Source organism: Salarias fasciatus, chromosome 13 (assembly GCF_902148845.1).
Source record: "Salarias fasciatus chromosome 13, fSalaFa1.1, whole genome shotgun sequence".
NCBI lineage: Eukaryota > Metazoa > Chordata > Actinopteri > Blenniiformes > Blenniidae > Salarias > Salarias fasciatus.
In genome coordinates, this window is record NC_043757.1 from 2,320,928 (window position 1) to 2,392,571 (window position 71,644).

Sequence of the window (71,644 nt, forward strand, 5' to 3'; positions counted from 1 at the left end):
CCAGGTCAGCCTCGAGACATGTGTCCTGGGTCTTCCCCGGGGTCTCCTCCCAGTGGGACATACCCAGAACTCCTCCCCAGGGAGGCGTCCAGGAGGCGTCCTGAACAGAAGCCCGAGCCTCCTCAGCTGTTCCTCTGGATGTGGAGGAGTAGCGGCTCTACTCCGATCTCCTCCCTGGTGACTGAGCTCCTCCCCCTGTCTCTAAGGGAGCCCAGCCCTCCTACAGAGGAAGCTCATTTTGGCCGCTTGTATCCGGGATCTTGTCCTTTTGGTCATGACCCAAAGCTGACCACAGGTGAGGGTGGGAACGTAGATTGACGTTAAATCGGTAAATCGAGAGCTTCGCCTTTCGGCTCAGCTCCTTCTTCACCACAACGGACCGATACGACTGCATCACTGCAGACGCTGCACTGATCCGCCTGTCAGTCTCACCTCCATCCGTCCCCCACTGTGAACAAGACCCCAAGATACTTAAACTCCTCCACTTGGGCCAGAGTCTCTCCACCGACCTGGAGAGGGCATGTCACCTTCCTCCGGTCGAGGACCACGGCCTCGGATTTGGAGGTGCTGATCCTCATCCCTGTCGCTTCACACTCGGCTGCGAACCGCCCCAGTGCATGCTGGAGGTCCTGGTTCGATGAAGCCAACAGGACAACATCATCTGCAAAAAGCAGAGATGAGATCCTGTGGTTCCCGAACCGGACCCCCTCCGGCCCCTGGCTGCACCTAGAAATTCTGTCCATAAAGATTATGAACAGAACCGGTGACAAAGGGCAGCCCTGCCGGAGTCCAACATGCACCGGGAACAGGTCCGACTTACTGCTGGCAATGCGGACCAGACTCCTACTCCGGTCATACAAAGACCGGACGTCCGTTAACAAGGGGCCCAGGCTCCGTATTCCCAGAGCACCCCCCACAAGACACCACGAATGACACGGTTGAATGCCTTCTCCAAATCCACAAAACACATGTGGACTGATTGGGCAAACGCCCACGAGCCCTCGAGCACCCTATGGAGGGTATAGAGCTGGTCCAATGTTCCATGACCAGGACGAAAACCGCATTGTTCCTCCTGAATCCGAGGTTCGACTATCATACCCCTTTCCCACTGGCCAAAAAACCCGTTTAAACCCGCTAATTCGTGGCAGTGGGAAAAGGTTTGACCCGGGATTTCGACCCGGGTCGTTCACCCTGCAATCGACCCGGTAAATTCCCGAGTCAGCTTTCTCCCAGCTTTTAGTGGGAGGAACTTACATGATGACGTCGACGCAGAGCGGCTAAGTTAGCGCGCTAGTTGTTGTTTCTGGACACAGCGTGAGATTTCCTTCGTCCAGACGACCCAGAAATGGCAAGATAGCGAGACCAGAGAGCTTCCCCTGATCCGTGGGGAAGAGGAGATTCGTCTACAGGTAACAGGGACTGTTTTCCACTGCATTGTTTACTTTCGTTTTGCTCCATCGCGCTGATGATGTCATCAACGTGGGACACCATCAGTGCGGGAAAACGCAGCGATGCGCTCGCCAGCAGGAGGTGAGACGCGGGTCAGCAGGCGGTGGGAAAGGCGTCTAAAAAGGCGATAGTTAGCGGATCGCAGACACGGGACGACCCGCTAGTTGCAGTGGGAAAGGGGTATAAGTCGAATCCTCCTCTCCAGTACCCTTATTTTTAATGCTGTTATTTAATTATCTATAAACACACAAAACCCCAGACTCCCCTTCAGACTCTTTCTTTAAAAGGCCTCATTTACAGGAGAACATTTCCAGTGAAAACAGTGTTACCGCGTTCACGTTTCAGAGAAGATTCCCGTTTAAAGCAACGTTTTGAAAATGTCGTCCGTTTCCATAACACGCAGAAACACTGAAAACGGTGGAGTTTTTTTTGCGGCGACTGTCGGTCATGACCCTCTGGAGGAAAACGCCGTTCTGAGCACGAGCAGAACACGTTTACTGGAGTGGTGCTGGACTAACAGCTGAGTGTTCAGGAATCTGGGTTTTCCCCCGTTTCCATGGAGATGGACTCAGCGCATTTTCCAGGACTGCTGAACCGTTCTGTGAAACGTCCTGCATGTGGTCCGGGGCCGCAGGTTGAGCCCCCCTCCTGACTGATTCCCCCCTGCGACCCCGCCGTGGGCGCGGCGCCAGGAGTCGTCTGACGTCTAATTTCACCGGCTGTCACTGCGCGAACTGATTCATCTCCGCCGGCTAACTTTAGCCTTTCCTTCACGCGCCGGTGTGTGACGGCCCGAAGTCGTCTCGCCGCCGCGACACACTGCGGGACCTTTTAGGGCTCCGACAGAGGAACAGCTATTTTCGCCGGCGCTCGGTCTCGCGGCAGAGCTGAATATTTGTGCTGAGGCAGAAGTTTACCTCAAAGCGTCTAAATGCGTCCCGGCCGCTGGAGCGGATCCAGGACAAACGTCTATTTCTGGACCGAACGGCGCTCCGAGCTGGACGCTCATGCTCATGCAGTGGAGGACGATCTCACCTGCACGACGTTCAGCTTCAAGATCGCACAGATCAGGCTGTTCTCTACGGCCATGTTGGATCACAGACTGAGGACAGTCTCTACATTAACGTAAAGCAAAAAGACCCATAAAGCCAAAGGAAATGACACTAATGAGCTGCTGCTCTGACGAAAGTGCTGCAGTTTGTTGGATCAGTGAACGCCTTCGCCTCACCCTCAGAGAGATTAATCATTAATCCAGCTCTGGACACAAGAACTCTGGAGAATTCAGTCTCCTGTTGGTGATAAAGTTGATTTGGTTCTTGAGTATTTTGACTCAAATCTTCACATTCCGACATTTTTCGCCTTTGAAAATCCAGTCTGAGGACAGAAGGCTCCGAACAGAGTGAAAGTTCATCAGAACAGATTGATCTGTTTCCAGCCACATGAGCCGTGACGAGGAGACAATCAGACGTATTGACTCCATGTGTTACGTCTGCCCCCCCCCCCCCCCCCCCCCCCCCCCCCCCCCCTGTGAGAACCCCACGGAATCAATACAGCACGATCAACAGGAGTGATCAGAGACTGCTCGCCAAAATAAAAACCCGGCGTCCCAACAGGCTGCTTATCTGTGAAGCCACGTGCCGCAGAGTCGAGGGAGCCCCGAGGACCTTCACCCCTTAGAGCACACACACACACACACACACACACACACACACACACACACACACACACACCAGCTCTTGTGAAATCAGTCATGAATTCACATGTCTGAGCGTGTTGACACTTCATGTTCTTCCTTTCTATTTCAGGAACAAAATAAATGGAACACAATTCTTCTTCGCCTGGATTGATAATCGGGAGGCGTGGCGGGTCGATCTGGTTTATTCTGTTTTCGTGTGTGTGTGTGTGTGTGTTTGTGTGTGTGTCCTCCATGTTACCGAACACAGTGACTCAGGATGGAGGTTTCTGTCAGGGTCAGAAGAAAGAGAGTGGAAGCACAACGGGAGGTGTTGAGGGAAGGACGGGGAGCTGAGAGGAGAACTGGGGGGTAAAAGAGGACGGGGCAACAAGGATGATTGGCTGACGGAGGTTTGCATGTTCTTCCTGTGCGTGTGTCCCCCTCCTCCAGCTCCTCCCTCGGTCGGGTCGAGAAGTGAACGTTTCAGTTTTCAGCTGGATGTTTGGCTTTATTTCATTCATTCACCTTTGTTTTGAGTCTCTTCTGTCTTTTGGAAACGTGAATAAAAGTGCATTTCTTCTCAGTGAGTCAGCTGCCGCTCAGACTCCCTCAGGGAACCATCGCTAATAAAAACTGCTCCATCCGGCCGGGAGTTGTCAATCAGATTTCCTCTTTCTCTTTGAGGGATTGGAGCTTCGAAGGTTCATGAGCGTCATCGATTTGGCGTCTGCTCGTCATGTGTGATGTAAATCTCAGCAGACTCATTTCATCGCAGCAGACTTCCTGTCGTTCTACAGATCAAACAGACGCATCGAGGAACAGAGGAACCGAGGGATTTCTGAATCTTTACTGAATGAGGTGTTTGAGCTCTCACTCAGCCTGTTTAGCTCACAGCAGCTAAGCTAACGCCCAGATGTTTTACTGACTCCCATCACTCACCTAACGTAACACATCTGGAGGAGAAGCGTCTCGATCTCAGCTAAAACTGAAAGTAACCGAGCTGAACAGCGATTCGTCCGAGATTCACGGGGGCGGCCATTTTGAACAATGTCATAAATCTCCCATGATTCTCGGTTCAGATCAGTCATTATTTTGGGTAAAATGGTGCAAACACATGACTGGCTCTCTTTCAGCTCCTTGACCTGAATGTTAATGCAGAATCAGTGACGCCATGTTGGCCTGAGAACGTTTCATGGTTACGTCCAAGCGGTCTGATTTGGTCAACTTTTATTTGCGAATTTGGAGGACTGCAGTTCTTCTGCACACACTCAGCAGACGGTCAATGAGAGTTCCAGAGTTTCCAGTCACTGATGCCTAAAGCCTGAATTCATTCTTATATTTTGTGACTGAATAGTGTTGGATGTGAGGATTTCAGGGTGTTTCGTCTCCAGCAGCTGGTTGTGGGTAAAGCGTGTCGATTGTCCTCACATGACTGCGTGTCTTCCCGTCCAGCTTGTTTTTCTGACCTGGCCATCGCAGCACGGGGGGTTTTCTCCTCCTCATCTGGGTCCAGCCGCTATCTGGACGAGCTTCAGCCGACGTCAATGTTTGACCAGCGCTGCGCTGTTATCTGCACGTGACTCCGTCTGCACATTTTGGGCCTGTCGTGGACGCCGTGCGACTGATGTTTCAGGTTCAGGACTGGACTCCAGAAGCTTCTGAAGAACCCGGTTCATTGTTATTGACTGGTTTTCAGTGATATGAGATGTTTTTAAAGCAGCAGTACAGCGGAGACCATAATGTTCACAGCTGTTCCAGAGATATCTGGAGCAGAAAGAGATGGAAGGCAGCGAGACGCCTCAGCAGTGTAGAACGGAGGGAATTATTGACTGATTCCTTTAAAGATAAGATTGAAAAAGGATTTATCTGGTCACCAGCAATATTTAGATGGTTTCCAGTAAATAATCTAAAATCTTTTCACAGTGGTACCCAGACAAACTGCAAAGGGGAGATTTTGAAAACAGCTCCCAAGGTGGAAGTTTTCCAAAACTCTCTGACTCTGTTTCCATGGAAATGTTGAAAAAACACCGCTTTGTGAAAACGCTGGACGGAGAGACCAGGGTTTTGTTCTTCTTGTTAGAGACGATGGTTTGTAGGGTTAAAGAGCCTCAGACTCAATCAACCATCGGACTCTCCGACTGTGATGCTAATGGCTTTCTCTCCGAGCCAATCAGTAATCGTCATGGTTCGCCATGAGGAAGGCTCGTCAACAAAGGGGCGGGGCCTGGTCCATTTTGGCAATTGGCAATTGGCAGTGGTGTTCTGTCTTCTTATATTTCAGAAAGCCAATGAAAGATGGAAATCACAAACATGTAGAACCAATTTAATGGTCGGGAAAAAGAATGACACCAACTTTTTTTTATTATGATTTCCTGGAACACTGCTTTGTGCATCAACAGCTAAATGGATCAACCATGGTTGAAGGGAAGACCCATGTGGGCTGGGAAATGGATTAACCACTGTATATGACCATATGAACCCGGTCAACATTACACGTCCTCCTCAGGGCGTCTTCACCTCAAGATAGAAACAAGACATTTTCTCCCAACAGGAGAAGACGGAGGAAAGTGTACAGAGCAGAGTTTGTCTTCAGCGTGACGTCGTTCTGACAAATCAGAGATCAAATGAGGCTTTAATTAGAACTAATATGGCTCCAAGAAATAAAAGCTTGAGGTTCAGAGAGTAGCCAACCACGCAGTGAAAATCTACAATATACAACCACCGAACCATCACCGGACATTAGAGCTGGACAGTCACACCTCAGGACCGGAGAAATGTCCCTGCTGGGCAGAAGAGACGACTGGTGACAGTTTAGAAACCTTCTCTCAGCAGAGGGGGGGTTTACTACATCATCTCTCCTTTATTTACAACGCCGCTCCTTCTTCTCTGCCAGAGAAATTCAATAATCCAGGGTCAGAAGGTCACGGTCAATCCCAGATGACCTCCGCTAAACCCCACGTGACGCCGAGCCGCTACAACAACAACAACACTGGAGGTCATGACAGAACAATAGCGGGTGGAGGGACACACCCTGAACCCTGCCAACCCTGAACACTGCAGCCTGCGGAGCCTCGGCGGCCAAACAGCGTCTGCACCTGATCTCCAGCATCTAGGTCACCGTTACACAACGCCTCAAATGATCCAGGATTAAAGGATTCTCCGTCGTGTTTACAGGAATATTCTGAATTAGGTTTGTATAGCAAACACATTTATTCACTTCTATTTAATTCTGTTGGTTGAGAATGGTTCTCATTGGACAAACTTACTCATTTACTTTCGGCGATCTGACAAGAGAACGACAAGAACGACGGATTCATTTAAAGCAGGATGGAGGTTGGTTTACATTATGAAGGAAATATTTAATTCTGCTTTAAAACCAGACTGAACCAATCTGAATTATCACGTTTATTCATAATTAGGCATTAAAGTCCATCCATCCATCCATCCATCTTCAACTGCTTATCCGAGGCGTTAATGTGTCATTTCTAATGTTTGTAAAGCAGGTTTAATTGAAATTACAGTGAAACTTAAACTCTCATGTAAACATTTCCGTTTAAGCTTCGTTCAATGCTTCAAGACGAAATGCAGCCTTTTCCTTTTAGAAAAGCTCCGCTTCATTTCCAAAAGATTTCTCTTTCTGGGCCACTAGTTGGCGCTTTCGGTTGTTTCTGTCGTGAAGCGGCTGTGGCTCCGGTGGTTCCTCCAACACGATGCAAAAGCTTTTAATGTCTACTTGTGAACGTTGTCGTGTGAACAGATGATCGCAGTCGGCAGTCTGGTGAACAGCATGAAGCGACGAAGCCCGTCGGATGAAGAGAGAATCTCATTTTAACACATTCATCCAGTCGAACGCATGGAGGCAAACGGACTTCATTCCTCTGCGTTCAGCAGATGGCAGAACGTAAACAGGAAAAGAAAATGAAGAGGAGGAAATGAGAGAAGGCTGCGCAGAGAAAAAAAACCCAGAACAGAAAGTTACAGAGCAGGACTGAGAGACGGAGAGATGAAGGGACGGGGGGACGGACGGACGGACGGAGGGAGCGGCGCTTCGCAGTGATCTGTCAGGAAATAGCAGGTTTCAGAGGAATGCGTTTCCATCAGTCCTAAGTCTCCGCTCAGGTTTTCAATTTCACACAATAAACCCCACGGAGAGCGGCGGCGGCGGGGGGGGAGGGGCTTCGACAGGGGCTGCTGCAGGGTTCAGCGGGGACAGAGAAACCCTCCAGATCAAACTGGAATCTGCAGATTATCCCACACGGCGTTTAAGCTCATAGAGGGAATCATCCGACACGAGGACCTGACACAAACAGCTTCCTGCGAAATCCACGGATCCTGCTTCATGGCTGGAGGGCTTCCCTGATCAGACCCCCCTTCACTGAAACACCACCAGCTCCACCAGCTCCACCAGCTCCACCCAAACAGAACATCCTCCAACCCGCTGCAGAACAACACAGGCTGGTTTAAGAAGCTCCGCTCGGACACACGGCCATCAAAAGGCTGAGAAATACGAAAAAATTAATTTAAAATTATACAAATAAAACGAGATATTAAAATAATAAGAGCATGTGAGTTAAAGGGGTAAAAACATCAACTTCTCTTTGCAACAAACTCAAATTAACAACTCATACAAAAAGAAAAAACACAAATCTAGCAGAATTAAAAGAGAGAACACACACACACACACACACACACACACACACACACACACACACACACACAAAGTCCCATTTATTTAAATTAACTTCAATAACTTCATGAGTTTCTGTCAGAGCTCTGCTGGAAGACGGTGCCACGCGGCGCCATGTGAAGAGTTTTATCTCGCCATCAGGTTTTTGGTTTGTTGTTTTTAAAAATGAAAGCAGGAAATGCAGGTGAGGAGAAACAGAAGGAATATTTCCTGACATTCTGGCATGAAGCCACACAAACTAAACAAACAAAGAACCAAAGATCTTCATTTATGTTTTCTCATGATGTTGGAGAAAATGACTTTTCTGACACATACTTTTATTGGTAAACGTCTGCAGGAAGTGACTTCAGTTCAGAATCACATTCAGCGCAGTCCCCTCTGAAGTTTGCCTGGTAAACCAGCCCCGCCCACTCCTCATTCGCGTTTGGATTTTGGAGTTGGCTCAGTCTGGTAGGAGCCCATAGAAGAGGATTTCACTCGGTTGTGAAACGGCTGAGGCAATCAGCGTAGCCGCTTTTTGTTTTAAAATCTTTTGGGCGAATTCCGGTGGCCAAACCGGAAGTGACACCATCACTGATGACGTCCTTTAACTTTAACCATCATCTGAAAGCTGCAATAAGTAAAGTTAGAGCCAAAATATCAAGTATTACAACAATCAAGCAAGAGCAAGAGCCTGTGCTTGGTGAGTTTCTAGAGCTAATGAGCTAATGCTAACCCTGAGAGAGGCGAACGCATTTTGATGACGTATTTGTTTTGAAGCGCTGATTGGCTGAAGTGCGCTGTCAGTCAGAGGAGTAACCGACACCCCCTGCAAGAAGTTTCTATGGGCTCCTATCCACACTAAGCCCAAATCCAAAATCCAAATGTGGATGAGGAGTGGGCGGGGCTGGTTTAGAAGGCTACTCTGAAGTGGGCTGAAAAATATGCAGATGATGATGATGTTTATATTTTGGCAAAATCCAAACAATTCCTTCTGAAAATGACTCCAGTCGCAACATAAAGCCAGTTTTAATGAATCTTTCTGAAGCAAAATCCAGTGAAATGTCCTTAAAACGCCCCCGGTCTCTCCAGCTGTATGTTTCCACAGACTCCCTGACAGCGTGGCTCTGAGGCTAATGCTAGTTCGCGAGCTTTCATGGCGGCATCGCCGATATCTCAGTGTTGTGTTGCGTCGCTATGCTTAAGAAATAAAACATTTTTTAAATCAGTATTTTCTTTTATACACTGACCATTTTCTTGTTGGTTTGGCCGAATGGAAGCGTCCTGCAGACCGGTTTTCGCCCACAGCCTCATGTTTGACAGCCCTGGTCGATATGAGGAAGAATGTATGTAAAATATCAGAGACATACATTCAAATATTTCCCCCAAAAAAAACTTTTTTTATTGAGACTGGATTAACAGCATTTTCTCAACAATGATAAAACGAAAACTTCCTGTTTGTTTCCAAACTAAAAGCACAGCTGATGTATTAGATGAATCTGTTTGTAAACACAAGGATTATTTTGGTTCTCGTGTTTATAAACATTGGTTACGTAACTGTCATGAAAGTTGAGTTTTGATTTGTGAGTCTATAAATTCTCCCCAGGCTTTCATTTTGAAACAGCTGCAGGAAGTGTCCACTAATGCACCTTTAATGTGAAGGTGGCGCTACGTTTGTCCGTGTCTGATGTTTGTAAACAACACGGTTGTTATTCTGGGATCCTTGTTTACAAACATCAGTTATGTAATCAAACATTTTACAGCATCATAAAAAAGTCTTTCCGAAATGAGTTCCCAAAATAAACAGGGTGGCTTGGATTTAGTATTCACGACAAACTTCATATTTGTTTATATTTTCCTTCATATCCTGTTTATATGAACAGGCAAAAAAAAAGGTAAAATTCCTTAAAATTATTTTATTCTATTCGCTATAATCTTTAACTCATAAAATGGAATAAATGTCCAAATATGAAATAATATACAGAAATAATGTACATTTGAAGTTGAGTTTGAGTCCAGAAGTTATGATTTTCTTACAAATATATTTCAATTATTTTTTTTCTAGTCATAATGTGTGTAGAATATAATAAATCAGTTAAAGCTAATGAGACTGAAAACTTTGATAACTGACTTTTTTCTCAATTGTTTATTGTTCTCTGCAATGCAGTCTTGAAAAAAGGAGTCAAGAATCTTTTTTTTTTTTTTTTTTTGCACAAATATAGAAATTTATTCACAAAGAAAAATACATTACATGTTGCATGTCGGACACACACACACACACGCTCAAACACACCTTCAAGTGATACACGAACCTCAGCAGAGAGCTTTCTTCTTCACAGTGACGGAAAATAAAAGAAGTGAGGGAGAAGTGGCGTCTCCAGTCCCGCCTCACGTCCGGCGCTTCACCTTCCTCAGTTGCACTTGTGAGAACGAGCGAAAACGTACACGCTTTACCACATTTACAACACTTCCTTCTCGACATACCAGAAACACTCCCACGTTTCCACACCCCTCCCGCCCCCGGTCACCTTCACACTCCCCTTCCATAGCAGCTCGGTTCCTTTATTTACAACAAGAAATTTACATCGAACTCTTCTCGAATCAACCAGACAGACATGTGCAATTTCTACACGGAGGGAAAGAGAGAGGGCTGCATGGCTCTTCAGGCTCGATTGAAATTAAGGCAACTCTGAATCAGATGCATAAAGTTTAGTGTGCATTTTGTCATTTTTCTTCTCTTTTAGTAGCGAAGCGGTTTGCGGCCGCGCACTCCCCGCGCTTCCCCTTCAATATGAAGGACTTCAGTTAGAGAGAGACGGACGTCTCAGGGCCCGTTCACGCCGCCATGCTTTCAGGTGAAAACGCTCGCGGAGAGGACAGTGTCCTGACTCCCAGTCCTGGTCCTGGTCCCAGTCCAGATTCTCCTGGACTTGGTAGTTGTTTTTTTTTTAGAGTTGACGGTGAAAACAATCCAACTGTTAATATTTAGAGTGTATTGTTCTCTGAGTGTGTGTGTGTGTGTGTGTGTGGGGTGGCGTTTTCACTTGAATGGCGGCGGTGTGAACGGGGCCTCGGTCAGTGCAGAGTGAACGGATGTGGGTCGGGGCCCGGGGCCCGGATCAAGGCACAATGAACGGAGGGAACACTCAAGAGCGGGTTTGTACAAAGGTCTTGTCAGAAAATCAGTGTTTAGCTAAAGAAGGGGGATCCAGACCCCCCTTCGGCCCCCCCTCCATGATTTCATCCCCACAAGGCACTCTTACAGGTGAGAGCTAATGTCGCCGGCGGCGGCGCCGCGGCGAGGAAAAGCAGGTCAGTTGAGCAGGTTTCAGTCTTTTCTGTCCGGTCGCTGTGCTTCCTTCGGCGCACAGCTTGTTTGCTTGAGTTGAGCCGGATCTGTACCGAATGCCCCCCGTCGGAGTCTCTTATCTCACTCCCGGCGCCGGCGTTCACCAGTACGGCACGGTGTTGTCGATGTGTCCCCAGCTCTGCCAGCCGGGAAACAGTCCGCTGGACATGCGGGGGCTGCCGAACTGGTCGAAGTCCAGCTCCAGCAGCTTGACGCCGCCGTTCTTCTGCTCCGACGCCCTCTTGTGCTGGGCGGCGGCCGGGGACGTCGGGCCGCCCAGGTCCTCGCCGCTCCAGCCCACGTGCTTGAGCACGTAGTTCTTCCCGTCGTTATTGTCCCAGAAGGTCTGGTCCAGGACCTTGAAGCAGATGCAGAACTCCACCCGGTTGTGCGGCGCCACGTAGGCGGGCAGCTCCAGCACGAAGGCGAAGGTGTCGGTGTCCTGGCAGCCGTACACGTTGTTCATGAAGGTGCAGTCGACGTCGGTGTGGCTGACCCAGGAGTCGAAGGTGGCGCGCACCAGCACCGACTTCTGGAAGCCGATGTTGCGGACCTTGACGGTGCCGGTGAGCGAGCGCTCCTGCAGCGAGCAGTTCTCCAGGCACACCGAGTTCCTGATGAGCCGGTTCCGGAAGTCCAGGTAGTCGGCGGACGGCTGCTTGAAGTCGAGCGCCAGGCTGCGGACCGAGCTGATCTTTAGGTCCATGGTGGCGGCCTCCAGGTCCGTCATGTCGAACTGCAGGTCCTCGCCGGGCTTGCTCTGGAACGGCTCGTCGTCGAACTTGGAGAAGACGTGGATGGCGGTGAGCGACATGCCCTTGGTGTCGGCGAACACCACGCGCTTCTTGCCGGCCTTGCTGCCGTTGCCGCCGCTCCAGCAGTCGTCCGCCTTCTGCTGGCTGCTCAGGCAGGGCCGCAGCGGCTTGTAGAGCTGCTGGCCGTGGCCGTGCGCCGGCGCCTGGTTGGCCCGGTTCTTGGCCCGATGCAGATCCTCGTAGGAGCTGAGGAAACCCCGCAGAGGAGGCGGAGAGTGGCTGATGTAGAAGCGCATGGCCACGTCCATCGGCATGACTGGGCCGGGCATCGCTGATGGACTGAAAGAGAGCACGCTGCAGGGGAGGGGAGGGGAGGGGAGAAGGTTCCAGAAAGAGAAGAGAGTTCCACCGTTAGACACTTTTTAAACCATTTCATCACTGATTAAACTGAGCAAATCCCCTGAAAACTGGTTGCAACAAGTAAATGTTCAAGCTAATCAACATTTAAAAGGTGTAGTGTGGAAGATTTAGTCGAATCTCATGTTTTTTCATCGTAGAAAGGAAACAAATCCTTCCTAAATTTAAGATTCAGATTGTTTTTCTTTGATAGAATGAACCATTGCCTTCATGTTTAGATATAAGAAGCTCGTTGGAACATGATTTTCAGCTTTTTCTAAACTGTTAGTATTGTCTTCACCACTTCATGATCAGTATTTCAGTCTCACTGCAACTTCTGCCGTGACGCAAATCTCTTGAGCAAACCAGAGACTTCCTGCTTTCTTCTCGTAAGGTGTTTTCTTTTCAGATTTCAACAAACTAAATGAAATCGTCTTCCCCTCATGAGGTTCAAAGAGAAGCTATGGCCGCTGCAAAGGTTGCAACAGATCCGTAGATACTGCTGAGGTGATGAGTAAATAAATGAGTCATATGATGGAAGTAGTGCTGGTTCATTGATCCAAATGGTTTTTGTTGACTTTTGAAGGTATTGAACCGGGTTTGGATTACTGTGTTCTCTCTTTAACTGATTTTTATGTTGACCATGACAACGGAAGAATGCAAGAGAACCCACCTCGGCCAAAAAAAGTCAAAAAAAAATTGTTTTAGTTGATATTTCTGGTCAACTGTAATTGACTGTAAGGTCCAATCTGTAAAGAAGAATTAAGTTCTGTGTAAAACTGAAAACTCATCAAATCTGTAGTTTATGTCTCTAAACTGTGTTTTTTACGGTGTATAAGTTCTTCTTCTAAGCCTGACTGCAGAATCAATCCTCCAAACTGCTCCTTCAGGAGCTTTTCTGCATCTTTTGTAAACCAGAACCTTCCTGTTTTACTGTTTCCTGATACTTTTCCTCATCTGGCGTTAACCTAGATATGAAAGAGTTCATACTTTGGGCTCATGAGAAGTGCAGAGTCTCGGAGTGTGTCAGTGGGTTGGGTCAGGCACGCTCTACATGCACAGATACAAGGTTCAGGTCTCAAATCCAAAGGTTTTCTGTTGTGCGGTACAAGTTTTTCTGCAGCATAAACTAGACAAGACGTCTTTGCAACCCAGAGACTTCCTATTTTCTAATTTCCTGATACTTTTTCAGTAGATTGCATCAAATTACACATAGATGCATGTATTTTTTTGCCTTTTTAGAACTAAAGAGAACCTACGGTGGCCACAAAACCTGCAGAAACTCCTCAATTCAAGAGTGTTTCACTTGGTATTTCTGGTCTTCTTCACAACAAAAGGCTGTAAGGCATATGTAAATTTAAAGATCTTCGTAAGTTAAAGCAGTTTGGGGTTTTTGGGCTGTTTTCTTACAGCATGTGATCTCTCCCTAAACCCTGCAGATCCCTGAAACCCCCCGTTGTTCTCTATCTTCTGCTTACCTTGCAGCACTCATGGGAAAAAAAAACAACCCAAAAACGAGCTTCTCCGGGGAGGGAAAAGGGTTGAGTTTGAGTCGTGCTGTCCTTTGTGGTGTGAAATGTGTGGAGCGGCTTCTCCTAGAGGCGCATGCTGCTTCCTCTCCCCGGCTCTCCTTCCTCTGCTCTGCTGCCTGCACAGCTCAGCTTTCTGCCCGGCTCTCACACATTTCAACTCCCTCTCAGGGGCCATTAGCATAGGCGGTCACGTGGCTCCGGGGCGGGCCAATGGGGAGCCGGCGGGGCCCCGGGCCCTCCAATGGGCTGCGTGCGGCCCTGGCCCCGGGCCAGGGGAAGGGGAGTGTCTCCCGCGTGGCTCCATAGCTGGGATTCCTGTGTGGCTTCAGCTGCTAAAGGAGAAACATGACGGACCCCTGCTGGCGTCCGGCGGCCGGCCTCACGGTCCCGGCCGCACCGGGATTATCTAACAGGACAGGGATTATCTGTGAACCGGCTCCTCTTCGATCGGCCCCGGTGCCTCAGATCAAGTCCTTTGTTTTTTGTCTAAACCAACAGCTCCGTGATTAAAGTTTCTGAATGGAGCTGATGTTAGTCTGAACTGTGTTTTATTAGGTGAGCTCTGCTCTGTGACTCCGGACGTCCTGAAAGGTGCAGACTGATCATTAATGAGTAAAACAGCTGTAATAACTCTTATTGAAATCATGATTAGAATTACAGCTGTTGTCACGTCCCGCACTGGAAACCCTTCCTCCGTTAAAAACCTCCTATCGCAGCCTGGTGCAACGACGCAGTTGCAAAACGTTGTTTTGATTCATTTTTTTAATCACACAAACATCGGAAAAATACGGAGGTCGCGACCTCAGTGGCAGCCGCGGCCTTGACTGCTTTCTGCTCTCTGGGTGGAAAGTTCATGACTGTTTACAAAGAAAACAAAACCTGAAGGCATCAGAAGAGAAATATACATGTTTTAGCAATAAATCAGTTATTTCTGATCATATTCTGTGATTAATCGGTCAAAAACAAACCCGAATTTCACTTTAAAGTATAAAAGTAAGAATAGATGTCTTGTATGTTAATTTTTCTTTTTTTAAATTTTAATATTTGAATCAAGTTGTGCAACCAATGCAAACACAGCATGATGGTAATTTTCACGTCATGAAACCAGGTTTTTGAACTAATTCAGAATCATGTATAAGTTTCAAAATGAATTAAAATGTTTAATTTTCTAGCATTTCTGTTGCTGTTGTGTGTGTGGTTGTAAAAAACTTCCCTCCGTCACTTTTCTCCCTTTTCAACGTCACGCTTTGACATTTTTAATTACATAAAATCTCTTTCTCTTTGGCCCAAATCAAACATTTAAAGTCAACAGCGGTTCGCACGCAGTGGGTCAGTGTGCTTCCCGGTCGGAAACCCGGGAAACGTCGCGTATTAAGTATTTATTACTGTGTTTTAATGTTTCTATGTAATAATAAAAAAATCAAGAATAAACCCTCATTTGTCTCAAAGATGTTTGTTTTTTTTTAACACTGTGTAAACTTTTTTCTTTTTTTTTTTCTTTCAGCATCAATCCTCCAGATTCCTCTTTCAGGACATTTTCTGCACTTTTTGTAAACCAGAAACTTCCAGACTTCTGATTTTCTGATGATTATTGTGCAGATTACATGAAACTAAACATTTTAATTTTACCTCATGGGAATGAACCAAATCCTTCTGCAGCCATATAAGTTGTAGAAAATAAACATTTAAGTATTTTAAAGGCACAACATTTCTGTTTCTTTCTTATTTTTGCTTTTCGGTTGTAAAAACTTCCTTCCGTCACTTTTCTCCCTTTTGTTCGTCACTTCTTGCCATTTTTAATGACATAAATTCTCAGTCCCTTTGGCCCAAATCAAACATGTGAAGGCAGCAGGGGCCCCTCACTCTGGGTCAGTGTGTTTCCCGGTCGCTCCTGGGAAATGTGGCCCCTCGCAAGTGAACACATGAAAAGTGTCCACAACAAAACCACTCATTCATTTCCCTCATGTTGTTTGTGTCGAGCCGCGATCGGTAGCCAGGAGGGGGCTGGGATCTTCCCACGCTGCCCAAATCCTTTCAGAACCCATGGAAGTGGGGATTCCAGGCTCAGGAGTAACAGGCGAGTTCAGCAGAGTTTAAAACATCAACCAGTGGTTTGAAACGTCTCTGAAAAAGTAGAAATCATATCAAGAGAAACGGTACCTGAAGCCGGTTAGCATCTGAACGGGGGAGTGACGGAAGTGAGAGGCGTTTATGGCATCGGCTGCAGTGACGTTAGCTGGAGTTAGCTTCCAGGCTCGTCTTGTTTATTGACAGACGGTCAAAAAACTACATATCGTGGTCACTTGTGGCAAGCCGCTATAGCCGCTACTGGGGCGGGACGTCCTCTGTCAGTCTGGACCAATCGGGGAGCTACGTTTCTTCTCCGTCAGGCTTTACTTCCGCTCTGGTTGGCGTTCTTTTTGGGTCACAGCGCCTCCAAACCAGCAGCTGCGGTATTGCGTGATGTTATTCAGACATTTGGTCTGATCTCGAAGTGCACCAAACCAAAATGAAAGAGAGAATGCATGTTTGATACAGGTGGTGATCCCTCGGCAGCCACTGGATGGCGGTCTGTAGCCCTCAGGAGCCACTGGATGGCGGTCTGTAGCCCTTAGCAGAAACTCGATGGCGGTCTGTAGTGCTTGGTAGCAACTCGATGGCGGTCTGTAGCCCTAGGCAGCAACTCGATGGCGGTCTGTAGCCCTTAGCAGAAACTCGATGGCGGTCTGTAGCCCTCGGCAGCGACTGGATGGTAGTCTGTAGCACTCGGCAGCCATCCGATGGTGGTGTGTTTTCCATCTGGTCTGTGGCCACATTTACCTTCATCTCCGTCGACAACACATTCTGTTTCTTTCTGATGGACGATATAGATCATCTCGTTAGCCCCTTCGTTGACGCTGCCACCGTCTTCCACCAATGAATGAATGAGCTCGTTTTCGTGTCTGTGTGCGACTCTTGACTGCAAGTGTTATGCAGGTGGTGGGTGTGGCCAAACAACAACAGGCGCAGTGGCATTGCTGATAGCAGACCGATTACTGGAACAACAGGCAGAACGCCTGACGGACCACCCTTTAACGTTTCCTTCCCGCCAACGAAAACTCGAAAAGAGCCATGTTTAGATTGTCACCGTGTCGTTTTTGTCATGACGAAAAGGGGCGTCAACGAAATCATTTCATTATCATTGACGAAAACAACACTGTTTTCCATCAAGAAGAATCGAGTGTCGGTTCGGTCCCGGTGCTAAAGCCAGCGTTTTGATAGTTAAAGTCTTGCATCTCTTAAGAAACGTTTGATTTTCCATCGATAAGAACCCCAGTCCCACAAACACCAGTACGTCACTGTGCACGGCGCTGTTCACCCAGCCAGGCTGGCGCCATACGGTAGTTCACTGAGTGGTGAAGGAACTTCGTGTACTGGAGGTGAGTCAAAAATACATCTGCGCGCTCGGCCATTTTAAAAATGGCAGTTCTGCATTTCCTAGTTCTCGATATGCCCGCCACCGGCCGCCGCTTGTTGAGAACGACTTCAGAGAGCCTGGAACCAGAGACAGAAGGAACTGGTCTCATTCTGGCTCTGAGCTGGACCTGGAACCAGCTTGGTGGAAAAGGGGAAAGACTGTCCTGCTGATCCCGTCCAGTTCCAGATAGTCATCAATCATCAATCAAACCGGGCGGTGAACAAGTCCATGTCTGGATCCTCTGGCATTAGCACCACTTCCTGTTTGTGCCTTGCTCATGAGCTGGCCCGTTGATCTGAGCTGCTCTGACAGGAGCGTCCATGCTCTCTGGATGGGATGGTTCCTTCCTGATCAGGGCCGTTCGGTCCCGGGTTCCCTGCTGTGTCTGTTAGGTTCGTGTGAGCGGCTCGTCTCCGGCGGACTGAAGCCAGGATGAGTGGATCACATCACTCACACTCAGCCAGGATCAATAATCAAACCACTCAGTTCAATCGATCAGTCTGTCACGGGAACAATGCAGACTTTACACGTTGGACAGAAGGAGACGTCAGAACATCAAGATAAAACCAGCGTGCGAGATAAAGAGCATAAGATAAAAACAAGGCAGTATAAAAAAAAAAAAACAAAACTGTAATAAAAAGAGTCTCGGCAAATAAGATAAGAAATAAAACGTGTCCTCAGATAAAATCTCTGAAAGGTCATTTAAAATGAGAGTGTTCTGTGTTTAGAAGCCTGACAGCAGAAGGAATGAAAGAGAGGACTCTACAGATCAGGATCTGGTCTGATGATGATCCTTTTTGCTTTTTCAGCCACTTCTTCCTCCCAGGTTGTCCTCAGGTCTCTGCTGAGCGCCAGTGATTTGATTAAGCTGTTGTGTTCTTTCACAGACAGTCCATCACACCAGCCGCTAAACGAAGACGTTCAATGGCTTTTAATGAAAGAATGATGAGAATTCCTCAACCCTGTCAATGACATTAAAAGAATTCAGTTTCTGCACTGAAGGGATTCTTTGTTGACCCCGTTTGAAAATCACCTCAGTGTTTTGTGGGTCATCTTTGTTTTGTCTGAAATCTTTTATGACCTTTTCAGAGTCTTCATGAGCAGAGGTATAGGTGTGAGCTCTACTCAAACACCCTCCTGATGATCAGATTGTGAGATCAATCGGATTAGAAATGTCTCTTGTGAACACCTCAGTGGATCCGGTTCACTCGGATCGGACTGAAAGAGGAAGTCTGTCCGACTGATAATCTGCTTGATGGCTCAGAAACAGCTGAAGGCAGCAGATCGTGTTATATTCGAGCAGATTATTTGTTCTGCACATGCGCTCCCTCGTTCAGCGTCACGTAACGACAGGAAACAGGAAGCAGGAAGCAGGAAGCTGACGAATAAAAATCAAACCAGACCGACCAGTTCTGAATATCTGCTGCGACTGTAGAGCTGAAAATAAAACGTCCAGAAGCTCGTCCAATAAAACGCGACGTGGATCCATTTCTAGAGGTAAACAGGAAGCAGGAAGTGATCGACAGCCGCAAACCTCTTCTTCTCTGAGAGATTTTCAGGTAGTGGGAGGAGAGAGACATTTGGGCCATTTCTTTAACCTTCATGCATCCTGATCATTTCAGATTGTCTTCAGTCAGTTTGGGAGAAACGCCCACGAGAAGGGGGCCACTGATTGGTTGTGGCTCCGGGAGGTTCCTGCGGGCCGCCGTTGTTGTGCGATGCCGCTTTCCCAGATGCCTTTGCAGTGTTTTTCCACCTCATCTCTTGGCCTGCTGCTGTCACGGAGCGTTCGCCTCCGTTTGCTCAGTGAAGGACGTCCTGTTTTTCCTCCTGGCTTCCACTCTTCTGCCGTCTCTGAGCCTCTCGTTAACATTTCCACTGCCTCGGGATCGGAGGCGTCGTGTGGTTTACAGGCACTCTCATCTCCAGGTTCCCTTCATGAGTTTTGTGCTTTTGGTTAAAATTTCAGACTTTTTATCTTGCTGCTGTTTTGAGCCGTGTTTGTATGGATCGAACTGCTATTTTTAAAGCGTATTTGCTTCATCGATTTTTTTTCTGGCTCCCTTTGAGCTGCGAGTTAAACATTAACCTGAATCAAAAAAAAAAGTCAAGTCGCCCGATCAGGTCGGATGTTAGACAACGAATGCATCAATCTACCGAAAGGGGTTTGTGTTGTTTTCAATAAACTCAAATGAAAACACTCTGCTTATATAATCCGTCTGGGGGAAGGGAGGCCGGCTGCAGCCTGGACGCCGTTAGCTGAGCTCAAGCAGCTAAACCCTGCCAGACTCTCTGCAGACGAAGCAGGAAGCTCACATCACATGCTGATGAGAAAGTTTTGGGGTTTTGAGGGGCAGTTAGCACATCTGCTCGCTCTCTTCCTCCCCATTGTTGTGTCACTGTCACCCACCCAGCTGTTAGCGAGCTTCGTGTCATGCATGAAGTGTGTGTCTCCTTGTCGGCTGGGGTTAGGGAGTGTCGGTATCGTCACACGACACACTTCTCTGAACTTCCCCTGCAGCTTGAGTGCAAAATTCCACATATTTTAACACTTTAAATACAAATAACTGTAACGTATAAATCTGGAAGTTACATCAGTCAGGAGGAAGATGCTCTATAATCTGGATGTTAGAGGAGGAAGATGCTCTATAATCTGATGTTAGAGGAGGAAGATGCTCTATAATCTGGATGTTAATGGGAGGAAGATGCTCTATAATCTGGATGTTAGAGGAGGAAGATGCTCTATAATCTGGATGTTAGAGGAGGAAGATGCTCTATAATCTGGATGTTAGAGGAGGAAGATGCTCTATAATCTGGATGTTAGAGGAGGAAGATGCTCTATAATCTGGATGTTAGAGGAGGAAGATGCTCTATAATCTGGATGTTAGAGGAGGAAGGTGATGTATTTTCTGAAGAGCAAATTTTTCAAAACAACTTCCAAGGAGGAACTTTTTGGAAATGCTCAAACTCCACTGAAAATTTGCTCCTGGTCTTGGTCCTGGTCCTGGTCCAGATTCTCCTGCTAGTTTTGGAGTGAACCGTCACCATAATCACAGTCTAAATGGGTGCTTTGTCCCTGTTCTCCACTGCTCCTGTGCACAAAGGCTTTAGTTTGTCTATAAAACTTAAAACCGTTTTCAGAACACGAGACTTTTCTGAAGTGAAAACTGAAATGGTGAAATGTGGAGGCGTGAACCGGGCCTCGGGGTCAAACCCAGTCTGCAGGTTCTGCTTTGTTGTCTGTGTAAACCTCCGGAGCAGGGTGGGGGAGGGGCTGGCCTCCTGCCCCTCCCCCACCCTGCAGCCTTCCTGCCCCCCTGCCCCTCCTGCCCCTCCCGGCCCGCCCCTCCCCCACCCTGCAGCCCTGCAGCCCCGCCGTTCCTCACCGGGGAGACGCCGCCGTGCACGCAGCCTTCACATGCTCAGCGAAGCTGCAGGCCTGGTCTGGCTCCCTGCTGGGCGCCCGGGTCGATTCCTCCACGAGCTCTGTCATATCAGAAAATGGATTTCTTTATATAGCACGAAAACACGTCTGGAGGAGCAAAAATCCAAACCCTGCTGCAGTCCGTGAGGACCGCCACCTTCCAGCTTCAGCCAACGTCCTGAAAACCAGCCGCGGCTCTGCAGCTTTCTGGCCCTCAGTGGAAAAGTGTCGCTCAGGTTGTTAATTAGCCGCCTGGATGGCAGCGCTGTCGTCGTTGAGTCGTCAGCCTTTGAGCCGTATTGATCAGGCCGATCACGCAGCGTCGGAGTGACGATTGCGAAGTGAGGAGGATGAAATCTGAAAATAACCCCAAACAAACACCGGTTCAATAAACCCAGATTCTATTGATGAAACAAAGGTTGAGCATGACGAGTTATGAACCCCAACAGAAAGAAAACACTCTTATCAACACATTCTGAGAGGCTGGATTTATTTAGGGTTTGTGGTCATGAAGCTATTTAGAAATTAGGGAAACAATGTCATTTTATTCAGCGATAGAAGAAAGCAAACAAAAAAGGAAAAATATAAATGTGAAAAACGGAAAATGTAAAATTTGAAAAGAAGAAATAGGCATTGAAAAATACAGTATAAAGAGAAGAATGAAGCAACAAGGAGATTTAAAAAAAGAAATAAAATATAAAAATATAGAAAATAAAAAAATCGAAATTTTGGAATTTTTAGTAAATACTTGAAAACAGAAACAAAGAAAATCAGTTTAACAAAGTACAAAAAGGAAAAAAAATCTTTAACTCAATGGAAAAGTAAATGAAGAGGAAAGAAAGAGAAATCAAAATATTAAGAAAAAATGAGAAACTAAAGCAAAACTAAAACTAGAAATTGTCACTCAGAGCGCAGACCTCCGCCACAGCTCAAATCAGTCACCAGCAACAATAAGAACAGCACATACAATCACACAACATTGTGATCGGGGGTGTGATCGGAGCAGAGCGCCGCGGCGTGCGGCGCCTCTCTCTCTCTCTCGCCCTCTCACCCTGTGTGTGTGTGTGTGTGTGTGTGTGTGTGTGTGTGTTTATCTGAAAAGGAAAACCAAAAAGCAACATAATTTGTTATTTTACTTCATTTTAATTTGAAAATTGACCGGATTCTCTCGTATTTTCCGTTCCCGACTTCCTGTCTGGTACGATCTGCTCTGTCCAACTGGCGGTCCACGGCGCGAGCCGCTACGCACGCGGCGCTGTCCCGCGCCTCCTGTATGAACCGTCAGATCGGTTAACAGGGGCGTCGATCTGACAGTCGGTGCGCGGCGCTTCCACTTCCGCGTCGGAAGCAGCGCGTCCTGTGAACCAGGCGTTTGTCCCCCCTGTCGGCGGGCCTGCCCAACCATGTGAAAGACTCCCTATCTTTCAGTGATAAAGAATCCTTTAAAAAAATTCCTCGATCCAGACAGTGATCCGGATCATCACCAAAATGTAATGGATTCTAAGTTAGCCCAAGACCCACCTTTCCACAAAGTTTCATTGCAATGCGTCCATTACTTTTTCCGCAATCTTGCTAACAGACCAACCAACCAACAAACCAACCAACCAACAGACGAACATGACTACATGGCAGAGGTAACAATGAAAAAATAGAACATTTTAAAAAAGGGGACAAACTAATGAGAAAAAGAATTTATAAAAAGATCCAGAGTAAAGAGAACAAATAAAAATAAAGAGCTGAGTCAAACCTGACGAGATTGATCTGGATGCTTTGTGGGTAAATGTTTGATTCACTGCTCTTTCCCTGATAACCTCAGTTTGATAATGTTGGGTCTCTAACCTCGGTTTGATAACGCCATCTCCACCTTCACACACACTGGGAGACGACACACACTCCACACCCGAAGGCCTGGATCTGATCACAGCCCACGACCGAAGCACCAATCCGCTGCCACACACTGCGAGTGTTTCCATGGGACTTTTATTCCTCTATAAATCTGAATAAAGGTTAATTCTTCTGTAAAATCACCATGGAAACTTTATTCAAAATTCAGTTTTAATCCAAACAGACCGCCGGGTTTATTCTCCTTTGGAGGCAGAATATTATGCTAATTAGGCGTGACTTCATTCTGATCGTTCTGCGCATGCTCTGTCGTGATGACGCAATTTTCCAAGATGGCGGCCCGCTGACGGCGTTTCGACTCGTCTGGAGGCGATTTATTTAACGACAGTTTGAGAAGAATTGGATATAATGTTCGACGGGAGCTTAATAATGCGGACATTTTCAAAGCTCCAGGGCCAAAGTTAATCCCGAAAGAAAGAAGAGAAAAACTCTGTTTACTTCCGGGAGACGTCAGTATGTCACGACCGCCCGTCCAATCAGAACGCTGCACAGAGCCCGGCGTCAGAGAGGAACTAATAGGTAAGGAATATAATTCTGAATTAATTCATTCAGAATAAATGAATTCCGGATTAAAACACCCTGTAGAAAGAAAAACTACTCATTAAAGAGGGGTGACATGTTCTGGAAGGTTCTCTTCCTGCGTCGACTCAGTGGAGGAATCCTGTGTATGAGTGTACTGAGTGTCAGGAAAGCGTCTCCAGACATTAAGGTTCGGTCTGAGGACAGTTTTTGAAAACCTGGAGATGGACGACTTCCTGTCTCTGGACTCGTTGTTTAAAGAGGGAGTGAAACGCTGCCTGCTGCTCGCCGTCCAGCAGGATCCCCGCTGCAGGCTCACACGACTCGCTGCCTTGTCACGTCTGTTGACCCCGTTTCACCCCGCCGGCGCTGGCTTCCTGCTCGGCCCCGGGGCAAAAAGCAGGTAAACACAAGCCGCCGTGTCATCACAGGTGACGGTGCACATTTATCCCGACACACGGCCAGAATCAGCCTCACGTCGGCGGCGACGGGCCAGCCGACCACGGCCGAGCCGTTCATTCCGGCCCGCCGACTCCCCTCTGAGCCCTTCACCTCTCATATCGTCACGCCGGCGTCTTTCTCCGTGTGAAGCCATTAACCTGTGAATGTGGCCGAACCGGCCCGACCGGACGGCCGATCGGCGGAGGGAGGAGGTGGTCCGCAGGTCTCAACCTGCAGGTTCACGCATGGCGAGAATGTAATGGAAATTTCTCATGTATGCATGCTTTTTCTCACTTGTAGTGCTCGCAGAGGTATTTTTGTAAACAACCGTAGCTCACACACTCAGATGTGTGGGGAACCATGAATGCTTTGTCTAGAATTTACTTTTCCTGATAATCTTAGCGTAGCAGCTGCGGCACTCGTGGGAGTCTTCCTGTGTCCAGGCTACGGCTGGGTGCAGTCAAGGCCCCTGGGAGTGAACGTAGCAGATAGTTATTAGAGGCTTGCACGCCCCGGCGAGGGCAGAACTCACTCTGTTACTCTGTTGACTGCGTGACTTCTCCTGCTGTACAGCATAATAAAAGATACCAAAACGAACTCACCGGCGGAAGCCCTTTATTAAATAAAATTGCCATAACAGTTGGCGTCACGAACAGGATTCTACGAGTGGAATCCGGCGGAGGACAGAGACCTGGTGATTGGCCATCCTGCGGACAAATTGCTGCAGCCCCGCCGCCATTGACGGACTCTATGGGGACCGGGTCTGAGCCTATCGTCCGGACCACCGCTAGGATCCACGAACTGGTTTCCCTCCTTTTCGGGGAAACTCCTACAAGCACCCGGTGAGTTCTTTCCATATTGGACTGGTTGGAGGGCGAGTGACTGATGTAGTGCCGGTCACTATAATACACAGCATAAAACTTCAATCCTCCCAGAGTGTTTAGTGTTTGGAGTGGGAGAGAGATTGGAGAGGGTTTTTTAGCACTTTTGCACCCTCGGGTCTGGGCTGGGACCGTAGAGGCGAAAAGGCCGTTGGAGACGTCCAATTGAAAATGGGTAACAGATCTGTTAAAGAGAAGAGTCCTCCAGACACCCCAATATGTAATGACATGTCAGGAAGGTATGGGCCCGAGTGTGTGGGACGTGTGAGAGAATTGAGTGAATGGTTTGGGTTCCCCAAAGGGGGGAAGTTTGAGCATGAGACAGTGACTGGTTCTGCTAAAATGTTCACTGGGAAACAGGAAAACCAGGGATAAAAAGAAGATTGAGAAGTCACTTTGGATGAGTGAAGCTGGAAGCAGAGATAGAAAGCAGAGGGACATCCGCTTAGGGAGAGAACAGGGAGAGAAAACATCATGAGGGACATGAAAGGGTTTTACTACAGATACATGTGTCTCCGTGCCATCTGCTCTCTTTCGAGGTTGATTCGTACTGGACGTCGGATGTGTGAGGAAAGTGACTGGACTCCTCCCCTTCAAACATCCATCCAACCATCATGGCCTCTGCTCTACTCTACTCCCACCCTCTCTGACGTGTCGGGCTCCACCTCTGCATCGGCTTCCTGCTGAAGGAGTGGTCTGGTCTGTCAGACACTCCCAACACATCGGCGCTGGAAAGCACCACCTCCTGGATTAATGATGGAAGTAAAAACCGAGCCAACAGCTCAACATCATTCATGGTTCTTCCGAAGCAACTCTCCTCAGGGCTCAAGCTACAAGAACCACCCTGACGGGGACGGAGGACGCCAGGGTGAAGCTGGTGGACAGACTGGACACTGGGTCCGTAACTGCCCACATAAGAACTGTGGACATGGACGATGGTGTGGAGAACCAGGCAGAGGAGCACAAGAAGGGGGGACACCGGGTCACGCTGAATTCTCATCCGACTGACGGAGGACATTCGGACTGAGAAGATGAAATCACCACTCACTGATGGCATGGGTGACGTACGCAAAACAACACACAACCCGCTAACCGCAATGAAGAAGCGCTTTGCACTGATACACAGCTTGCACAGGGTCAAGACAGAATAGCAGGACTTCAAAAGAATACAAACAACAACACACTGATTAATCGTATTTCATGCACAATTATTGATGTACATCTGAGGTTTCCCATGCTCACGCTCAAGATAACACGGAAACCTGTGGGATTTTTATTTTAGTTTATTTTTATAGACTTGGTTGATTCTGGGACGGTGAATTGGATGTTGACTCCTGGTAATAGAAGAAAGCTTTCCATGTCCACTGAGATGCGACATGTTCTTATTGTCTAAACTTTGCACGATGACTCTGATTGACAGACAGTCGATGATCAAACTGGAGATGGTGCTCACATCAACCGCAAATTTAAAACTTCAGACAAACCCCAGTGCATATTATATGCACTGTGCATACAGGACGTGATGTTGACTATGAACAATGTTTTTTTCCAGGACTTTGACAGTGATTTGACTATATCAACGTTTTTTTAACAGGACTCAATGGCAAGCGTCTGTATGTCTGTCTACTGTCCAGATGTCTTTGTTTAATGTTTCAGGTTCTCACAAATATTTCCAAAGTTCCCTTGCCAAATCCCGCGATGGGCAATGGAATGATTTGGGACGGTTCGTGCGACAACGCGTGATTTCAGCCGACTGCTGATCCAACCCTCCAATATTCGCCATCTCTCTCAGCATATCGTAAGACCTCCGCTGAAGTACATGTTCCAATGAGCATGCTCGAATAACCACGTATGCAAATTGTGTTTTCAAGAACAAACGGAACAAAAGTTCACTTTGTTAGGATCAGAATGTAAAACCTTATTAATTTAATCTTGAGAGGGTTTTTAAAAAACAAACAGTTCATTCAGTAGCTGCATCTTTATCAGCTGAGGAGCTGAGGACAGTTGAGCCTGAGAAACAGCATCACACACACAGCCTAGTGAGCTGATGATGTGAGGTTGAAGACGCACCGATCAGATAGTTTAGTACAAAATAATATACTAATGTGTTTTTGTTTTGTTTTTTGTCTGGGAAGCATTTGTTTGTTTTGTTAGAAAATTCCTGCAGGTACCCCCATCGCTCCGATCCACAATCCCGATCCTCCATTGCCAGCTGCACCGCACCGACCTGAGGATGGAGCAGCTTCACAGCAGCGGGAAGTACAGACACACACACACACAACTAGAGGGACTCAGATTGACACAGATTTAGGGAGAAATTGTTTTTTTCCTGAGCCTGTGAGGACATGTGCGGTGATTCTGTTCTTCTCTTTCTGCTGAGACTTTTTTTAATGCAGGGGAGAAGGAGAAACTGTTGTGGCTGTGGAAGCAGTGGACACAATAATGGAAGGAGCTGCTCCAGAGGCTGGAGGCGGGGCGGCTGGTGGTTGAGGAGGTTGTGGAGGCGATGGGGTTTTGACTACGAACGTGGAAACTTCCGACGTGATGACGACATGTTGACTGCTGGCTGATCGCCGAGGTCAGAGCATGAACACACACACACACACACGGACACTTACAAAACCACACAGACAGAGAAAAAGAGAGGTAATTGGAATTCCCAAAGTTATTTTATCAACTTTCAAATGGTGATGATTGTGTCTCGTCACTCTCAAGGGAGAAATATTAGTGGGTCAACAGGACTGATCAATCCTGATAAAGGGAGAAAGAAGAGGCAGCAGGCTGCCTCCCTTATGGGTCACTTCTCCCCCCACAGCGCTGTGGCTCTGACCACAGGCTGTGAGGCTCATTGTCTTAGTGAAATTATTTAAGATGTCAGGCTTTAATATTGTGAACTTTATGTTTATCTGTACGTATTATGGAGAAAATATACCAATGCTAAACACACAAGAGAACTTATTTAAAGGTATAATACATGATTTTGATTTCCGGGTGGATCACCTAAATAATTGGTGGGTCCTTTTGTCAATCATTCTGACGAGCTGCTTTCGCGAGGCGGTTCTACGTGCTTGCGCCCAATCAGCTTCTCCCTTTTCCGCATGCGCATTCAGAGTGTTTATGTAGCCGGTGAGCCTCTGAGCTAGTACTTACCGATGGCGAGTCTGACATAATGAAACTGTAACTGTTTCGGGAAAAAAGCTTTATTTATGAGCGAGGCGGATCGCAGAAACTGTAAACAGAGCCGTGCACGCCGGAGAAGAGGAGATCGCACTCGTACACTTCCGCGTTTCCTGGGAGAAGCAGGACAGCCGGGCGGATGGTCTGGGCGTTCATGGCGTTGTTCAAAAAGTGAGTAACAGACTTGGGGCTTCGTCTTTTCGAGAAAATCGTGTATTAGACCTTTAAGTGAAGGTTTGTTTGTGATTGGCTACAAGAACCCTCAATCAAATGTCAGTTTCAAGATCCACTGACACAGATGGAACTTCCATCTCCATCTGTTTTAGCTGGAATATTTGTGGACCGAACATAGATTATGTAGCTTAATAAGCTCAGCTAAACCTTGCTGAGTAACACTGAGGCCAAGTGTCACATTAACACGTCCTGGATGATGACAGTGGTTACAGGTATTGGATGTGTTATGGCGTGAATAACTGCTGAAGGTGTTTAGTTGAGACGGACAGTCCATATGATACACCTGATTTCACACCAAATCCGCTCACCAGGAAACAGGTTGTCTCTTTCCTGGGAATGTATTCCTGCTGTCGACAGTTTATTCCAAATGATTTTGATTTTATTGCTCCCATTAGGTCTCTGACTGCATGTTTGCAGGTTTCCTGGACTCCAGATGCACTGGAAGCGTCCCAGGCCCTGCAGTCTTTCTTCACTTTTCTGTCTCGACCTGTCATTTCGTTGTTTCTGATATTGAACAAACTGTGATGTTATGGTTCTGATAGTTCTGGTAAAATGATAATGTTCCTTCTATATTAGCAGCTTGCTTCACGATGCGCTGTTTTGACCGCCAGGCTCAGGTTGTTTGGGATTCACGCCGGGGGAATGGACGGCGTTGAAGGACATGTTGATAACATGCAGCTTGTGTTTGAGGTTGTTTTCATGGAGCTGTCTCTTCAGACTGCTCAGCCCCTCCTTTACACTCTCACCAACTTTCTGGGGAATGAGGACAGTTTTTTTCTCGCTCGGAGCTTCGATTAACAGACTAACCCATTCTGATGTGATATATTCTTGGTGTACATGGTGGTTCTGAGGGGGGAATGGTACATCAGGCCTTATCATTCCCAACAGCTCACATCATTGTGGTTTTCTGGGAAGTTCTCAGTGGTGGCAGAACAGCACTATAGAGTGTTTGGTGTGTGCAGCTCACAAGGCAAGGCGAGGAGAACGCTGTGGGGAATGCTGCTCACTGCCACCTGAGTACCCTGTGACCACCTGATGGTGGACTTCGTGGAGCTGCTCTGTTTCAGATCAGACAGACCATCACAGGGCCCTTCCCCTCCTGGCTGAAGGGCCTCTCCACTCTTCTGGCTGAACCCAGGTGACTGGATCCAGGTGAAGGACTTCTGCAGGAAACACTGGAAGGCCAGGCAGTGGCCAGGTCCAGGTCCTGCTGGACTCATGCTGCCTTTAAGGTAGCAAAGCGAGCTACCTGGAGCCAGGCGAGTCACTGTAAGCCTTTCCCAGCACCACCCTGACTCCAACAGCTGATCTCCCAGCCACAGGGCAGAATAATCCCTGAGATCAGCTCCTGTGTGAGGTAGTCCACCCTCCACCAGGCAACGGTGAAGATATTCCTGCTCCTGAGGGTGCTGCTGCCCAAACCGCAGTGGCCCCCCTGCTTCGTTGCAGACGTATGGTGGACCTCACAGGACTCCAGGACAGCCTGTGGTGGAGAGCTGCCCCTGTGGTAGCTCCAGAGTCACATGATGCCAACTGTACTGTTTGTGCTTTTAAGACTTATGCTGCCTCCGCTAACACTTTACCATTCCTTGTTCCTTGTTCCTGTTCCTCTCCAGGATTCTCTCTACACATTTCTGCATGCAGGCAGGAATAGCACTGGCACAGAGCTGCAACATCCTTGGTTCTCACTCTAACCCTTACCCTTAGCCTTAGCCTTAGCCTTAGCCTTAGTCTTACCCTTACCCTTTCCCTCTCCTTTTCAGCAGCATTCTAAGGAGGTGTCTTCCCTTAGCATGGCACCATTCATAACCAGCATGAGAGCATGAGAGCCTCACTAGTCTTGTTACTGATGGATTTGACCTCCTCATGGAGGAGCAGAAGGCTGTGTGTCCTGGGCCTGCTGAACAGAGTGGCCCTGGACCTCCTTCTTGAAAAGAAAGTGGGGTTTGCCCTCTCATAGGTGATCAGCACTGCTCCTGGGTTCCTGACATCTCAGAGAACATGACTAACGTAGACACTCAGCTGTCTTCTCTGCTTGCTGAATTGAGCTCTCAGGAAACGGGTGTCCCCTTGTCTGGATGGGACTTCTGGGATGGCTGACTGAGGGCAGCTGGCGAGCTTGGCTTACTAAGGTTGCTGGCATGCTTGCTATTTTCCTGTCGATTCTGGGGGTTTTCTCCTGCTGCATTATTCCCCTGGGCCGTTGTCTGGTTGCTCGCATGTTCACAGCTACTTTGGCTCATTATACTTTGCTTCATTCCACTGAACTGTTTGCATCCTTGTTCGCTCACCTTTCTGATGATTCTGATGATGATGATGCTGATGATTTGGGGTTGATTGACTGATGTGGGGTGTCTGTTGGCATCTCCCATGTGTTGAAGTTGATTAAACCGTGGTTGATTTAATCAAAAGGGGGGAATGTAATGGAAATTTCTCATGTATGCATGCTTTTTCTCACTTGTAGTGCTCGCAGAGGTATTTTTGTAAACAACCGTAGCTCACACACTCAGATGTGTGGGGAACCATGAATGCTTTGTCTAGAATTTACTTTTCCTGATAATCTTAGCGTAGCAGCTGCGGCACTCGTGGGAGTCTTCCTGTGTCCAGGCTACGGCTGGGTGCAGTCAAGGCCCCTGGGAGTGAACGTAGCAGATAGTTATTAGAGGCTTGCACGCCCCGGCGAGGGCAGAACTCACTCTGTTACTCTGTTGACTGCGTGACTTCTCCTGCTGTACAGCATAATAAAAGATACCAAAACGAACTCACCGGCGGAAGCCCTTTATTAAATAAAATTGCCATAACAAGAACAATCAGGCAATTCAGAGACCAGCGAGGGGGGTTCCATTCACACCACAGCGTTTGCAGAGAACAATACACTACAAACACTAACGGGGCCAGCGGGACCTGGACTGGGAGTCATGACCCTCTGGAGGAAACATTGTTCTTACTGTGAGCGTTTTCAAAAAGTTGTTTTTTCAGGGCTCAGAGCGCTGTATTCATGTAAACAGACCCCGAAACACAGCGAAGGTGAGAATGACTTCACCTGGACTCCGAAACACTTCCACTGATCCACAGGAAAGAAAACCAAGAAGACAATACTTCTTCAAGTTACAAATACAGGTTTTTTTTCTATACATTGGGAAAATGCTTCATTTCTGCATCGATATTTGGTTTGTCGATGCAGAATTTGATGAAATGAGCGATCCGGGAGTAAAATCTTCATGCTTCGTAGGAAGGTGACGTACAGAAGCTGTGAAGTTGAAGCCTGTTATGATAAAAACTGAACCAAAAACAGTGTCAGCGTCGGTTCATTCGTCAAAGAAAACCCTCAGAGAGACAGGGAGAACATGCAAACTTCATGCAAACATTCTCAAAAGGAAGCTAACAGCTAAACAGATTTTCTCTTCTAAGAGGAGCTTATAGGTATGAAGCTCCTCTAGATGACTTGGTTCTTTACTGTATTTTCTTTATTTAGAGTACTGACAGATCTCCACACTTCTGAACGTCGGGACAGGTGTAGACCTTGAATTTCAGGAGGATGGAATGTGAGCCTGCGCTGCCTGGAAGGCCGGCCCTCTGAAGCATGACAGGAAAAAGGTTTGTGTGTTTGGAAATGTCAGCATTGCGACACCTGGCCGGCCGGAGCCCAGCAGGTTTGGTAACAGAGGGCGAGACCTTGTGGGGCCGTTGGCTCTGCAGAGGTTCCCCGGCTGCCAGTTGGCACCGCCGGCGTTCACGTAGCATCCACCCCGTTGCCTGCAGACGAATGGAGGTCAGCCATTGGCCGGCGTCCCTCACATGACCGGGATTTCTCTTTAAGACGATGACAGCTCAGAGTGTGCATGACCTATTTTCTCAAAGGCGGCATTAGTGGCGTAATATCAGGCATACCTGTGGTATGAGATCCGGATCCAAAATAGCCGTGATTCTTTCCAAGCAGGACGACAGCGAAGCCCAGGCAGAGAAAATAACCCTGATGATGCATTAGAGAACGAGAGGGGTCACTTCCCCACCTGTCCCCCTTTACATAACTCCTCCAGGCCTCCAGGGCGCCTCTGTGGGATCTGAACCAAAACACTAGCTGTGGAGATGCTTCAGAACCACTATAGGAAGAGATAGGAAGAGATAGGACAAGATAAGATATGAGAAGAGAAGATATGAGGAACTTTTTTTGTTCCTCTGGTGGGAAATTGCATCAGAATGATTAAAGCGTGACTGATCTTCTCACCAGAGCGTGTGGCGACACACTTCAGCTCGCAGCCTCAGTTACTGTCTACGTTACACAAAGGCCGGTATGCTGGGAGGGACGCAGGTTATTACTGTAATTACTGTTTTTATTATGATTCAAAGGAGACAGTCGAATCAACAAACCAGCCCCAGCAAGGTTCAGCATGTTCTGGAGAAAACAGCACTCTCGAAACAGCGTCTGAAACGAGCTTCCGCCCGGCGACTGAAGCCAAACACAGACTCAGAGGTGAGTCTAATGTCAGCCCAGAACCAAACCAGGTCAGAGCCTCCTCCAGACCACGTCACCAACAGACACAAAGGTCATGAACAGTGGATCTCCAATGAGCCACACATCAGAACATTACTCATCTCAAACTAGTTCCAAATAAACTCACAGCGTTCAAACTTGGTCTCAGATCCGTCCAAACCAGTGGAAGGTTAGTTTAATGTGCGTTATAAACAGTGACAGAGGTAAAGCTTGCATGAGACCAGTATTAATGAGCCATAAAAAGACATAACTAGTCCACAACTAGTCTCCAAACCAGTCCAAAATAAGATATGAATATATGACTAAACCTAAAGTTTTGCTGGTGCAGAAGTCGTCCCCATTATGATCTGAAAGTATTTGTCTTTATTTAACCTTCACACTTTGATTTTCACGCCTCTATTTCTATCATGCTGCCTCATCGCTCAGGATTAAAACGAGGTGATTTTATTGAGCTCAGGAAACGACTGGTGTTTTTAACAGCCTCCGTCTTTTTCACGGATCGCCTGGAGGAAGGAGGACCTTCATTTCCATCCTGGAGGGCGTCGTTTGCATTCAGCTGCAGTCGTCTCGTAAAACTCATCAGACGTCGTGTTGTCAGCGTCTCCACACACTGATCTGAACACACACTGATCTGAACACACACTGATCTGAACACACACTGATCTGAACACACACTGAGGAGTGAGAAGCTCCAGGGTCTCTGTCTCTCTCTCCATTTGAAATAATGCAGTCTTGGGTGAATTTTCCTTCTTTCTGGGATCCAGACTGTGACTGTGACCCCCGCTGCCTGATGGTTTTCCATGATAAGAGTTACTGGGGATGTCCCAGTAGTTACAGAGTAACGGCACTGAGTTCCGTCTCGATGTTTGAGTGAATGAGCTTGGTTGAGAAGCTGTTGTGTGTTTTCTTTGATCTCCCAGATGAGGGCTGTCTCAGCCGCAGACGGCTGTTTTCAGCGATCGCAGTGAGAGAAACACGACACCTCTGTTCAACAGATAACCAGCTAAAATATTAACCGTTGCTATGGCGACAGGGACTCAAACAGCAACCGTTCCCATGCTTGCAAATCCACAAGAAGTCTCCACAACTCCACCCCCATCTCTAGATCTGTAGCTGCACCACCGTCCGCCACCCGTCGGGTTTTGACTGTATTCCATTATTCTGTTCTTCCAGGTTTATTCTTCTTGTATTTTAGTCTTTTCTAGTCTCATATCCTGGTTATGTTTTCCACTCTGTTAATCTAGTCTCATGTTCCATCCTGTCTCTTAAATCCTTGGTTTGTAGCCTAGTGTTGTGTCCTAGTCTGAAATCCTAGTCCTGTGTGCTAGTCTTATATGTCTTATATCTTAGTCCTGTATCCTGGTGTTGTGTCCTAGCGTCACATGCTAGCCTCATATCCTCGTCTTGCATCGTAGTCCAGTATCCTAATCATGTGTGCCAGTTTTATATCCCGGTCCTGTATCCTAGTTTTATCTTAGTCCTGCACCCTAGTGTTGTGTCTTAGTCTTGTATCCTAGTCCTCAATCCTACTCCTGTATCCTAACCCTGTATCCTAGTAGTGCATCCTAGTCTTAGACCCTAGTCCTGTATTCTAGTTTTATATCCTAGTCATATATCCTAGTCCTGTATTGTAGTCCTGTATTGTAGTCCAGTCTAAATGACCGAGTGTGTCCGGTTGGATCTTTCAGTGAATGGAGGTTAATGGGTCAGACGACTGTAAACAAGACCTGATGTGAACCAGAACCTGAGACAGCCGCAGCCATCTGGGCTCAAAATACACTCACATCCACGCACACACACACATGCACACACACACACACACACACACACACACACAGTTGTTCCGTTCGTTGCAGACTCACTCCGGTCACTCTTACCACCTACTTTGGTTTATGGGTTCCTGTGTTCTACAGATAGATGAAATGTTCAGACACGATGAGTGAAGGACACCAGCTGGAGTATCTAGTCCGTTGTAGATCAGATTAACGCTTCATGATTCATGTAAAAACAACTTTTTTCATCCACGTATTTAGGGATGGGAATTGTTAAGAATTTAGCAATTCCGATTCCATTATCGATACTGCTTATCAATACGATTCCTCTTCGACTCTCTTATCGATTCTCATTGAGTGAGAAATTAAACAATATTAACTCTTTAATATCTCCATCCTGAACAGAAGAAAAAAATATCCATGCCATGAAAACTTTGCAAGCATTGCTAGTAGCCCCAGTTTCATCTTTTCGTGTGAATTACAGCCAAACTCTGGAGAACTTCTTCTTCCTTGATGCCATTTTGAAAAGCTCAAAACCAAGTTAGCCGGGCTCACACTGGATGCCCGTGTGTGTCCTGTCCGGCTCTGGTATGGAATTACTGCAGCTCTGTCACTACACGGCCTCAGTGTTTCTGCTGACTGCTGAAGGAGGCTGCCAAATCTGTCCCAAACATAATGTTAAAACTGCCCAACACTAGAAAGCAGCCCAAATCTCCATCTCTGAAGAAAATGCATGTTAAAACCATAAATACCGGATTTGCATAATAATAATAATAATAATAATAATAATAATAATAATAATAATAATAATAATAATAATAATAGTAATAATAATAATAATAATAAACACGTTACAAACACATAAACATTTCATCAACCTACCCGTCGGGTTCAAAAGAACCTTGACTGTGCAGAAACCCGCCCAATCTGGCAACACAGCCGCTCCGGTCATGGAGCTTTGTTTTGTGCAATTTTGGCGTTTCTTTGACTTTCCTACAATGACTAAGTACAACATCATTACTATTTCACCGAACTCGTGTTCACTGGAGGAAGAGCTCGTTGCGTCTCAACTGACTCCTGAGAACAGCTTTATAGACCGTAGCATTAGCATTAGCATGTGTCCACTGTAGCTTTGATTAGTATTAGCATGCTTAATTGCAGTTAGCTTCCCTTTTTCAGAGCTTTCCGCTTGCTGCTTTTTTTTCTTATTTTTCAGCTTTTTTTTCTTCATTTTCCTTTTTCACTTTCTAATTTGATTTAAATGTTTTGTTAAGTATTATTTTTTCTTCTTTTTCATTTGATGTAATTTTATCTCTTTTTTCTTTCAGGGTTTTTCATTGTGATGACTAGCAAGTCGAAGCACCTTCATCGCCCGTGAATGTCAGAGAGACGGGCCGGGCTTCTCCTCTGCATTAAAATTCTCTGATTCATGTAAGTAATGCGGGACAGCTGCACGGCACATTTCACACGTCCACAAATAGAAGCAGGGCGACACACGAGTGTGAGCGGGATGAAGACCGTCGATGACTGAGGATGACGATGAGTGTTACAGGAGGGACCTGAACGTTGCATCAGGTTGTGCTGCTGTTATGAAAGCAGCCAGCTGTGGGTCAGCGAACTCATCACCATCATCATCATCATCATCATCATCATCATCATCATCATCAGTGGTTCAAGGAGACATTTGAGTCCACAAACACCACGGAGCTTTCAGTCAGAAGATTCAACCAGTGTGGAAAATAAAGATTCTATACTCGTGAGAAAATACAGGCCTGATTCACAACCTAAAGCTAGTGTAAAACTGGCCCAATACTAGTCTAAACTGGTGTAAAACTGGCCATATACTGTTCTGAACTAGTTTAAAACAGTCCCAAAACTAGTCTTGACTCGTGTAAAACTGGCCCTATACTGATCTAAAATTGTGTATGTTGGGGATAAACCTTTATTACCACTATTGTCATGAGGAAGTAAACGGAACAGCTTTATTAGCTTAAAATCAGGTCTTTGTGACACAAGTGAAAAGGCTTATAAGCTGCTCTGCTCAAATATGAACATATCAGCAGGTTCCGGTGATAACAACACTCACACTTCAGTGACTCAAACGTCCTTGATAATAATACCCGCTCTCGCTTGGCAGCTGACCTTAATACCAAATTGCCCAATTGCACGTAAAGTCCATCCTGTCTGCCGGGGCCCAGCCTGAAGAAAATGGAATCAAAGGTCTGTTACATGACTGATCAGGACCCAGGGGGCTGTCCTGAGGGTTCCTCCCCACCGGGTCCAGCATGCTGCACATAACATCTGGCTTTAAAAAACAGCAAGATGAACAAAAGTCCCGGACTCCAACATGTAAATAAAGTCCAAAGTCAGTCTGAACTAAAGAAAGAGTGCCTGAAAGCTAAGCTAAACTAGTGTATGATTGGCCCAATATTCATCTAAACTAGTGTAAAACTGATCCAGTACTAGTCTAAGCTCGTGTAAAACTGGCCCAATACCAGTCTAAACTAGTGTGAACCATGGCATGTGGGACTCCGGACCTTCAGTGTAACAGCAGAGACAGGAGGACATGTGGCTGCAGACACGCCCACAGGAAGGTGATTCAGCTGGTTTTCATTTACCTGTCTGACCTTATTCAGTCAGCTGATCAGCAGCACGACATTAAAGCCTCGGCAGAGGGACAGTAAACCTCCCGGAGCCTCGTTTGTCCTCGGATTTCACTTCTCAGTGAAAGTAAACGTGTTTTCTCTTCTAACAGAAGTTCCTTGTTCTTTTTGAGTAAACCACATCTTAACCTTTTCAGGTCTGTGTACATTTAAAGCTCAGGTAGACGATGTTGTCCAAAAGCACTTTTAGTCATACTGAGTGAAATGCTCCCTGCCCCCTGGGAGAAGTCAATACATTATATGGACGGAAAAAAGTGCGGAAAAAATCTGACAACTGTAGCGGCCACAGGACAGTAAAAACTCCGACCAATCGTAAGGCGCGGACCGCTCCTAAGAAACCAATCAAATCCCTTCGCCGTTCTACCAGCCCCCTGCGTGTACATTTCAATGGCGTGCACTGGCCCTGGTTCAGAGCGCGTTGCCAAGGCGCTCTCGGCGCTCGCGGCTCGCGTGAAAAATAGAAGGAAGCGGAGCGGCGCGCTGCGCTCCGATGCGCGTTGTGTGTGGCAGTCAGAAAGGTTCATGACATTGGAGGCGATCACAAACTCCGTGCGCGTGGCGTTTCCGCGTCCAGTGCGTTCGCTCCCAACGGGAGCTCCTCCAATGGGGTGGGAGCTGGGCGGAGCCTTGGGGAGATGCTACATTCGTGGTACATGCTATTTTTCCAAGATCACCGGCCCTAGCTTTAAGATTAAAAATGATGAAGATGTTTAAAACATTCCAGAAGAAGAAGTGTGGAGCCGGGTTCAAAGATGTTTCAGACTGTTTCAGGCTCATTTTGATGAGCTCTGGTTCTGGAGTCCAGGCAGGTTTTGACTGTACTTTCTTTAGACTTTTCAGATGGATTTTATGGAAGTTCTTCTCTTCATTGTTTTCTTGACGACGACTCGTTTTACTGTAGTTTGAAGCTTTGTTTACATGATTTCAAGTGAAAATGAAAAACTTCTGTAGTGTTTTCAGTTCATCTGAGTCACTTGTCACACAACTTTTTTTAAATTCTGTTGCCCTGTCTCCATGGAAACGGGAGAAAATGCAACTTTTCTGTATCCCTGCTCCTGGTCCTGTGCTTCATGTCCGGAGGAGGAGTTCTGCACATGCTCAGTAGAGGGGCAACAAGAGCAGTGCCTTCCTTCAGAGTGACTCCCAGTGCAGAGCCTCCTGGTCCTGGTCCTGGTCCTGGTCCCAGTCCAGATCCTCCTGGTCCTGGTCCTGGTCCTGGTCCCAGTCCAGATCCTCCTGGTCCTGGTCCTGGTCCTGGTCCCAGTCCAGATCCTCCTGGTCCTGGTCCTGGTCCTGGTCCCAGTCCAGATCCTCCTGGTCCTGGTCCTGGTCCTGGTCCCAGTCCAGATCCTCCTGGTCCTGGTAGTGTTAGAGTTGACAGTCACCATCACAACAACCCAGTTTGGTTTGTGTTTCCAGCATACTAATTGCATAGTTGTCAGTCCTGCAACAAGGGCAAAAGAGACACACACACACACACATACACACACACACACACACACACACACACACACACACACACACAGTGCTATTGTCCTGACCCACTGGTCCTGCTGGGAGGTTGCCCGAGGTCGCCTGGCCGCTCTGGGACTGAGGCGAGCTCCCGGTGGCGCCCTGTAATCTGACTGATGATTGACTGAACCAGGAAGCCATCCAGAGGTCATTCTGGTCCCAAACAAGGTCAACAAGACTCCCAGAGGGACGGAAACAGTTTCCACTGCTGGGAGATTTTGTCTTTAAGGCAGAATCTTTAAAGCAGATTTCTGGATCTTGGTTAATTCTTAGTCAGTCTTGAATATATGCTGATGATATAACTGAAATTTAACGCGTTCAGAAGGTCAGATTCTTCCTTTAAAAGCTAATTTTTCAGGCACATGCGTCACCTGGGCAAATAGCTCAGTAGTAGGACTGATCCAGATGCCCCATAGGTGGAGCATTGTTTTCGAATTCTCCAGTAAGATTCAAAATGATAAAGGTTTCATCTTTTGAATTTGTTGTAATTTGACAGTTTAATATCCGGCACTGCGTTTTAAAAGCTGTTGCGTCTCATTAAAAGCGCGTCGGTGAGCCTTGTGTCTCAGGCGGACAGGTCGGACCGGTCCATCCGTCACACTGCGCCTCTCGTTGCCTCATCATGTGGTTCTGAAAGCCTCCTGTTCAAACATCCACAGGGATGTAAATACAGTGGCGGCGAGAGCCCGCCGCCGCCGCCGCCATGTCACGTCCTCCCACTGGCAGCCTGACAACCGAGGGGCGAGGGGTGTGTGTGTGTGTGTGTGTGTGTGTGTGTGTGTGTGTGTGTGTGTGTGTGTGTGTGCGTGCTCTGCAGTCAGTCATTAACCAGCTCCAGCTCGGTTTATCTGTCAGCTGGTCACCAGGGTCCACATCAGGCCGTCGGCTCGCCGTCTCCACATCTGGATGGTGAAAGAAGCCGTGATGTAAGAGACGGCAGCCTTCAGAACCAGTTCACCTCCTCCTCCTCTTCCTCCTCCTCTTCCTCCTCCTCCTCCTCCTCCTCTCCGATATCAGCTGTTAAACATGTGAAAACCTGTTTAATGAGCTGACGGCGTGTCGCTGCTCTGTCTTTCTCCTTCCTGGAAACAAACTGAAGACGCTCGGAGGTTTGAGCCTCCGTCTGGTGAGAACCGATCTGGATCTGCATGAAGCTTAAATCACTTCATCTGTGAGTCAGACGTTTTAATCCCGGCTCATCCTCAACTTGTTGAGTTAATCAAGCAGCAAACCAACAGGTGAAAGCATGAACCTGTAGGGGTGCAGTGGTTTGTACTCCCCCTTCACAGTGCAGGATCCCCGGTTGGAGCCCGGTCGTTGGGTCTCTGGGTGGATCTGCTGGATGTCGGGGGTCGCGGCGGGTTTCCAGTGTGTTGAGTGTGTGTGAGCGCTCACCTGCCGAAGCATGGACGAGCCCTGCGGCGGCTCTGGCCTCCTGGATCCCTGACCCAGAACCTGCAGGGTGGCGGGGCTGCGAGCGAGCTGACCTGTATCGGTGACCTTCAGGGGGATTCATCTGATTAATCTGCCTCCCAGACGCCCTCACTCCAAAACAGCTCCACCAGCCAGCAGCCGAATTAACTCTCTCTGATCTAAATGTGTCTGGAGGTTCATCCCTGCTGAAAACTCTTCTCTCACTCCGAGCCGCAGTGACGGTTATTTACAGCAGTGACCATGACCCTTGACCCCTGTGACCCCTGGATACCACACTGTGGCTGCCCGCTGCTTCCAGTATGTGAAAGGTTAGCTATGAATAGGACGGGCTGAAGGGAGTTTTTTCTTTTTATAAAGCGACCACGTGATACGTCTCACACCGAAGGTGTGGAAGTCAGGACTTCACATCAGACCGTTTTATTTTGCTCCTCAGAATCACAATACACCTGCAGGTTCGAGTTCTGGTTAAATCTACACCGTGTGGTGTTCAAACTGTGGCCCGCGGGCCAGCCGCGGCCCGTGACCCACTTCCAAGCGGCCAGTATTGACATTGAAACGTATTTCACCTCCAGAGGCTCGATTCAGCCTCCGCTTTGTTTGGAGAGCGAATGTTGATGGAAGGAAGTTCAGAGCAGGTCAGAGTGTTTTCTGCTGATCAAATACTGACCCCTGCTGGCCACACACACACACGCACACACACACACGCACACGTATGCACGCACACACACACACACACACACACACACACAACCACCTTGTGTGTGTTTCGTAGATTCTAAATCTGTTTGCACGATGATAAAAGTGTGATAACTGGGTGTAATCAGATTACTGTCAGTAATCAGATTACTGCCAGCACTCGGATCCGTATGCAGTGGCTTAAAGTTTCATCCTCACGCTTTCGCTCTGATCTTCATTTCATTCAAGGTGACTTTTTATCGAGTGACTTAAATCACTCATATTCATCCAGTTCCTCGTAATCTGATTACCTTTATCTGATTTCACTGTTCAATCTGATTGTTCCAGGAATCACGATCGGGTTGTTCAGAGTAGAACTTCAGCTTGTGGTGAAACCTGGTTTCTTTGGTTCCCTTTAAGCACTTTTTTTCACTTCATTCTTTTCCTGGTTTTCTTTCTTGGACCGCCAGACCTCACCAGCTTTGGCATTGACAGGTATTGTCCAGCAGAGGGCGGTGCAGAGCTGAGGATGGTCCATGTGGATCAGGACTTTTCTTCATTGTTTATTTTTAAAGTCTTTTCTGCAGATAAAACACTGGAACACTTTTTACATTTGACATGTATTTCAAGGCTTCTTATTTGATCTTTTCCATCCCTGGTTAGGCCTTCAAACAGTTTCAAAAGAAATAGATAAATAAAATGAAACTTATCATCTTCTATTGAACAGAGGTCTGACCTGGTTTTACTGATTTATTGCTCCTTTGTGTCATGATTCTTTTATTGGTTTATTTATGTTTATTTCAATTCTATTCAGCTTTATTTCTATATCACCAATTACAACACGCTCATTTCCAGACATTTTTACAGAGAAAACCCAACAGGAACCTGCAGAACCAGGCTCAAGGGAGGAGAACCTGCAGAACCAGGTGGCGGCTTTCTGCTGCTCCAGTAGGGGTGAGGGGACAGAGAGAGAGAAAAGGAGGACAGACACTGATCTGAAACTACGTCTTCATCAGTCCTAAACTAGAACTGAAATAACTGAGAACTCATTTTAACTTAGTCCTCAACTAGTTCTCAACTATTGCTTCCTAAGTCCCTGTGTGTGTGTGTGTGTGTGTGTGTGTGTGTGTGTGTGTGTGTGTGTGTGTGTGTGTGTGTGTGTGTGTGTGTGTGTGTGTGTGTGTGTGTGTGAGAGAGAGAGCTGAGAGGAGAAATGAAGATGGTGGATAAAGGCGTGAATGGAGCGGAGGAGGGGAGCTGCCAGACCCTCGCTGAGCTCCAGGCCCCTCCGGCAGGCCGCCAGCGTCCCGCATGGGGGGCCTTAGAGAGCGGGTCTATGGAGGATGTGACCCATGCTGCGCCCTGCAGCGTGTGTGTGTGTGTGTGTGTGTGTGTGTGTGTGTGTGTGTGTGTGTGTGTGTGTGTGTGTGTGTGTGTGTGTGTGTGTGTGTGTGTGTGTGCGCGCAGTAGAAGGACTCTCAGCCCAGTGGTGATGATGATGTGATTGATTTGGCCCTTATTGAATCTTTAGTGTTCAGAACCTGGTGGATGGATGTGCACTCCAACACACTCCAACACACTCTTACACACTCCTACACACTCCTACACACTCCAACACACTCCACTCCCTGCATGTGGGGGCCGATTGAAGGGAGAGCCTGAGAGCTGGGATTGGTATAGAGACACTATAGGCTGCCTGGTCGGTGCAGCGTCTGAAGAAGGGAAGAAAGACGCTTCACGTCTCTGACAAAGTGATGGAGGACGGAGTGATGGAGGACAGAGTGATGGAGGACAGAGTGATGGAGGACGGAGTGATGGACCAGCTGCTCTTCAGGACGTCCAGCTCATCTGAAGAGAGACACGTCTTCAGTCCCCATTCCTTTAGTTTTAGAAAGGAGTAACGAGACACTTGGAGTCTGTGTTATCGTAGTGATAGCATTAGCATTAGCATTAGCGTTGGCTGAGCTCTCAGCACTGTGAGGGACAGCTAGAGGGAGGAAGAGGCTCTATAATCTATAAACTCTTGCTGAACAGATTTATGAACATCTAAACATCTGTTTGGTGAAATAACCACACACACACACACACACACACACACGGGTTCATACTGCCCTTTTATTTACAAACTGCAGGCAGCTCCATACAGCTGCCAAACTGCCATAGATCTTAGTCCAAACAATCTCTCTCTCTCTCTCACACACACACACACACACACACACTCTCTCTCTCTCTCTCTCCACCTCCTGGTGGTTGGCATGGTAACCGCTGAGCGGTGTCCGGACTCTGTAAATGTCCCGTCCGTCCCTGTTTTTCTGTCCTTGGGAAAGGGTTCCAGCTCAGCGGTGCGTCTTTAAAGCTGCAGCTCAGACGAGTTTCTCTTCGACTCGGGAGGAAAAACTCTCACCGGAGCAGAAAGCCGAGGCCGAGGAGAGAGGAGACACCATGAACCCTCCAAAGACACCTGAACTCACCACTGAAGTGTCCCATTCTTAATCTTGACACTTGAACTCACCCCAAACTGTCCGGTTGTATCAGACATTTGAACGCACCACCGGAGATGGGTTTCGTGGCTCTTGGAAGGGAGCCGGATTTTGATGAGCCGTTCTTTTCAAAGAGTTGCTCAAAAGACTAAAAGTTGCTTGATCTCTAGAAGAGACTCTAGTTTAAAAGGCACTTGAACCTACCACAAACTGTGTTATCTGGTAAAACAAGCCCCTGAACTCAACACAGACTTCCCCTTTCTCTGTGTGGTAATTTTATGGAGCAACAGAAAAGCCATTATGTCCTTATTAAAGGCACCTAAACTCACCTCAAGCTGTCCCATTTCTATTATGGACACTTGAACTCACCACAAATTGTCCCACTGCCGTCACAGAGACCTAAAGTCCACTCAAAGTGTCTGGTTCTCTTAGGAACACCTGAACACACCAGAAACGGTACAGTTATTAATACAGACACTTGAACTCATCACAGCGGTGCCACTGTTAGAACAGGAACCTGAACTCACCACATGTGGTTCCATGAAACGGTTGATTTTTTAATAATATGCTTCTGATATAAATGTGTTGAAGTTGGTTGACCAAACGGAGGGAAAACAGCAGCTTTTTACAGCATTTTATTGTATATTCCAAGAGAACTGTTAACATCACGTTTTAAATGTTACAGGTTACACAGAAAAACAGTTTCTTACAAAAGTTACTGAAAAAGTTGATCAAAAGATGTTAGAAACCATGAAGAGTGGATCTACAGTCACTACAGTCGCCGCCTTTGATTGTTTCTCACTTTAATTCATCTGTTAGTCAGACGGACTTTGATTGTTACACCTTCTAAACAGACGCTTCCGGTCTCTACAGGACAAAACACGACTAGAGCAGCGACATTAAACGTCTCACGGCTACAGAGTTACAGAAACACTCGGCCGATCCTCCGGTTCTGGTCAGTCCAGGCTCGCTCAGAGAGGATGGCAGCGGTGGTTTAATGCTTGGTGGGACGGAGATTTCCGGGTTGCCGCGCTGCTGCAGGAACATTACGAACGGAGGTTTTTCTGGAGCCCGGGTGAGAACGGCTACGACTCTAAAGACGGGATTTTCCTCGGCTGCTGTGGTCAGATTGTGGATTCGCACGGCGGCGGCTGGATTTCCCTCCTCAGCCCTCAAAGAAGCGGACGAAGAAGGAGCAGACGGAGTGCCAGCCCTCGCCGCAGTAGCTCTGCACCGGCGCCATGTCGTTCAGCAGCCCCTCCTCGTCCTCAAAGCCAGTCCTGTCCTCCAGCTTCTTCTTCTCCTCCTGCTCTTCCTCCTCCTGCTTCTTCCTCTTCTCCGCCTTGCCGGCTCCCCCCCCCCCTCCGGCCTTCTTCTTCCCGGCCCGCCGCTCGTCCTCGCCGCTGCGCTGGGCCAGCTTCATGTGGGCCTCGGCCGGCGCCTTCTTGCAGGTCTTGGCCTTCAGGACCTTCTCCCCGTCGCAGGCGTGCTGCCTCTTCTTCAGCTTCCCCACCAGCTGCTTCCAGTACTGGCTGGATTTCACGCCGTAGGCCTGGCACAGGTCGGGTTTACCGGCGTAGCGGCACCAGTACCTGGAGGGGGGGGCAGAAACCAGCAGCGGGTCAGGAGGACCGAAGACGGCCGGGTCGTCTCCGTTCACACCACAACGCCTCAGCTGGAAACACATCCTGATTGTATTTTTCTCTCAGAAGAGTTTCCGTAAAGTTATGTTTTTGCCTGTTTCCACGGAGATGGAACTACAGAAGTCCCATCTTGGGAACTGATGTACAAATGCTACAATGTTGTCATGGAAACCGAGCCTCAGTTCTTAAGCCGCGTTCACACCAAACGCGATTTTGCGTCAAAAAGCGCAAAAACGCGAGAAGTAGAACGCGTGTCAATTTTGAGGTGCAACGCTGAACAACGCCAGGCCCCCGAGGCACGTTTTGACGCGACACATCTGTGGTGGGAAGGCGGGACTTCCAACCTTTTACTGTGTTAGCTTAGCATCATGGCTAACCCTGTTGAGCGAGTGGTATTTGCTTAATAAAGCCAGACAACGACGCCTTTGGCGGACGGTACGTCGTGCCTGGGTGCACGATATTATCCACAGACGGTCGGAGTTTGGTGAGTTTTACCGTTCGCTCCAGGAGCTGCGCCAGTGTCGCTTTCCCCGGTCCCCGCTCCCTGACCTACGTCACCATGGAGACGCTCTCTGATTGGTTTACCGCAAAATTGCAACGTGTCAAAAGTTCAGATTTCCCAACTTCAGCATTGGCCGCAAAATCGTGTCGCCGACACAAGAACGCCCCGACGCGCTGCGAAAACACGTCATGTTTCGTCGCGTGTTCCCCATTATTTTCAATTATATTTGGACGCAAAAACGCGGAAATCATTTGGCGGTGTGAACGCAGCTTTATACTCCTCACATGTGTGTATGCGCAGTTGCAGTCCTTCTAGTCGGGACTACAATCCGAGTAGAACCCGAGCGTTTCCGGAGTTTTCGTGTTTTCACTTGAAACCGTTGTGGTGTGAACGCTTCCTCATACCCTTCATCTATCTGCCCACGCTCCGAAGTGGCTCATCCTGCTTCAGCCATCACAATCAGGAACGCTGTCCGTGTGTGAAATTGAGTAATCAGCATGGAGGCTCTCCTGCGATCAGTTCATCGTCCTGATCTCTTTACATGCCGCTCTCCTGTGATTACATTTGTATGCAGATGACACCCTGCTCTTCTTAAATCACCACTCCAATTCTTTTCCCTCCATGAGATCCCTGATAAACTGAACAGTAGTGATAAGAAAAGAACATTTGTTTTCCCTGAATAATGAGCCAGATCATTATGACCACTGGTAGTTGAAGTGGAGAACTTTGATTTTTTGAAGTGTGACCACACTTTGTTTACAGCTTGTCTCCAAATGGTTTTATGACTTGGCTTTGGGGCGCTAATGGTCACTAACCACAGTTGGGGCACCGACCGTGGTTAGTGACCATTAGAACTGGACCACAGAGCAACAGATGAAGGTGGGCTCTTAGGGTGGATCAGGTTTTCTTTAAAATCTTGGATTTTAGAATAAGGGGAGAAGAGAAGATGGTGGTGCAGTGGGACGATCTGGACATTATTCTGCTGGAGAACATTGGTCCTACTTCTATTTGCATGTGAGAGGCTTCTCCAGTGGCAGCTGAATACTGGCCTGGGCACAGAGGGTGACTCTGACTGGTTCTTTCTTTTTTGTGTTTCCTGAAAGACTTAAAAAAAAAAAAAAAAAAAAAAGGATACAGGCAATTATTTTAGGACAGTGATGAAACAGAAACTAACAAGTAATTAGTTACTAGAAAAAGTAACTGTCTCTTACTCAGGTGACAAAATGGTATTGTTGTCGTGTTAGCATTAGCATTAGCATAGCGGTCGCAGCAATGGGCGGAGGTGTTGCTCACCTCTGCAGCTCCCCCTCGGTCTCGGCGCTGCAGTTGACCAGCAGGCTCACCAGACCTTCGCCGGACGTCTGCCAGGTGCAGCGGTGGCCCTCTTTGGTGGTCAGCTCCCCGGAGCCGGGCACCGAGCGGTTCCGGGGCCTCCTGGAGGTGGGCGGGGGCGACGGGGGCGGCTGGCGGGGCTTCTCGGGCTTCTCCTGGCCCGGCTGGCGTTTGGCCTCGGCGGTGAGGAGCAGGAGGGGGACGAGGAGGAGGAGGAGGAGGAGGATGCGGTGTGGCGGGACGGTCATGGTGGCTGAGGACGGAGATGAAGGAGAGGAAGAGTTGCTTTCTTCATTTAGGACGTTTCACCTTTTATGCCAGGGGCGTCAAACATCGGGCCCATGATGGGTATGATTAAAACTGCCTTTAAGTTGAGATTTGAGTCATTTTGAGTAGCAAATGTTATAAAATATTGAAATTTTCATCTCATAAACTGCACCGTAACAAAGAAAGATGTTCAGGTTTCAACATAAAGCTCCTACAGACACAGTTTTAACGGTCCGTCCCACTCAACATTAAACTGGACCGTATGCGGCCCCTGAAATGAAATGGTTTAATACCCTCTTCATCCAGAAGACAAAGCATTGCTCACATCACCAAAGGGTTAAAACACATCTGAACACAACACACTGAAGACAACAGAGCGTCTTCGTCATAGGAGGAAGATGCTCTACAATCTGGCCGTCAGCTGAAGTTACAGGGAACTCCTGGAGCTGCAGTCACTCTGTTAGTCCCGACAGTCACTGACTCCACATGGCTAACAGCAGCGACGCTCCAGTAGCTCCTCCCTGGAAATCATTTCTAACTCTGGTCAGGTGATGCTGGTGGTTCTCATCGGTTCTCAGCTGCAGGTGGAAGCAGCTGTGTTGATGTTTCATCCTTTAAAGCGACGCCCTCAAGGTGGCTTTGTCTGTGAGTGTCGAACACTGTGAGGAAATTAGCATCTGGACACGTCGGCGCCAACAAGACTTTTTACCCTAAACCAGTTTATCAGTGTGATTCCTGGAGGGAGGAGACGTCCATGTGAGTTCCTCCTCATCAGGTCTCGTCCACTGAGCAGGATGTGAGTGTGTCGCACTCTCATTGAAAACCAGCCGAGCTTCACTAATTCTCCTCAGAGGGTCTGACTGACCTTTTCTCTCCATGTTTTTAAAACTGTTTTCAGGAATTTAGTCGCTGAAAGCTGCCAGTGTTCTGTGCAGTACTGGACCCGATCCCTGATTCTGGAACTGGTACTAGCTGTGCTTAAACTTGATCGGTCAGATTTCTCCTGTTTACGGTCCTCCTTTAAAACATCCAGCCAGTGAGTCCAGTGAGGCACATTTAATGTGAATAACACATCGTTTTAAAGGAAATCCTGTTGATCAATGTATTGGGAAAAATATAGCGGGACCTAAATACTCTTAATACTTTCTTTTTAACTTGAAATTTTGCTCCGTTTTACTGAACTTTTGTTCATAACATCCGTGAATATTTCTATAAAAATGAAGAAGAGATTGAGGTTAAAATGTTCAACTGAAATATTTTCTAGAGTTCCCTATAAAGGTTGAAGTTACCCTAGTTCTAAAATGAGTACAAATGAAGGTCAAGACTATTCCAAACATTACGAGAGAGGAATTTAAACTCAAGCAATGAACCCTAATAACAGTTCAGTTTGGTGTTCTGTCCATATGAATGTCCGTGTTCTCCCATTCTTAATCTTTACGTAGTCACGTTACACAGCGCCAACTTATGGCCCAACTTGCTAACTTCATCATTTCCATACAAACGGATATGTTTTTCAAAATGTTACTTTACAAATTTTCTTAAATGAAATTCAACAAACAATGAATTTTCATTTGAAACGTTGAGTAAACGCAGCCCAAAGTTGATGTATAAAGATTTTTTTTTGTTTTTAGAGTTACTCAAACTACACTACGTTTGACAGTAGCGCATTAGTGAGCGATTACATTTATGAACATCTGCACTACAGAGCATCTTCCTCCCAGAGACTGCTGTGACTTAATGTGAACTGATTGAAACAGTTCAATCTAATATTCCCGTCATTCTTATTACTGTTCTTCAAATCTCCAAACAGCATCCTTACTTTGTCAACAATGCAGAAGATTCCCTCATAAGCCAAATGACACTAAACGGATAAAGCAAGAAAAACAAAACAAAAAAAGGGGAAAATGCTGAAAAGTTTATCTTCAAGCTTTACCATCGGTCCCTATGGAAACCTTGAAATGTTCAATCAAATTACCCTGAAGTCATTTTGACAGTGAATCCATGGAGCAAAAAGAAAAACAAAAAAAAAAAACCATCAACAACAAAAAACATCTCCTCACGAACAAAGCCGTCAAAAATCATTCTGGATTCAGACCAAAGCTGTCCTGAAAACCCTGATAAAACCTGTCGAAATACACGTCAGAACCACTCTGAAACGAGGCTAAAACCAGCTTAAACTCGAGCCAAAGAACCCCAAGGATCCAGTGTGAGGCGAGGCCAAAACTGAGCACAAAAACCACCAGGGAACCCTTTCAGAAGACAGCCAGAAAGCTAATCTGAGTCTCAGGCCAAAATCTGTTCGACATAAAGTATTTAACTAGTGAGAAGCCAGACTGAACCAAGGCCAAGACTGGAGGAACCCTGTCCATACGAAAAACAACTGCCAAAACCAGTCCTAAACCAGTCTTAAACCAGTCTGAAGTGAAGTCCAGACTGGAAGAACCCTGTACGCTGGGTACGGTTCCCATTTGAACTGATACGGTACTAATGCCTGCTACCTGGGAATCAGTACCAGTACTCAACGGTACCAATTTTTGTACTTTTGTGTGTTTATGTAGCAATAAATAAACGGTGCCAAATGCAGGGTTTGTAGCCGTAGATCTAAAGCTGCGTAAAATGCGGCACTCCTCAGCTTTGAGAAAAATCTTTCTCTCAACCAGGAGCTTCCTAAGATTCTAAGTATCTTAGATCTTATTAAGTATTCTCACCACAGCAAGTGTAATCTGTATTGCATTTTAAAAAGTGGAGCCGTGATTTGGAGCACTTTCTATGAGCCATAGTACTCTGCTGACTGAACACTCGGCCACTGACGTCATTCCGCTGTCGTGCCTGAAATGCTGTGTTCTTGTCCCACATGGAAAATCGCCAACTCTTCCACTCCCTCATAGTCCCAAGGAAGAGTTCAGGTACTGAAACATGGTTCCGTTTGAGTTTACACGAATCGGTGTTTGTTAGTAACGTCAAAATTTAGTCAGTACCTAAAAATGACCCGAATGCTGTACCCATCCCTACTGTCCACACACAAAGCAACAGCCAAAACCAAACAGAAACCAGTCTGAAACCAGGATTAAACCCGTCTGAACCGTGGCCATGACTGTAAGAACCCTGTCCACACACAAACCCACAGTCAGAACCAGGCTGAAACCAGTCAGGCTGAAAGTTCTCAAGCGCTGACAAACCAGAGAATAAGAAACGGTCTCAACCAACACGAGAACCAGTTCAAAAGCAAGCTCAATACCCCAAAGTTCTAAATCTGTCTTAACCTGAGAAGAATAATCCTGTCTGACAAAACCGATATCAACAACAAAGGGATTATCCAAAACCAGCTGGGTTCATCTCTAAACACAATCCAGACCCAGTCCAAGTCAGGCTGAGTGAAGATCAGTCGGAACAGCTGCAAGGTACAAATCCCATCTGAAGCCTCGGACTAAAACTCGAACCTGATAAGCTAAACTTAAGCTGAATCCTGGATCAAGGAAGACCACTGAGAAGAAGAATGGGAAACGATGGCAAAGCCATAGAAACCAGACCAAGACCATCGAACAAAGAGTTCAGAGACAGTCTAGAATCCGTCCCAAACCTGTCGTACGCTGGGAGGAAGAGCCCAATCAAGTCCAAATTAAAAAAAAACGTTCAAAAACCAGGTAGTCAGACCAAATCCAGCCAGAAACACGTTCAGACAAGGTCCAACAACAACCAAGCATCTGTCTAAACACAAAACACAAACACAAAAACCTAGACGCAATCCTGTCCGGAATTAAACCTGCTAACAAGGACAAGTCCAAACTCTGACCAGCTGGAATCCAGCCCCCCGCCTGAACCAGGGTTTGAATCCCTCCTCACAATCTGCCTGTTTGTCTTGACTTCCATTTGGAACAGCAGGAATCTCCTCCTCTGAGTCTGGTCCTGCAGGACAGAACTGGACCCACCACAACCAGACCGAAGCCCGAACTGCAGCTGAAAACCAGATCAATGGAGTAGTACCAAACTCATCCAGATCCAGGTCCAAGAAATCCAGAAAACTCAGCAAAACATTAAATAAATTGACTTAAAATCCACCCGGAGACTTGAAACATCAAATTCAGCTGATTTAATCTGAAATATCAATTCAACTGGAAGCGAACTGAACTGTTCAGACAGTTTTCAGGTATTTGTTCTTCATTAGTTTTCCAAAAATTATCCCAAAGTGTACATCTGAAGCTGTCAGCTCTAAGAGTCAAGTTGATCTATAAAAATGCAGACTAAATTATGGGTGAAAATCTACTTTGGGCTGCATCCCTGAAAATGGACACAATCATGATTATTTCAGTTGACTAGCAGGATACAGAGTGAGTTCAGAGAAATCATTTCTATTATAGTGATCTCAAGGTTCAGTTTGTTTCACGACGCTGTGAAAAGAGCAAACGTTCGGTCTGGTTACACACCAGGAGTTTCTAGAGGGAAAACAAAGACACCCGGCACCAAAACAACAATAATCCTCTTTAAAGCACTGCTTCCTCCTCCTCCTCCTCCTCCTCCTCTTTCTCCCTGCTCTTCCTCATCAATAAGTCATCGGAGAACCACAGCAGCCCCCTGGCTGCCCTGATAAACTGTGATATTGGTGTATTTCGGCTGTGTGGAGGAAGAGGAGTGGAGGCCGCCGGTCTTACCATGTGACGCTCCTCGGCTCGGAGTCGCTCTGAGAACATGGGGCCACAAGCTCTGGATAAAAGAGGGAGAAGACCTGAATAGAGGAGGGGGGCGGGGGGGGGGGCGGGGGGGCGGGGGGGGGGGGGGCGGGGGGCGGGGGGCAAGGAGCTGCCCACCCAACACTGAGAACGCCTCCCACATTCACCCACGTGCGTGTGTGTGTGTGTGTGTGTGTGTGTGTGTGTGCACGGCCCAAAAGGCAGGGGCCCTCTAAATTTTGTTTTTCAAGAGACATTAAACTTTAAAAGATGCACAAATACACAACCACATGTATGTGTGTGTGTGTGTGTGCAAACAGGTTTTATACACAATGTTGGGACTTAATACTGTGTCAGGGACTCGAGACATCGTGGGGACAAAGAGTCCAAACGTATGGACCAGGGCCTTGGAGCAGGGCAGCAGTGAGGGGTGTAGAGGTACGAGTCCCAACCTTTTGTTACGAGTTACTAAATGTCATAAAGCCTGTTTCATACCTACTTTAAAGCACTCAGGGCGGTTCTTGGTATTTGCAGGTAGCTAAAGGTCAGAGGTCAGAGGTTAGGACTCGTACTCGCACTCGTCCTTTGAAAAGCGTGTTATTGATGCAGGAAACGCCGAATCCAGTCAAGCCAAAAACTGAAACCATACAAACAAATAACGGCATCGACAAATGTCTTGTGAGCTCCTCATCTGCATGAGTGCCCAAAACAATCCATAATGCATGATGTTTGGTGGAAGAAGTTCAAAGTCACTTTTTTCCCTCCCTCCCTCGCTTACCCCCCCCCCCCCCCCCCCCCCCCCCACCCCCCCACCCCCCACCCCCACCCCCCGTCACTGTATTCACAGCAGCGAGCGAGTCGGTCCTCAGCGGGATGAATGAGGAGGATCTTCTCCCTCATCCGGGACAAAGACTGTCGTAGGAATCTGGGTCACAGCTTAACCCCCCGCCGACAGCCCTGTCACCGGCGCCCAGCGAGGGGGGTGCGAGGAGGAGGGGGGGCGGCTCTGGGAGCTGCCAGAAAACCTGGGGGCGAGCGAAGGATGCTCTGCAAAAACAAGTCAGCCACAGTGAGCTGCTCGTTCCGCTCAGTCCGGGCCAATCAGGAACAAATATGTCACCTTGTCTTGGACTGCGAGCGCTCCTCCAGCCGAGCGCCGCCGCCGCCGTGTTCAACAGCGCTTACTCCAGTTTTGTCAGGCGTGGGTTGGATGTGGCAGCGCATTGGTGCCACATGGAGGAAGGATGAATAATGTATGGAACATCTTGGGTTTTTAGATTCTGAAACAGGGAAACTTTGGTCTTTCCAGTAAAGTTAGTTCTCCGGAATGCAAAATTCCCTAAGAAACAGAAGAAAGTTTAGCTTTGACGTGAAACCACAGCTTGGAGTTTGCATGTTCCTGCTTCAGGAGGAGGAACATGCAAACCTCCCGGTGAAGTGGTGATAAAAGGTTCTTCCATGGTTTCAGCTTTGCTCGTCTCAGAGACTGAGACTGGGGACGCGGTTCCATCCATGACATGTTGCATCTATGCTGGTGCGCGTTCCACACATGCACACTGGTCCGTGCATCTGTCTTCAAACAAGCTGCATGCACGAGTACTCCTAATCAATTTAGCCTCCACTCTTCTGCGATGTCTCGATGCATTCCGTACGCATGAACCTTCTTCAGAGTCGGCGTTTGCTACTGGCAGATCCCTGGACAGCCGGGGTGGTCAGTATGCCTCCAGTCTGCATGGTCACCAAGACCGGCCTACAGGCAGGCCACTGCAGGGGGGTCCCGGGGAGGGTTCCCCGGTCCCCAAGAACCCTCTGATGAGGACTTTTATGTCCTACAGGTCAACTCGCGCCATGCCCACACGGAAATCCTGAATGGGCCAAAAGAACTGGTTTCCATAACGTCTCTTCCTGTAGAGAGTCTCCTCCTCTGAGTCTGGTTCTGCAGAGAGTCTCCTCTGAGTCTGGTTCTGGTTTTTCCGTCCCACCGTCTCCTCTGCTCGTGTGGAATATTCAGGTTTTCTCTGTTTATTGACCGTGTTATTTAAAAATAACGTATTTGTGGGGAAATGCAAGGAGCTTCATTGCTGCTGTGATTGTTTGTGTGTGTGTGTGTGTGTGTGTGTGTGTGTGTGTGTGTGTGTGTGTGTGTGTGTGTGTGTGAGCCCTCCATTCACTGTTGGCACTCTGTTGCCTCCTGCTGGCCGTTTCTCAGAACTAATAAGACATTTCTTCTTGCTTTCATCTGCGTGTTTTCCTCAGGGTTGAGAAACGAGCGGTTGAATTGGCGTTTGGATGGCGGAGACTCTCCGTCTCCACCGTCCTGCTGACTCTCTCACACCCGATCATCCAACCCTCCACTCGTTCTCACTCGTTCATCCTCATCTGAGCAGATCTGAGGAATCAGCCTCAAGCAAAACGATGTCCAGCAAAGACAAAATAAACTCTACTCTCTGTTCTTATCAGGCTGTTCAACAAATAATATTATGATAACATTCAGTTTGGAGTTTTAGAACTGGATTTTACTTCTTCAATCTGGTTCTTTCTTTGATGCCACAGAGCAGAGAGAAAAGCCCAAACCAGACTGAAAATCAGCACTTCGTCACAGTGACAATCAAAGATGGTCATTTGTGGTCTTCTTTACCAGACTACTTTGATGTTTGACTTTGATTCCAGCTGTCAGATAAGTTATCTTCATCTGTGCCTGCAGTTTAACATGTTCAGGGGTCAAAGGTCTCCATTATCTCCAAAGGGCGGCTTTGGCCCTGTTTACACCATGCTTTCTAGTGTAATCAGACGGTATCTATGACAACAGAGTTCAGAGCCAATGAAAACACAGCTTTCTGAAAATGTCTCCCAAAGTGGAACTTTTTAAAAAATGTCCAACTCGGTCTCAGTGGAAATGGGAGAAAATTCAACGTCTCTGAAATGCCGGCGTGAAGGATCGAAGTGAGAATAAGGTTTTGTTGCACGCTGGTGGAGACCAGGTGGGGCGCCGAGGACCAGGATCTGAGGAAGACATCTGACTGTTCTGGTGACACAGACACTGCCCCGTTTGGTGAGTTGATCGTCACTTTGGAAACGATCGTGGAAGATTTGTCAATAAAAGGAGCCGCATTGAGTCCCTGCTGCGACATGAAGCCGTGCTGACGGATGTCCCACGTTGATGACATCATCAGCGCGGCAGAGCACAGCGAGGCAAACAATTCTCGACCACGGACATCCGGGGAACTAAGCACATCCGGGTATCCGCGGTCCTTAGCAACCAGTGCGAGGGGGCAAACAGTCACGGACAGTGCAGCAGGCGGAGCGTTTGTGTGGAGTTTGTTCTTGCTCAGTATTTGTTATAGATTGAGAGACATAGATATTTAAAACTATGGTGAGGAATTGTTGTGTCTTAAACGGCACCAACAATGTAGCTCGACAGTCTCACTTGTCCTTTTATATGATACCGAGCGAGGCTGCTGAACCAGAGAGGAGGAGAAAGTGGCTGTTATAAACAGAACCGCCGACAGCAAAACACCGGGAAAACTGTGGCTACCGAAATCAGACTACACGTATGTTTGTTCTGCACACTTTGTAACAGGGAAGAAAGGAAAGTTTAGAGCTGCCATTTCCGTTTCTAGACTATATGGGTGGATGTGAGCTGATCCTGTTAGCCTGTTAGCCTGTTAGCCTGTTAGCCTGGCATGCCAGACTGACTTTATGTATTACACACATATAAAGACATACAGAAATACGTGTTTCCCCGTGTATCTCTGCCCATGGAGAGACGGTCTGGCGTGCCACGATATGAGCCTGTTCCTTTAAGCGTGGTAACAAATAAGCGCTAGCAGGTGAGCTACGCTAGCTTGTTAGCGTCCTCATTTTAATCAAACTGCGTTCGTCACATACAGTTTTTTTAATAGACACCTTTTATCGCAACATTTGTACTGACCAGGAGCTTTGATGAGGCAGTGGTTCACATCTGGGTACCAGACTAGGCCACTGTTTTGGATCATTTATCCAGGAATCAGCTGTGTGCCTGTATGGACACAAATCCAGCCTGACGATGTTAAGCTTTGCCTTATATCTTGCTAAAAGCTTCAGGCTTCAGCCCATCCTGATACTGGTGAGCCACACCTGGCACCAGTGACCGACACTAAACTTGTTCTACAACACAACAGAACGCTAAAAGTTTTAATAACTGCAAGCCTTATGGTCGCTGCGGTCCCCTCCTCGTTGTTTGCCCCTCCGGCCTCGTAACTAAGGAAGAACACGCTGTGCGTGACGTCACGCCGATATCGAGAATGGAGGAAGAGGGGTCGACAAATCTCCTCTTCCCCACGGATCAAGAGAAGCTCTCTGATCTGACCACCTTTCCAATGCCAGGTCATCTTGACGAAGGATATCTCACGCCGTGTCCAGAAACAACTAGCGTGCTAACACAGCCCACTACGGTTACATCATCACGGAAATCATCATGTCGACCCGGGTCTGCCTTTCACCCTGAAGCCCATCGAGCTGATTAAAACCGGTTTTAGCGGCATTTCAGTGTCCTTCAAACCGTGTGTGAAATGACAAAACAGAAATAAATGAGCACAAGTTTCAGGATCCTGTGGGCAAAAAGAGCAACTTTCAATGATTTCAACCATAAATCCTTTTAAGCACTTCCAAAAACGATCAAATCTGTTAATTACCTTCAATGACATTTCTTTGACTTTGTTTAAGGAAACTTTTGTGAAACAGACCAAACCTTTTTTAATCAGTGTTTTCTGCAAAATGACCCCAGAGTGCCGCCGCAGGGGAAACAGAGGCTGGATTATCCTGAAGCGAGGCGAGAAGAGAAACACACACATCCATGAAGCGCAGAAACACTTCAGCTGGACTCAAACCGATGGAAGTGCTTCGGTTTCAGCTTTAAAGCCGGAAATAAGCAAAGCAGAGCGTCTGTTACCGAACGCCTCGAAACAGAAATCATCTGGAAACATCTGGAGGGTCAGTACACCGAGGGTGTGTGTGTGTGTGTGTGTGTGTGTGTGTGTGTGTGTGTGTGTGTGTGAGATAGATGATCCTGTGATGACTGAGTCCTTGACGGCCAGCAGAGTCCACTCTCTGCTCCTCAGCCGCCATCGAGCGGCGGCCGCAATCAGCCGCCGCCTCCTCCGCTCTGATTACTGCGGTGATTATGACACGAAGCCCTGACCTGAGAGTGTGTGTGTGTGTGTGTGTGTGTGTGTGTGTGTGTGTGTGTGTGTGTGTGTGTGTGTGGATAAGAGGAGTGGTTGAGATGGGATGAGACTGCAGACGAGACGTCGTTCAGAGTCTATTTGTGCGCTGCATGTCTGAACTGCTAATGCGGTGAAGCACAGTGAGCCTGAGCCGCCGCTGAGGGTGACTGGATTTACGCTTCTCTGTAGTTTTTATGCACAAAACAAAGCAGCTCCTGCACGAACAGGAAATGCTGGTGTTTCTGCTGAAACCACAGCGGGAACTGGATGGTTTTCTCCTCGGGGTGGAGTTTGATCTGGACTGATTCTCATGAACAGTCAGCTGATCTGAGGAGAGTTTAATCCAGCTTCATTTCTATCAGGAAAAAGAAAACAACAACAACAACAACAACATAATCAGTGCAACAATTAAAACGACCAGCAGCACCCACTAGTGGACCCACTGGTGAACTCCCCGGATTTCAGAGTTTCCGCCATAGTTTTCAATGCATTGCTCTGTTCTGGTGTAAATGGCGGCTGACTGTGTTTAATGACATGTTAGTTTACAGATGGTTTCGTGGTACTTTTCAGACTGTTTCACACAAACACACACACACACACACACACACACACACAGAGCGCCTGTGATGACGCACTCAGCCGGGCTGAAGCACCTGTGAGGTTCAGGGCTTCACCTCCATCCTCAGAGTCTCTGCTCCGTTTCAACTGCTCTCTGCGGAGTGATGATGAAAGGAGGAGGAGGAGGAGGAGGAGGGGGCGGGGAAGAGGGGGGGCTGCAGTGGGATAAAGGTAGAGTAGAGTGACCATGGCGACCGTGTCACCTGGTGAACAGGTAGACGCTGGCTTGGTGCCTTCGGCTGTTTCCAGGCCTGATCTGATCGTATGGATGAGACTGGATGGAACCGGGTCCGGGCGGCTCCAGCAGACTGGATCTCTCCCTCCATTTGGACACCTGACCTGAAATAATCCATCTGCTTAAATCCAGCCGGAAAACCATCAGACTCTGCCAGATCCCTTGTTTTGGTCTTTAATAGCAGCTCTCTTGTTTTGAGCATTACTAGTTTTTGTGATGCAGCTGATCTGTGGTCTTTCGGTGTGTTTGGACCCACATGTGGTGGCCTTGAAGCGTGCACGTTCAAAACACACACACTTTTCTGGCTTTAAAGACACACTGGAAGATCCTTAGAACCAATCAGCTTTGTTTGGTTCCAACTCGTGAATGGGCAGTCATAATGCCAATCAATGTGGGAACGTGTTTGCGTGATGACATATCACATCGAGTCGCCGCCTCTGGCGCTCTGGTTTGGAGCCGCCATGCGCAGAGCCTTGTTTAGGAAGTGACATGCAGCGGGAGCGACCAAACCATCTCATTCAGCAGCGGCTTGCTCCTCCCGCAAACACCTCCGAAGACGGCCAGCCACCAAAAAAAGAACATTGTTTGAGATGGCAGAGGAGAGAAGAGAGGCCGTAGAAAAGAAGGCGAAGCGCATGTTTTACTGGGAGATTCCTTTACGAGGCGGCGGACATTCAAAGCACATAAGGGATTTAGGACTGATCAGGACGAGGGGAAGTTTCTGCTGGACAGGTGACCTGCTGATTATCCCATTCAGATGTGTCTCTGCTGCATAAACACGTCAGACTCTACTTTACGGATCGTATTCTTATGTATGATTGGAAGAAGAGTCCGACATGATTACAGATGTGTTTTAATCCTATAAAAGACGACGCTCCAGCTGCGCAGATGTAAACAAACTGACATGCGGCTGACGTGCGCGCTCCCACAGTCCTCATGGAGGCAGCCGCGCATGGCAGCGCTCCAGAAATGGCAAATCGGCCATGTTGTACGAAATAGGTGGAGAATCCTCCAATATGTCTTTAAGTTATTTCTTCACACTTTGGAATTAAGAAACAATAAAATGATTTCATTTCTATCCTGCTTTTCCACGGCCTGAGGTCCCCGAAGCCATTCACACTCTCAGACACTTTCACCCATTCACTTACACATTCACACACTCAGTCACACACAGTCACACACACATTCGCGTGCCGATGGAGGCGGCTGTCCATCAGCACTGACATCGGTATCGGTCCGTATCGGTTTCCGGTCCAGTAAGTGAAACTGGCCCAGAATCAGCTGCTGGTGTTTATGTTCTGTGTTTTGTTCCAGTTGCTTGAAGTTGGGCAACGTTCTCGTTCAGGAACGGTTCTGAGATTTTTTTTTTTATTTTTGCAGGTGAGAGTTAAAAGAACCGGTTTTGGTTTGGACTCTGCAAAAAAAAAAAAAAAAAAAAAAAAAAAAAAAAAGAAATCTCATGTCTGAGAGTTTTCTTCTGGTTGTTTCCTCAAACATTGTTTCGCTGTTTGATCATTTACTTGAACTTTATACAGTTCAAGATGGATCATTTCCACTGACTGCAGCATTTGTTATCAAGAAGTCTGATCCGTGAGAATGTTTTGATATTTCTGATTTATTTCACTGATTTCAGTTGTAATTGATTGAAGTCCTAAAATAAAACTAACAGTTATTCAATTACATTTTGTATCTGAAGTTTTAGAAAAATAAAAAATAAATTAATAACTTCCTCTTACTCGGGCTTTATGTGGTTTTCAGTTTATAAAATCATCAAACTTGTTTTTACACCATTATTAACATCAGTAAACATCGGTAATCAGATCACAATATTAATATCAGCATCAGTCATATATTCATATTGATGAATATCTACTGATTTGTTAGAAGCGCTGCTTCTTTAAAAGTCATTTCATTGGTCCTGACGATCAATCAGGGGCTTCGACTGAGAGGAAGAGAAACTTTTGACTCTTCAGGAAAATTCTCTCATTTTATAAACGCCGAAATTCTTTTGATGTGATTTTATAAATTTAATAGAATCCAAAACTGGATCAAATGCTTGATTACTTCAAAAACGAGAATTCGAAACCTTGAACATGTTTCATTAGAACATGCAAACGACACAGAATGTGTCCCCAAAGCCTGATCTCAAACCAGGAACCCGCCAGTGTGAGGATGGAGAGCGAACCACTGCTGCACCGTGCCGCTCCCGCCTCCACTGCGCTCTTAACAGTATTCACATTCACAGGTCACAAACCACGTAAATAAAGAACATAAAAAACGTGTTCATATATTGTTCATCTGTTTAATAAATTAAACATAATTTCCTGAAATAATCGATTTTCTGAAAGAACCGAGGATAAAAACTGAAAAAACTTCAAACATCAAATAAAAGCGACAAAGTTCAGCTTTCTGAACTGTTTTATGTTTAAAATGAAACTTTAATAAAACATAAGATGAAAACTTTGTTTTTCATTTTGCGTTTTTTGGTTAATTTTCCATTTTCCTCTTAATCAATACTGAATAAAGCTGAAACTTGACTAGTTTTGGCAGAGTCTCCCCCTAGTGGCAGCTTCCAGTATCGTCCGCAAACACATTTCATATGAACAGAGTGATGGAGGCTCCAGCAGCTGGACCACACTGCTGCCCCCTGGTGGCGGGTTCTGACACAACTGTAATCACAGTTGTGTTTATTTTTCTGCCTCATTTGGACTAAAACCAGGATGAGACGTCGGTCACCAGGGTCAGGGTTAGGTTAGGCCCCGGTGGACCCGGCGAGGAGTCCCAGTCTCAGTCCGACCCGTCCCGGAGGACCTGTCCTGGAATCAGGGCGTCTCTCTCCAGTCCGCCCGGCGTGATGGTCTCCAGAGAGATCTCGGGGTCGTCCTCCAGCTGGACGGCGGCCGGCAGCAGCAGGAGCCTGCTCGGGTCCGGCGAGGCGCCGGAGACGCCGGACTCCTCGTCAAACCGCGCGCCGAGGTCCTCCAGCTGGTCGGAGCCCAGGTCGACGGCCCGGGGGTGCTGCGGCGGCGCCGCCGGGACCAGCGCCTCCTTGTGGAGCGTGGTGTCGTGGTGGTACGACACCAGCTCGTTGCTGAAGTTGACCGCCTCCACCGCGTTGCTGGAGCAGATGCGGTTGCAGCCCAGGATGGTGGCGAAGGCCCGGCGGAAGTCGGCGTTGAAGGCGTAGATGACGGGGTTGAGCGAGGAGTTGGCCCAGCCGAACCACACGAAGACGGTGAAGGTGGTGTCGCTGACGCACGGCGGGTCGCAGAACGGCACGGTGCAGTTCAGGACGAAGAAGGGCAGCCAGCAGAAGACGAAGACGCCCATGATGATGGACAGCGTCTTCAGCACCTTGGTCTCCTTCTTGAAGGAGGACTTGAGGGACGCCTCGTCGCCGGCGCGCTGCGGTGGCGCTCGCTGCTGCGGCGCTCGCTGCTGCGGCCTGCCACGGTCGGCGCCGTGGCCGCCGCCCTGCGCCTGCTCCGCCGCCCGCTCCAGAGACATGATGCGGCGGATCTGCGTCTGGGCGATGCGGTAGATGCGGGTGTAGGTGGCGATCATGATCACCACCGGGATGTAGAAGCTGATGAAGGAGGAGGAGATGGCGTAGGTCCGGTTCAGGTTCGCCACGCAGCTCCTGGCGTCCGGCAGGCTGGCGTTGGTGAAGTTTGCCGCCACCGCCATCATCAGCATCCCCTCCTCCTCCTCCTCTTCCTCCTCCACGCCCGCCGCCGCCGCCGCCCGCTCCTCCTCGCCGGCCCGGTGCCAGTTCATCTGCACCGGGATGAAGGAGATGAGGATGGACAGCGTCCACGCCACGCCGATCATCACGAACGCCACGCGGTGCGTCATCTTGCGCTCGTACTTGAAGGGGCTGGCGATGGCCCAGTAGCGGTCCACGCTGATGATGCACAGGTTGAGGATGGAGGCGGTGGAGCACATGATGTCGAAGGCGATCCACACGTCGCAGAAGCGGCCGAAGAGCCAGGCGTCGGTCACCTCGGCGACCGCCTCCCAGGGCATCACCAGCACGGCCACGAACAGGTCCGACACCGCCAGCGAGATCACGAAGAAGTTGGTGACTTTGGAGCGCAGGTGGCGGAACTTGATGACGGCCGCGCACACGAGCGTGTTCCCGAGCAGCGTGGACACGATGAGGAGGAAGAGGACGCAGCCGAGGAGCACGCGCAGTCCGCCCGTGCCCGCGCCCCGCGCCCCCTCCCAGTCCCCCGCTTCGCCCGTCCCGTCCAGATCCGACAGGACGCGCGTGAAATTACTCCGCAGCGTGTCGTTTTCCATTTTTTTTTTAAATCTTCTAATAAAAAGTGTTTCCAGGTCTTTAACATCCGCGCGTAAAGGCGCGTCTCCTTCTTCCACCTGAGTCCGACGCACGAGCCATCCTCACATCAGAGTGACAATAAAAAAAAATAATAAAAATACGTGCAAAAAGTCTGATGCGCGTGAAAGCAGAGAGAAAAGGAGGGAAAACGGGATGTAATCAAAGGTTCCCGGTAAATATTCCCGCCGTGTGAGAAGATCCAGGCGCGCGCCGGCAGCAGGTCTGCCTCCCGGTCCCGGACTCCCGGCGCTCTGACAGGCGGAGAGGCGCTACCTCCTCCCCGCAGGTAATAGATTACTCTGCTCACGCTGCTCCATGCGCGCGCGCGCACACACACGCACGCACACACAAACGGCACTAAACATTAAACAGAAACAGTGAAAGAAAACAACTTTTATCGTATACATTTTTTATGAAACTATTTCATTTCATGTCAGCTCAATCCTCACTGAAGGACAGATTATATTTAAGGCTTTTCAAATGTGAGGAAGAAGCAGACTGATGCATTCAGGGACGAGTTCTTCACTTCTTTTCAGGAAAATGCAGCAAATAAATCCTGTTGAACTATATTGTGCCAAGATATAAAACATGTTTTCTGTTTTAGTCAAACGTTCTTTCTGTCATAAACACAAGAAAATAAGTTTTATTCCCATGTTCAGGTTTAATTTATAATCAGATCAGTAAAGAACACTTTATTGTACCTCTTAAATGTCCAGGATGTCTTGTTTTCATTTCTTCAAATAAAAAACAAAAAACAAAACACTGTATCCTTTATTCTAGAAGCTAAATAAGAGTTTAATTGGACCAACTGTTAATGTTCAGATGATAACGAGGAGCCAAGGTTTTGGATTTGACCAAACAAACATTTGAAAAGAAAAAAGTTTTGAAGACTTTCATGTCAAAATACCCAAAAATCTGGCAGTTATTATTGACTGAGATGGAACTTCCATGCTAAAAACTTTCATATTTTTAAAGGATGCTGTTCATTTGCATGAATAAATTCACTTCCAGGCTGAATCCAATCCAGCTGAGATGCTGTGTGAATAAAGAAACAGGAAAATGGACATTAAAGCTCGTGTCCGGAGTTTTGAACAAGAGAGGTTTTTTTTTAATCCAATGTCTGGAGGCTCCGCCCTCCCTCTGCTTTCATGAGTGACCAAGCCACGCCCCTTTAATTGTGCACGCTGTTATCCGTCGGGTGAAAATGAGAGCCTCCAGTCCTACAGCATCCTCCATGTTGAGCTGTTTACGGTGGATGTTCAGCAGACGGTGGATATATCCGAGGTGAGCGCGGCGGCTGCTGCGTTGTTACACCTCTGCGTGCTCTCTGGCTGCTCCACACTTTGATTGACAACACGAGAATGCGGAAGCTCGAATTCTATTGGCTGAAGCTGACCGGCGCTTTTTTGGATAACACAGGGGTCTATGAGACGAAGGCGGGGCTCATAAATAAATCTTTATATTGCTTTATGCTAATATTATATTGTAGTATCGAACCAGACTGACACATTTAAGCTCTGTTGAAAAATGATACATACGTTGGAAACGAACGGAAACTCCGGACACCAGCTTTAACACCCACAAACTGAAACTGTCGAGATTATATTAAATGCAAATCACATAAACACATTAAAAGACAGAAAGCTGGATGGATGAAAGGTATTTTTACTAGAATTTCTAGATCAATGAATAGCTAATTAATTCATTATGAAATTCACCACATTTCTGAAAAAAAATGATCACAAAGAGGCTCAAAAATAAATTATTTTTAAGGAAAACCACAATAATTTTTTTGTAAACATTTTATTTATTGTTTTCTAATTATGCAAATAAACAACTTCAGAGAGGATGGAATAAAGCAGGGAAAACAGAACAAAACACGGTCAGTCAGTATCCGGATGTACACAACGTTTGAGTTCAAGCTGATTTAGGCGGACAGAATGAAAATGGTTTGGAAAACCAGAATTATGGTGGTAAATTAGAAAATGATGCATTTTTAAGAGCATCTGGCAAGTTAAGAGTATAATAATGTGCTTCTTGAAGTCTGTGTATTGAAAATAAGGAAATGGTTAACTTATGGCTTATTGGTGCCATAAGTTAGATTCCCGCCTGTCACTGAGGAAACTTTCCCTTTAAACTGTCTTCTCCATCAACTTGTCTTGGTCGAGTTTTTTTTTTCTTTCAAACTGGCGGGAACAACTTTGGTAGGCGGGGCTATACTGTTACTACTTCCGGGTTCCAGAGCCAATCATGTGTGACTTTTCCGAAGTTTCCGACACCAGCCGAGCGCGTGTGGGCCGGTATGCTGCACCTGAACCGTACAGTCAGTGAAACTCTCCCAAAGTGACAACCTGCACGTGTTGTGTGACGTCATGCCTTCAAACGACTGTAAAAAGTAGCAATACCGGAAGTGATGTCGCATCAGGGTAAGGATGTAAACAAACAGATATGGCGGACGGACGTGAGAGAGGAGGAGGGAAATATCATCATTTTCAGGACTTGAAGGACCTGAAACCGCCGGTTTTGAACCGGAAGTCACCAGCAGGGTCTGGGGCCTTCAGAGGAGGAGACTGCTGACGGAAACGGGCGACAGCTTCAGTCACGAGCAGCTGAAAACACGCGGAGGATGAACCACACACGGTGAGTCCAGTCCGAGTGGGTGAAGTACTGAGAGATGACCAGCAGAGGGCAGCACACGCTCAGGTCTGAGAGTCCCTGAACGCACCACGATGACCTGGAATGAAGCATGAGATTTGAAATAGGTTAAAGAGAGGACATTCAAGAGAAAACACACACACACACACACACACACACACACACACACACACACCAGTTTTGTTGTATTTTTTTTTGATATAATTTTTTCGTGTGTGTGTATTTCAGTAATTGCCTGATTGAGTTGAACTAAAGCCTGGATTATTTTTTCCAGATAATCCAGCACCCTGTGGCTCCACCCTGCTTTAATCTGGAGGAGTTCTGTGAAGCAGGTGAGCTTCCTGTGATCCCCCGGGTCTGGGATGGAGTCCCGGGATCCATCGGGCGGATTCGATCAAGCAGGTGTTTGCTCTCACATTCATGAGCTGAGATCTCAGGAATGTCTTTCTCCTCTGAATTTTACGCCTCGGGGCAAAAAAACATCCAGCTTGATGCAACAAATGTCAGTCCTGTGTGATGAATCCTCACACACACACACACACACACACACACACACACACACACACACACACACACACACACACTACATATATATGAAAAAAAAAATATTCTGGCCCTTCCTGGGCGGTATCTCCTTCAAACTCGAGTCTTCTACCCATGTATAAGCACTCTGATTACTTTGTTCTTCACCTAGAATCTCTTATGCTGAATTCATTGGGGGTCTTGGGGACTCATGGGGGTCAAACCCTCAGGATTTTGTAAATCTTCATTTCAACACATAACTTGATAGAGTCATGAAAATGAAAAGTCGACCCTGTGTGCCTCTTATCTTTAGGAAAAGTTCATAGTAATCATACATTTTTCCTAGAAGAATAGTTGAGAAAATAATGGAAGGCCACGTTTACGTGAAGTTTCAAGGAAAACGTTTTTGCATTTTCTTTTCAGAGAAGTTTCATGTTTACAGGACATTTTGGAAACGGTGTCTGTTTCCATGGAGACGGTACAAAACGATGTTACCATGTCAGACCACGAGTTGTTTTTGTCATGAATCCAGTTAAACAAGCTGCAGAGAACAAGCTGGTCCCAGTCTGGACCGGGACCAGGGGGATCTGGACTGGAACCAGGACCAGGGAGATCTGGACTGGGAGTCATGGAAACAGAGTCTGACTCTCAGTTCATCCTCCATCCTCTGCAGAGGTCAAAGCGACTTCGGCGTCTGGACCATGACCACCCTCCTGCTTGACCGCGTGTTTTCAGCCCGACGATCTTTGACATCGAAACACTGTCGGCGTTTTCGGATCTTTGTTTGCGTCTGTTTTCGGTAGGCTTGCTCGACGCCATGAAACAGCAGAGCGTCTGCTCTGCCGTGAGCTTCCATGCCATGAAAAGTGAAAGTAATCAGTTCCACTCCTCTTCCTCCTCCCCCTCCTCCTCCTCCTCCTCCGGTGTGGGTTCAAAGTGCCGCCCTGCCCGAGGCCTCGCTCTGTCCTCAGATAACCTTCAGAAAGTGCAGAACTATGCGAGCGCTGCTCCGTCTGGCTGCCGATCAGTCCGCTCATCTGACGGGAAGTCTCTATCAGGATTACAATCTGGACGCTTTTCACCTGTAGGGACGGACTCCGTTTGAGGGAGACGCTTCAGACGGAGGTCACGGCGGCTTCCATTAGCATTAGCATGTTTGAAGAACAGGCTAGCTTGACTTTGGAGGAGCTGCCTGTTTACGGCTGATTGGTGGGTTTTAGAGCGTGATCAGCTGTAAATGTGTCGGCCGCTCTCTGAAGCGAGCCTCAGCCGCCTGCCCGCTAGCTTTAGCTTCATGTTTACCGGAGCAGCAGCATGAATGATTAGCATTAGCCTGTGATTAGCGTTATCAGTGCTTCAGTAGCAGTTAGCTTCCGTCTCTGACAGCAGTCGGGATGCTGCTCGATTATCTGAGCTGGTTTGTTGCTGCTTCTTGTCGCCATTACTTCATAAATCTGTTTCTTTAAGAAGAGCTGGAATCCAGATTATAGAGCATCTTCCTCCCACTAGCTGATGTAAATCCAGATAAACTTAATGAGTGACTTAAGAATTATTCATGTGCAGTCTGATAATTCTTTAAAAAAAATAAATGAAAAACTCCTGTCTTGAAATCTAAATTTGAATTTCTCTTTAGTTCTTCTTGACCGAGGCGGTGGTGAGAGCCGGTTAAGGTTTCACAGGAACACCAGTACAGTCGTATTCTCGCTTCCAATAATAGAACTTGTAAAGTAACTAGTTGTATTTACTCTGTGGTGAGTAATTAGACAAGCGCTCTCTGAAGTGGTAACTGTAATCCAGAGACTTCCTGCAGAGAAGACATGCCTGTGGTTTTATCTCCACATACCTGACCTTTCTCCTCTCGCTCTCTGACTTCTGGTTGTTTCCTCATGAGTTCCCCATCACACACACACACACACACACACACGTGTGTGTGTGGACGCTGGAGTCAGGTTCCCGGCTGACGCAGGCGGGACGCCGCCCGGCTCCTCCTCACCTGTAATTACAGCCGGCGGCGGATCCTCGGCGAGGTGAAGAGTTGAAACTCTAATCACTGTTTTGGTTCCCGTGTTTGTGTTGGGGAGGTTAAGATCTGCACGTTTCCCAGCATGCTTTCCTCCTCCTGGCTTCAGGAGTGGCGTTTCAGCCTGATATTTCTGACGCTGACGCTCAGGGTCTGTTTACACGGCGAGGACTTGAGGTGAAGATGTCAACATTTCCGTAGCGTTTTCGGGGGATTCGTTTCCACGGCGACGGCGCTCAGAATCACTGAAACCACGACTCTCCAAGGTGGAGCTTCTGGAAAACGCTCCGGTTCCACCGTCATGTAAAGCTGTGAAAACAACCAGCAGCACGACTCCTGGCCCAGCATGCCAACCACATCGTTTTCAGCATTTCTGCCGTTTCCATGGAAACAGACATCGTCGTCAGAACACATAAACATGAAATTTTTCTGATGTGAAAATGCGAAAACGATGTGTTTTCATTCGTAACGTTGTGTAAACCGATCCTCGCTCAAAATTAGCAGGATGCTGCAGCTGCCAGATGATTCTCTTCATCTGTGATCAGTGGACTTCCTGCCGTGACTGAACCAGCCGCCAGCCAGTGAATGGTGCGATTTCTTCAGTTGGACCTAATGTACGACCACTGATCCATTTCTTTTCAACAACCGCTCACTTCAGACATTTCACCAGTCAGCTGCATCAGATCAAATCGGTTTCCTTCCTCCGAGGAGGACGAGGCGAGTCCCGTAAAGAATCAGATATTTTAAGGAGAACCTGTGGAGACTTGAAGTGTGTTTGATACAGGGAAGCTAATCCATCAACGTCAGCGACTTCTCTGAAGCTAAAGATTCCCCAGAGACATGATTTCAGGTGTAGGAGTCATTTCCCGCTGCTTTATGATTTAGAGAACAAAACTGAAATGTAGCCTCGCCGTCACCCATCGCCCACGGTCAGAAGCTCCACAAGCTACACCGAGAAAGACTCAGAGGGAGAGTCCAGTACCAGGGACAGTGAAATCTGGATTCTTCCTGAAATTCGGGGCTACAGATCAACCTTGGGAAGTGGTTTCAGTGGAAACGCTTCGGCGTCTGTTCACACTTGCCTTTCCATTCCAGTACTAGAGGCCTGATCATCAGAGCTCCATGTTAAAGCCAGGTGTGAACAGATCTGGGGTCAGTCCGGTCCTCGAGGGCCGCCGTCCTGCATGCTTCACCTCTCTCTGCTCCGGCACACCTCAGTGTGACCCTGACGTCTCCACAGAGCTTGTTTTTGGTTCATTATCATCCTCAGCATGTTCCTCAGACAGCGTGTAATCCTCAGTCTGAATCTGGTGTTAAAGTGTAACAATGACCTCATGTGTGCAAACGAACAACAGAAAACTTTGTTCTGTTTGTTTTTTTCACAAAAAACGGATGAGGATGTCCAAGATTGTTTTTTTTTTTTTTAACTCTTCATTTCTGAATCCGATCTCCACCGACACTTTAATCCCTCAAAGCTAATTTTCAGGATCCTCAGATCATCGTGGCTCTTTTCACAAATGCAGCAAGACTTTGCTGGTAGAATCTGGTTTTACGGGATGAATGTGACTTTCTGACCTGGTATGATGTCTCTGGACTTTTTACGGCGTCCCTCACATGTTCTGGAGCCGCTTTGCTCCGAGGGGATCCGAGCTTCAGACCACTTGTTGCTGATAGCGGGATATTTCCCCTCAGGGGAGCGAGAGGGGGGAACCTCAGGTCACTGCACCCGGCAACAACACCGCACAAAGACACACAGACGCTGTGCTTTGACAGCAGGGACAGACGGACACACTGTGAAAACCCAGCAGAGTCCAGCAGGTCAACCCGTCCAGCAGCAGACAGACCGCCGTCTCTGGAACCGGGTCAGGTCCCGCTGCTCCGGTTCTGAAGGCTGCTCTGTGTAAACCAACACCCAAAATGGAACTAAACGCTGCATTTTCACTTGAGATCAGCTCAACCGTATTTATCCAGTACTTTAAAAATAACTACAGCTGGCAAAGTGCTGTACAAGGTCATAAATATATAAGTGCAAGTGCAAGAGTAAAATATAGTAAGAACAAAGAAAAGAAAAACAACAAAAGAAGAGACATTTACATAAACATTAAAAAAACCAAGGGTGGAGTCTCAGGCTGAGTTAAAAGCCAGTGAATAAAAATGTGTTTTAAGATCTTTCTTAAACTTGAGCAGTGAGGGGGCCTGTCTGACGGCAGCGGCGGCTCAGTCCACAGCTGGGGGCCACAACGGAAAAGCTCCGTCCCCTCTGAGCTTACGCTGGGACCTGGGCACCGCGGGAGGTCACTGTGAGAACGTTGTGTTAACGCTGTGAGAACACTGTGAGGACGGAGCCTCAGCGGAGCAGCAGCTGATCAGGAGGCAGAGGTCACATGACTGGACCGTCCCCGTTCTCCTCTCGGGTCGCCGTTCCGTTCACATCCCTGTTTGTTCCCCCGTTGAGCCAATCATAACACGGCAGATGTGATCAAAGGCGACGGGGGCCAAGTCCCGGCCTGGAGGCCAGGTCCCGGCCCGGTCGGACCCGGTTCGGCCCGTCCGGGGAAACCATAACACGTTACGTAAAAACAAAACAAAAAAAAAGCGGCGGCCCCTGAAGCGGCGGCGCTGCCGGAGTCAAGCGGTCTGTGTTGGCAGCTAATCCCCGGCTCGGGGGAAATTACGGGCCGGAGCGTGTTGTCATTCCGGAGCCAGTGATGCCCGCCGCCCTGACACCTATCTGAGCGGCCGGGTCCCGACCTCCAGTCCAGACACACACACACACACACACACACACACACACACACACACACACACACACACTCAGCACCGGCACGCACTAATCAACACACAGCCGCCCTGGAATGTAGTGTGTGTGTGTGTGTGTGTGTGTGTGTGTGTGTGTGTGTGTGTGTGTGTGTGTGTGTGTGTGTGTGTGTGTGTGTGTGTGAGATCAAAGTACTTTTACTTGAATAGTTTCTCATTAAACTATCACACTGGCTCATTTTTTTATGCCATTCCAGTAAAATGTGATAAAAACGTGTTTCTGGTCTCTTTTCTCAGCGCTACTTGTAAAATAATGTGGATTTTGTTGTTTCTATGAACATACTTCCACTGATTCCAGGACTTTAGAGTGACTTCTCCTCCTTCCTGTGCTATTGATGCTCTTAGTTGAGGTATTCAGATTACCAGCAGTTTACCTGAGTTATGTTTAACTTACTCAGGTTGTTTTTAACAGGAATACACTCGACTGACTTTTCTGATATTTCATAGATGGTGCTTGTTTCGCAGTGCTTCAGTCATTTTTAATGTCATTACTTCCAGACTCCGTTATTTAACTCCATCTTCAAATGAAAACACAAAAGCTTCGCAGCGCTTCAGGGTCTGTTTACATGGCAGCCACTGTACTGAAGAATGTTTTATGTTGGAGTATTTTTATGAGCTGAAAACTGCCTTCGAATGCAAAACAAACTTCTAAAAATGCAATTCAAAGTGTGATTAAAGCTCGGGTTGGTGATCTGAATTAGATCGATTTTTTTAAATACTGGTTAAAATGATCTTTATGACCCGATGGGAAGCGATTCATAGCGTGTTCTTAAAGTAGAGCGGAAAATATCTGCTACAGCAGGAGTAAAACGGGAAAAACAGCAACCAACAGTCTTGCCGGGACACCTTGGTTGTAAACCAATCAAGTCCCTTCGCCGTCCGACCTGCCCCCTGCGCGTACATGTCAATGGCGTGCACTGACCCTGGTTCAGTGCACGCTTTGCCAAACTGAGAAGGACGGAGCATCGTTGCAGAACGGCGGAGAAGAATGTTTGGGGGTTTACTTACCGGTGAGTGCGCCATAACTTGGCGTAGTGCAAATAAAGAAAAACGAAGAAACGAAGCGCTGAGGACAGGTTAGTGCTGTAACAGCGGTGCTCGTGCATGTAGGCGGGTGGGACCTGGGCGAAGCTGGGCGAAGCTGGGCGGAGCCTTGGGGAGATGCTACATTCGAATACATGCTAGTTTTCCAAGATCGCCAACCCGAGCTTTAATTGTGATTTTAAAATTTAATTTTTTGACCGCCCTGCTGAAAATACGAGGTTTTGAAAACGCTGCTGCACCTGTGAAAACCTGAGAGTTTACTGCACCCGTTACGGCGAAGACTTCAATTTTTCCCCAAAAAATGTGTGTGCTGTTTTGGATATATATTGTGATTGTTTGATTTTTGTGATTTTTATCTGGCTTCAACACCAGAACGTGTGAAAAAGGTGAATGATGTCTGCTGACTGTATCAGGAGCCACACTTTTTCTTTTTAAATCTATGTTTTATTTTCTGAAGCCTGGACTTGTGAATGCAAGTGGCCAGACTAACAGCTTTCTGAATATATTTCACATATAAAGCCTTTCTGCCTGAATGAAGTCAAAATAAAGACATTCTGAGGTAAACTGTTCCCTTTACACAACACAAACAGGATCTTTTAAATGGCTTCATTCAGGTGATGGGGGTGGTTTAAAAATCGTAAAACAAAAAAATCTCCTTCTTTTATGGTGCAGCGTTTCAGAGAAGTTGTGTTTTTCCCTCGTCTCCACGGAGTCGGACCGTTTTCCTAAAGTTTCGTTTTCAGTGTCTCTGAGCACAGCTGTCGTGCGAGCGGATCAACGACGCTACCAAAGTTTAGCTTTTTCAGGTGTAGGTATATAAACGGCCTGAAATGAGTCATTTACCTCAATGGTGCAGTTTTTATCAGCAATTTTTAATAACATCACCTT

At 47.5% G+C, this 71,644-nt stretch overlaps 3 protein-coding genes across 3 annotated transcripts; all 3 read right to left on the reverse strand.

Annotated features, from left to right (window-relative positions):
* Positions 1 to 10,528: 10,528 nt before the first annotated feature.
* On the reverse strand, positions 10,529 to 13,934 carry ppp1r3cb (protein phosphatase 1, regulatory subunit 3Cb). The gene is made up of 2 exons (XM_030107352.1): positions 13,769 to 13,934; positions 10,529 to 12,248 (listed from the first exon to the last, which is right to left on the reverse strand). The coding sequence occupies exons 1-2, from the start codon at positions 13,780 to 13,782 to the stop codon at positions 11,240 to 11,242; spliced, it is 1,023 nt and encodes a 340-aa protein (XP_029963212.1). The 5' UTR covers positions 13,783 to 13,934; the 3' UTR covers positions 10,529 to 11,239.
* A 30,115-nt stretch (positions 13,935 to 44,049) lies between these two features.
* Positions 44,050 to 51,360, reverse strand: fgfbp3 (fibroblast growth factor binding protein 3). Its single transcript, XM_030106467.1, has 3 exons — positions 51,282 to 51,360; positions 46,327 to 46,618; positions 44,050 to 44,480 (listed from the first exon to the last, which is right to left on the reverse strand). Exons 2-3 carry the CDS (start codon positions 46,611 to 46,613, stop codon positions 44,054 to 44,056), a joined length of 714 nt encoding a protein of 237 aa, XP_029962327.1. The 5' UTR covers positions 46,614 to 46,618; positions 51,282 to 51,360; the 3' UTR covers positions 44,050 to 44,053.
* Positions 51,361 to 60,143: 8,783 nt separating this feature from the next.
* On the reverse strand, positions 60,144 to 61,658 carry LOC115399227 (D(1)-like dopamine receptor). Its single transcript, XM_030106507.1, has one exon. The coding sequence runs from the start codon at positions 61,656 to 61,658 to the stop codon at positions 60,144 to 60,146; it is 1,515 nt and encodes a 504-aa protein (XP_029962367.1).
* Between the last annotated feature and the right edge of the window lie 9,986 nt (positions 61,659 to 71,644).

Excerpts from the sequence above, each read along its gene's own strand:
- fgfbp3 (XM_030106467.1), bottom strand. The coding sequence starts at position 46,613 with ATGACCGTCCCGCCACACCGCATCCTCCTCCTCCTCCTCCTCCTCGTC. Across the intron at positions 44,481-46,326 it reads ACCGAGGGGGAGCTGCAGAG|GTACTGGTGCCGCTACGCCG; the intron begins GTGAGCAACACC and ends CCCCCCCTCCAG.
- LOC115399227 (XM_030106507.1), bottom strand. The coding sequence starts at position 61,658 with ATGGAAAACGACACGCTGCGGAGTAATTTCACGCGCGTCCTGTCGGAT.